General features: G+C 41.3%; 1 long non-coding RNA gene across 1 annotated transcript; it reads right to left on the bottom strand.

Annotated features, from left to right (window-relative positions):
• Window positions 1-34,768: 34,768 nt before the first annotated feature.
• On the bottom strand, window positions 34,769-37,911 carry Gm12415 (predicted gene 12415). The gene is made up of 3 exons (NR_166699.1): window positions 37,501-37,911; window positions 37,096-37,195; window positions 34,769-35,171 (listed from the first exon to the last, which is right to left on the bottom strand). It is a non-coding gene; the product is annotated as a predicted gene 12415 (long non-coding RNA).
• Window positions 37,912-72,089: the final 34,178 nt, after the last annotated feature.

The raw sequence follows: 72,089 nt of genomic DNA, 5'->3' as shown, positions 1-72,089 counted from the left end.
CAATGGGTCCTTTCCTGGACTACTGTGCCGTCACACAGATACCCACTTACTGAAACTGCATCCGTTTGTTTCATTATCTGAGAAGGGAGGGAAGAAACAGCAGTCCTGGTGGACTGATCATTCATGAGAAACAGACCAAATCACTTAAAAGAGCAGGAACCAATATAATTTCCACTATGAAAATAAAGTTCTCATATTTCTTAGAAAGTATTTCCATTGTTAAGTGATGCATGGCTGTGTATATATAAAGAGGTTGTTTTCAAAAATCTCATGCAATTATGGAGGCCGAGAAGACCCATGAGTTAGAGGCTCAGAAGAGATGATGGTACAGTACTATGTCCAAGTCCTCAGGCCTAGGAACCATGAACATTGATGCCACCGGCTCCGATCCAAGTCCTAGTTAAAGGTCGGGACAAGTGCTTCAGTAGAAGACACTGAAGAAGAGAAGGACTTCTCTCTATATATATTGATTTTATTTGTTTCTTTATCAGATACACAGGTGCCACGGGGAGGGCAGGTAGTTTTGCTCAGTCTACTAATCTAAGCATTGGCCTCATCTTGAAATACCCAACGGTCGCAAACAAAACACTGCTGGAGCAAATATCTGGGTACCCATGAATCAATCACATTGACAGAATTAATTCTGTCATAACATATCACACATCTTTCTACAAAGGTTCCACTTGCACCTGCCTATCATCCTACTCAGACAGCATTGGGCACCAGAGGTAAATAGTGCTAACAGTCACCTTTTTCTTGGGGGGGGGGGGGGCAGGGACTTATGTATTATTTATTTTTCTAGTCGAACTAATACAATGTATAGGCATTGTGTATAGGCACTGTTAAAAGTGCTTTTGTGGATAGTAACTCATTAATCTCCATGACAATGCCGGAGCTGTTATCATCATTCCTGTTTTAAAGATGGGGAAACCAGGGCAAGGTGTGGGTTCCAGAGCCTCAACACCATCATGAGATAAGGCTGCCTTAGTCACTGGTGCATAGTCACCATGACTGTGAAAGTGGAAAGAAACAACCCAAGGGAGGAAGGTCTCCTTAGGTGAGCAGGTTTCTAGTCTACCATGATGAGTAAGACATGGGGAACAGCCCATCATGCAAGAAGCACTGAGTAGAGGTTGTTCATCTAATGACAGACCAGGAAGCAAACAGTGTGACAAGCAGTAGAAGTTGGGTGGCCTGGGTCCTCTTAAAGGTTCTACAAAGCCTCTCAAATGTTCTCTCAATGTAGCACCACCAGTTTACAAACATGCATGTCAGTAAACACCAGTGTCAAACGTTTCGGATTCAAACACACTGCACTCACCAATTTGGCTTTGGAGCCCATGCCTCTGACCACTCTACTATAATATATTGAAACACAGAGAAGTTGGAGAAGGGTCTCAGAGATACAAAGATCAAAACTCTGAAAAACTAAGCATAGAGGTGATAACCACACACTAGCGCTCTAATGGTGTATAGTTAGCTCCATTGAACTTTCATCTTGGTCAGGAAAAAAATTCCCCAAATTGCCTGGGGCTGGATTTAAAAAGGAAGTGTGCCATATTTCTTGAGTGAGATTGAACAGCAGCGAGCCTCCCCGCCCTCCATTGCTCCAGTGACCATGGGGTCTCACCAGTCACAACAGTGGGGTAAATAAACACTGGGCAGAGCAGACATGTCAAAGCAGCATGGGGATGGCTCAGTGCCTCTGAGGACCCAGAGTTCAAAGGAGCACAAGAGAGCATCCGAGTGCTGCCTGTATTCAACCTTTCTCTTCAGAGGGAAGTGAAAGAAACCCATGAGGTCACGCAGCCCAGGCATCTTGCAAAAACTGTGGGCTACAGAGAGGACCCTGAGAATGAGCCCATGAGAATGGTATCCACAGGAAAGACCCCCTATGTCTGGAAGACCAGGTGTTCCAATGGTCCCTACCCCCTTGGACACTGTTGTCTGGCTTAAGGCTCAGGACTAAGAGGAAAACCAGGGAAATGAACCGAATAAATGAGTGACCAAAGAGGGATATGAGTTAGATTAAGTTCAGGTAGAGAAAACTGTTGTTTTTCTTCCTCAGCTGGCTTTACAGCACAAACTATGCCTGTTCAGTTACAAAGAAAGAAGACCTCATTACCTTTGCAGCCAGTTTGTATTCTCTGCTCCCTATCTCTCCACCAAAGCCAAAGAAAAAATTCCAAAAATATTTTGGGAAACAGAAATCACTATTGGACTGGGTATAGGACTTCCAAAAGGGACTCCGGCACAGAGCAAGCCTCCCTCCTCCATGTCTGCTCCTTAAGCCTGTTTCTTGAAAACATTAGTCACATTAGCACAGACTAGGACTCACTAGACCCCGTCATCAAAACGACTGAGTGTGGGTTAATGATGCTTGCCATCCATTCATTCAGATGAAGTTGCTCAATTTTGCTCCATTTGAGGCTAAGATGGAAAAGATTTAGGGTTTTGTGAAGGCAGGATCTAATTCAGCCTGGAGTCTTAGCTCCTATTTGAGCCAAAGCTTTGAAGCTTTTCCACACAGTGAAACAAATATTGTGTTAAAGGAACCAAAGGATGAAAAGTTCAATGCAAATAAACTTGGCTCCTGCAATCTAAAGGTAGTGATGGCTTCCATAACTTCAGGGTGTGCCATGAAGTTCTAATTAGGTGCTGAGACAGCATTTCTAGAAAGCTGAGCCCTGGCACCGCTGCTGGCGGAGCTCTTCGTGATAAGAGCAAGACAGAAACAAAATCAAAATTACTGATCAATTCTCTCACAATTCATCATTAGATCCTAAGTTTCTCTGAAATAGTCTCAAAGTTGCTTGTGATCCAAGAAGGCTTCCCCCCTCCCCCTTTTTCTTTTCTCTCAAATCCTTAGCTCCATTTAGAGGTTTTCTTAACTACAGGTTTGCAGAAAGTTATATAAGAAAGTAGCTTTACCTGAGATTGTCACTGGGAGAAGCTAGGCTTCAAGTTGCACACCAGAGTGACACACAACTGTGTTACTTATTCTACTATGAAAAAAGAAGTCATATCAGTTTGAGTTAAAGAAAAAAAAAAAACAGAACACAAAACCTTACCTTACAGGGACTTCCTGGAGAAATGAAGTACTAAGTATAAGCACCATCTCTAAAGATGACTTAGGAGACACTGACTAGAGGATCAACCTTGTAGACAGACATATTTTTGGGAAAACCTGGTTATTAAAAACAAATGCTATAAACCAAATAAAGATGTTGATGTGTAAAATCCCCAGATTTGGTGAGCTTGTCTTTGGAAAATGTAGGCTCCTCAATGTGATGCTAAACTGGCTGATGAAAGCAGCCTAGAGCCATCTTTAACCCAGTCTGTGTTACACCTTCCCAGAGAATCTGTGTGCTACACAAAACCCATCAGCCCTCAAGTTGACTTTATTAGCATTTGTTGCTTTAAATCACCCTTTTTACATTATTTATACAAGAATTTTTTATTCAATATTCAAAAATGATAAAACATATACATTGAGCCACAAATAGGGACATAATTCATCGCCATTTGAAGCATGCCTTGTAACACTTAAGTGGTTTATTAAACTTGTCTGCTCATACATTAGATAAATTCTATCCTTGACACCAAGATGTGTAGATGACACATTTATCATGTTTAAGATTCCTCTAAGTAACATAAACTATTTCATCCGGGAATTGCTAAGAGTTCCAGCCTAGAGCGAAAATACATTCAACATCCAAATATTTCTCTTAAATATGAGTTAGACTGAAGCTATCACAGAGAGTTATTTAAGTCATTTAGGTGGTCTCATCTCCATCCCTGGTGGACAGTAATACCTAGTACCAAAACAAAACAAAGCAAAATGACCCTCATGTAACATGCCATTCTTGGAACTGGCAGTCTCTGACCAAATGGGGTGTGTAGTGAGCTTAGAGGGCAGACTGACCCATGCTCAGGATCGTCATCTCAGGTGAGAGTGAGGTTAGGCCTCTGTGCGGATCAGGCTGCCGTTTGATTTGAGGATGATAGTCATCTTCACTGAGAAGAGCAGAGGCCCCACCCCCATTTACTTATGAGTGGGAGAGATGGCTATTAGAGGAGACTAAAATGAAAGTGATTTTTGTCAGCACAGCGAAAGGAGATGCAGGATTCGGTGAGATGATAAATGCCGTAGGTCCTTTCTGCTGGAGAACGTAACAACCAGGAGGAGAAAAGGGAAGCAAGTAAAACTACGGTCCAGAGCCGGCTGGGGAAGTGCACACTCCTCAGCCCAGTCCCTGAGAGGATTTTGTGGAACAAGTCTGTTCTACGAGTGAGACTCCATCTCAAAGCAGAGAAACAAACAGAACCCCACAATACCCCCCAAAGTGCTTAGGTTCATTTTAGAACATTAATAATCACAGGCCTTGCTTACTGCTTATCTTCCACTGTGCCCCTCTGAGGTTTCCACAGAATGGATATTACAGCACTATTATCTAACCCCTAACTGGTAAGTTGCACTTTTAAATTATGCATGTAAGCAGTATTAGTATGTACAGAGCCTGTGATGTTGACACTAATAGAAATCACCAGTGTTTTATAACACGCCTAACACGACACAGCAATTACAGATACTTCAAATGCTAGTTACATTCTAGCTCTTTTGAAATAATGGTAGTTACTGGACCTGCTGCTAGACTTCCCTATTTAGTGCAGAGATAAAGAGGCATGCTTATAGCAATGTCCACACATTGATTTTGATGTTTTGATACTTACACTTTAATAGCAGTCTGTCTCTGAATACTGTATAGCTCCCTTCAGTGCTTTAAACGAGGATGGAGAACACTGTTCTGAGAGAGGACCAGAGGCTTCAGTAAACTGGACAGTGAACTTGCTCTCCCCATGGCTCCCTGCTGTAGTCATTCACCGTGAAATGGACAAAGGTCCTTCTGACTGGGATGGCGAACAGATAGGACCCTCTTCTAGATGGAGCTACTTTGGGCTGTCTTCTGAAAATATGATCAGTTTTGGAACTACAAATGATTTAATGTCATCCGTTTGGTTAGATTTTTACTCACAGTGTCGAATGGAAGGCAGTCCTTACATCTCCTCTTCCCTTGATCGGGAGCAAAATGAAAAACAATGTGAAGAGCCAGGTCCCCAAGGGTCATTTCACATGCGCATGCCCCAAGGATCTTGGCAGCCATTAGAATTTTATGACACCAAGTTATTGGCTATATTTGTGGCAAAGGTACTGTGAAATAAGATAAGAAGCGTTGGCTGTAAATCTTGTCTTTCCGCTGTTAAAAATCAAAGGGATTCAACCATCAGCTGGTTAGTATTTCCTTACATCTCACTAATCCTGAAACATTCAAAATGTACATTCTTGCAGCCTCTGACAAATAATACCACAGCTAACATATTTTCTGGTTCCCTCTGGGATACTTTTATCCAGAGCTCAGGAATAGTCTAACCAACGACCAATGATTTAAGAACAAAAAAGACCAAACAAACAAACAAACAAAAAACTATGCCAATACTGTAACTGGATAGGTCACCAGTTTTGTTATTGGACAATTTATACTGCCACATTTGGTGGCCACTTTTCTTTGGTCTGTGCGGGCAGCAGACTTCTGACTCTGGAATGTGAGTGCAGTTCAGGAACACAGAGAGAACTGCATAGAACTCCGTGACACCACATTTGGAAGTGAGATCCCACTTTCTCCTGAAGGATGGACATGCTTGTCTCCCATTACCATGTGCACTGCCTTGCAAGTGGACAAGTCACAATCCAGTCCTCTGGTCTCCTCACATCGTGGTTTTCTCTAAAGGAAGGGCAGAGAATCCAACCAATGCTGTGAGATCAGGCTTGAAGTGGTGCTCATTTACCCAAAATGCCCCTTAAAGTGTCAGAGACAGTTCCATCTGTACTTATTTTGAAAAAAAAAAAAAAGGGTCTGAGGCAGGGGGACTTTAAAAAGTCCAAACCACCTTCCATCTCCCAGTGGCTGTCTTGAGCACAGCTCTGAGTTGTAGAAGGAAGATTCTCAGGAAAGGTTTTTCCTCCTCTGCATTTCAATGTCACCTTTATTTTTGCCCCAATCTGATCCACACAGAGTCCTTTCTTCTGGAATCTTCTGAAGAGAGCTTTAAAAAAAGTTCCTTTCTATCTTATTCAGGTATTCTCACTCCTAGAAAGAGAACCCCTAGATACCTAACTTTAGTTAACAACATGTTCCTCTCCTTTTATCATTCATTCATTCATTCATTCACTCACTCACCCACTGAGCACCAAATTAGCATCCAGGTGAACAGGCCCACTTTTTGCATCTCTGCCTATTGGAAGACCTTTTTTTCTCTCTCTTGTTTTTCAAGTCACTGAATGTGACTATATGCAGCTACCACTCATTTTTGGCTTGTTCTCAAACACTGAATCAGATTTTTCCTTTCTCTCAGATCTAGTTGGGTAGGACTTTCTCTACTCTTGGAGCTATGGATATAAAAAGCAAGAAAGCAGGGCTTTTGTAACTCCTGGGAGTGGCAAGAGGTCTGAGCCACTGGTGGCACAACTCACTTATCCAGGGCCTGCTCATTCTACTCCAGTAGGCAATTGCTGTGAGTGGCCAAGGTTGACATCTTCAGTTGGTGGGCCTGACAGAATAGCTAACATCTAGCAGCCCTGGATATTCTATTGATTTTCATGGCTAAGTTTTTCTTCTCTACGAGGGCATTATTTGCAGGGGTGGTTTATCAAAACTTGTATAATTCTCTGCTGTGGTTGTTATAATCCTGTTCCAGATTCCCAGGAGCCTGTAATGCAAGTTTCCCACCAGGCCTTGTCACACTGACCCACTTAGTGATGTCCCCATGACCCCCAGCTCATTCCTAATGATTTTGCCAAGTGGTATATCCTCTGGGCTCTTTCATGAATATAATCTTCTAATAAGACTGTGACTAGACATAAGATATCCATTCTAGCATGACTATTCCTCTCAGGCCCTCTCCTTCCTGCATTAGCAATGCAGGCCATGTCTACTGTCCCTCTCCTATGCTTTTGTGAACCATGCTAGCAGAAAATATACCTATCCCCTGAAGTTCCTGCCAACATCTTAAATCCTGTGTCCTCAAATCAAAGAATTCTTGCTTCTTCAGTTATATATTCTGCCCTTGATTAGATGTTTACCAAATCAAATCTCAGGAGAATTTCCCTAGCCACCACTGTATATGTTAGTTAGTTCAATGAGTAATCTTCCTCTTTCCTTATCAGGCTAGCATATCTCTAGCTGATTACGATAAAATTTAACTCCAGTTATTTCCTGGGAATGTGACAGGGAGATGGAAGCTGCTTCCAAGACAGATGCTTGTTGCCTTTGTGGGAAGAAGTCTCTCCACTGGTCCAGTGCGAGAAGCTTCCCAGCCCCACCCCACTCCCAGCCCCACCCCACTCCCAGCCCCACCCCACTCCCAGCCCCACCCCACTCCCAGCCCCACCCCACTCCCAGCCCCACCCCACTCCCAGCCCCACCCCACTCCCAGCCCCCACCCCACTCCCAGCCCCACCCCACTCCCAGCCCCCACCCCACTCCCAGCCCCCACCCCACTCCCAGCCCCACCCCACTCCCAGCCCCCACCCCACTCCCAGCCCCCACCCCACTCCCAGCCCCACCCCACTCCCAGCCCCACCCCACTCCCAGCCCCACCCCCGCCTCTGCAGTTCCAGTAGAAGAGAGGCTCCACCTCTTACTAGGGAAAAGTAAGCATCTTCACTGTCACTGAGGGTGCAAGGAAGGATCCAGTGCCAATGTCCTGAAGGGGATTAACCCAGATGTTCCTGGTTGTTAATTCCATGCAATATTTAGGACCCAAGTAATCCTGATCCAAAAGGGCTGTGACTTCAGCCAACAGATTGCCTTGGCTGAGTCTTCGGACATCAAACATCTCTGTGGCCAAGCTGCTCCATCTATCAGATCTCCTATCTGCTCATCTCAGTTATGACAGCTATTCCACTAAAGGAGATAAGAACTTCTCTGTTAGCTAATAAAAGAGGCCTCTGGTTCTCTCTCTCTCTCTCTCTCTCTCTCTCTCTCTGTGTGTGTGTGTGTGTGTGTGTGTGTGTGTGTGTGTGTCTCAGACTTGGCCTTTAACCCCAGTAGCAGCTCTGGGACTCTGTTAACCCCACGAAGGGCATCAGGGAAGCTTGTCAGTAAGCAGGCTCCATCCAATCAGTATCTGGGCATGACTCCTTCGCTCTTAACATTTATTAGACTCAACATCCCTCACCTTCACCAGGATGTGCCTCAGTGTGCCACTAGTAAACTGTTTAGAAACTGACCCACCACCTAGCCTAGGAATCCTCCATCCCAGCCACTACCCAGGATGATCTTCCTATCAGCGGGTGTCCATGCACCCCATTTCACTGCCTATTTGTCAAGTGACTCAGGACAATATGTGATACCTCATGTCATCTAGGAAGCAGAAACAGAAAATTAACAGGGAAAAGATATTTGTGAAAGATGAAGGGAAGGGAGCTAGAGATAATAGCAAGAGCCTTAGCTGTGGTGCATGGTATGTCTCCTGTGAGGGAAATGAAGGAAGGGAGGGTGGTTGGGTAGGAATCGCCTCAACCTTAGAAGCCTTCAATGAGATGCATAAGCTGCGGTGAAGATCTTCAAAGTTAAAAAAGTAGTCTATTAATGAATTTTGTATGGGGGCAGGAGAGGTGGCTCAGTTCATAAAGTGCTTGCCTTACAACCAGGAGGACCAGAGTACAAACCCCAGAACTCAAGGAAAAAGCTGGGCGTGGTAGCAGGAGGCAGAAACTCCAGTGCCGGGGAGATGGGGATGAAGCCATCCGTGAAAACCCTGAATCAAATAAAAACCAATTAAAGAGTGATTGGACAAAACACACAATGCTATCTCTTTCCTCCACTTGCACACACACACACACACACACACACACACACACACACACACACACATGAATTGTACACCCCCACCCCCACACACCTTTGTATAATAAACAAGGAGGAAGCTGTTCTGCTATCTTAAACAAAGAGTATTGTCATCAACATCACAGTCTGTCTTGGCCTATTCATCTAGGGAGAATGACGGTCTATCCACACAGGCCACTTCAGTCATTAGGTAGAGACATATTTCCACAGACTGCAGTCCCATGAACCTGCACCAGAGCCCTCCCACCCCAGAGCATCATTCCTTTTTATACCGGGCTCCTCCCATTTCCCCTCAGAATCTGTTCTAAGGAAAGGAGCTAAATTTTGTTTTCGTTGGTTTGGTTTGGTTTGGTTTGTTTGGAGAAAGGCCTTACTACATAGCCTTGGCTGGCCTGGAATTTGCTTTGTAGATCAGGCTGACCTCAAACTCAGAGATCTGCCTGACTCTGCACTCTCTTAAGTGCGGGGATTAATGTTAATTTTAATGATTCTAATGATAAAAGACTTACAGCTAAGCAAATGTGACAGCCAGACACCAGTAGAATGCAGGTTCTATAGAGATTTTCGGCCACAGAGGCAGTATGTGGAAATGGCAGATGGCTATTTGAAAGCAGAAGGAGAGATCTTTCATCACAGCCTGCAACTGATTTTTAACCTGTGGTGACACTCTGCATTCTCAGGGAAGGTGGATAACTCAGCAATCTAATTACATTTTTCTCCTCGAATATATAAACTTTCAAAATAGGAAAGGGATCCGGTGGAATATGAACATCCACAAAAAGCAGAGCTCCACATTTTTTGAATGTTTATGGAAATGAAGCAAGACCAAGAGCTATAGGATAGCATCCTTCGAAGGTGCTGACGCAGCGCTTTACCTTGCCAGCTGTACCCTCGGCCCAGTACCAGCAACAAGAACCCCACAAAGTGTGCCTTTTATTGCAGTGTTTACCATGGAATCCGTGTCAAGACAAAAGTTGCTACTCGCGCTGCTGTTCGGGGCGTGCTTTAATTATTTGTCTTTCTCCGAGACAGGCATTCCTAAGGGCTGGACTCTAATTTGTATTTCTGTTTCCAGTGTCTAGGTTAATGGCCAGCATAGAAGTACTTAGCAAGTATTTATTAAATATTTGAATGAAAGATTAGTATAGAGACAGACATCTCAGATCTTGCCCTCTTGACCAAAATACAATTATCCTGTGTATGAGACTGGGCAAAGAGTTAATTCAGATTTCTCCTTGATGCTGCCAGGGTCTTTAATCCTTCACCATCTCTCCCCTTTATTTTCTGCTTGGTAGGACTGGCTTCCTGTTAGGTAATACATATGTAATAAAAACTCTAATTACCGGTTTGACTCGTCTGCTTATTATGATACTACTCTTTTATTAAAACTAGATTTCACTCCACCACGAACTCAGCTATAAAATAGAGCTCTTTTGCTTTCCACCAATTCTATTGGCGCTCCTTTTTAATTCAAATACTGCTCTGGGATCAACAACGCAATAAGACGTAATTATGTTTTAAGATCCATGAACTGGGTGTGAAAATGCGTGTATTTTCTCTCTGGGTAGTTGCTCCAGGAGATACACTGAGAAGTGTATTTTTATCTTGATGTATGGGGATTTACAAAGGAACAGACCCCTCAGAGTTGGAAGCAGTATTTTGTAGAAATACCGGAACAAATACCACCCATCACCACTCTATTATGTTCACAATGTACTCCATTATCATCAGTATGTGAGCATAAATCCTCATAAGAAACCTCCCAGTATTAAAAACCATAATTATAAGATGTATTTATTCCAAACATATGTACCACCGTTTCAAACTACCCACCAGCTGAATATATTTTGCAGCTTTCAAAATTTGACTAGCGTGAAGATGGCTTTTATAAATGTGATTTATGACAATTTAGGTGCCGAAAACCATCGTAATTACAAGTACTGTAAATGTTTTCTCTCTACTTAAGTAGCCTCACTGAGGAGGACAACGTTCATTTCCTGTGGGCTGGGCCCTTTGGCTCCAGCCTTCTCCACAGCCAACAGGCTGCTGTGTTCCCAGCTCAGCCTCACCAGTGAAAGATTAACAAAACTTTTCAGCGCTCGGTTTGCTTTTCCCTCTGGAGCTATCCGTTTTCCCATCGCCAAAGAGGGCAGCCTCTCCTAACATATGTTGGAAATTGTTGTTCGACTTCACAGAGTACACAAACACAAGGCTTTTCTCCGTTCTCGGTGCCAGAGCAGGCGTTTCAATGGAATATTTCACTCTAATGCAGAGCCTTGTGTGCCAAAAGAGAGGCTTTGCAAATGAAATTCAGGAGGGCTTTTTTTTTCCTTCTTCTTCTTTTTTAACTTTGTGGTATCTGGGGTTTCTAAAATGCACGAGAGACCGGGTTTCCAGTATAAAAAGTTTAAACTTTTAACCTACCTGGGTTTGAACAGGATAATAAATTGTCAAGTAATGATTCTTTGCCAAATGTTAATAATGTTCATGAAAAGTAAAGCTGTAGGGTTGTGAAGAAGGCTGTAATATTCTGTACCTTTCTAGCACCTTCCATCTCATTAGTTTCCTACCCGCTGCCCCCACCCACCTCCCACCCCCCACCCCCTGTGTCTCCACACCAACAGAAAGCCATGCCTCCAGGAAAGACTTCCCTACGGTTACTAAGGGAGTAGGTTCTCCAGTTTCCCAGGTTAGTGCTGTAGCCCCAAGGCCCCCAAGGCCCCCAAGGCCCCCAAGGCCATTTTGTAAATTATACTATCAACATCACTCTCTTTTCCCTCTTTCTCTTCTGTAAGTTTATTACTTAGTAGTTTAAAAACTGGTTTTGGGGGGTTGGGGGACTTCACCACCAAGTCTCTTGCTTACAGTCATTATTTCTAAAGGACGATTTAAAGATCGGTAGTTCAGCTTCTTGAGGCCAACAGACATACCAAAAGCCGAAGTAAACCTTCAAGTTTAAAGGGAAGTTAAATGTTTGGATTTATTAAGGCGGCATATTAATTAGAGAGCTTTTATTAACAAATCAACATAGGAGGGAAGTCTGGATCTTTAAAATAAAAATCCAATTGCTGCTCTATCTTGGTTTGTACCAGCTCCTACACCATTCCATAAGTGAGCACAGAGAGCTTTACATACAGGCGCTGATGGAAACTCACCATACAGCTGCTATTTACAGAGAACAAGACTTGGGTCGGCATGCGTGCTTGCTTGCATGCATGCTTGCTTGCATGCAGGCTTTCCCCGCTAGCTTTAAGGGCTCTGCATGCCAGCTCAGCCAGCTCTGAGAATCAAATCTTGGCCACCAGAGGAGCAACTTGCATTTCTTACAGTCAGATGGTCCTGGCATCCTATTATTCCACAACATTTTACTCCACGAATATTTCTTTGCATTTGTTCTAAGGTCAAAGGCCCGTGCCTCCAGAATCGATAGAAAAGCAGGAATAACAGAAAACAGCAGGCACTGAGAAAAGACAGCAGCGACAGCATATGAGAGGGGAAAAAAAGAAAACGGAATGTAGTCTGAGCCTGACTTAGTCTGCGATTTGCAGTTCTTTGAAGGAGCACTCGTTGCACTAAGTGGTTCACAGAGGATGCTAATCACAAGCACTCTTGGCTTGGCAGTTGCCTTTATGGGAATTCAGATGCCACATGCTTTGAGGGGCTGAACTCAGACATAAAAGCCCATAAAACCTCCTTCTGCCTTTTATTTTTCTGTGATCAAAATATTTTACCAGTACTTACTTATTCTTATTGTGAAAGCACCTCTATTTTAACATGACAACTTGGGCTGATGACAACATGAATACTGAAGGTCACAGGTTATGATCTTAGAGGGGAAGAGAAAGCAGCCTGAGGAAGGTCTTGCTAACAAAGCTTTATGTCACCAATCCATTTTCACAGAGAACAAGTGTGAACCATATTTTTTTCAGTTCAGTAAGCCGTAGTGAACATTGATAGAGGCTTAATTTCTTACAGAGTATGAACCTTAATGGCTATTCCAGTTGATACATCAGGATTAAGTCATCTCTCATTATTTCTTTCTCTATGGTTTCCTTGAATTTCAATTTCTCTACTGATTTATGACAAAGACTTGAACCATTCTAAATTTTCTTAAAAGTATATATATTTTTTTCTCCATGTAAACTTGAGACAGTTATTGTCTTAGGCTAAAAGAACTCTCCATTGTCTGTGAATGACGTCTAAAGGCAAGAAAAATGTAGCCAAACTCGACAGGTTTCATTTAAATGAATGCAGGTGTAAACGTGGGTATGTTCATACACTCAATCAGAAAATCTTTAAAGTCTATTGAGGAATGAGGGCAGCCAGGAAAGTCACACCTGAATGAAAAGTAGTCACAAGCAAGCTGTCATACAAAAGGTGAAATGGCACGTAGTCTGATCACGCCCTACAGTATATATTCAATTTTCGACCTGTTAGCTCTCCCTCTCCTTCACCTCCCACACCTACCCTGAGACATTTGTTCAACTGTCTATGCAGGATGAAAAATGCCCATATGTAGGCTGATATCTGCTAGGGGAAAAGGAATTTAGGAGACACACTGATGACACCATGCAGATTTAGCACCAATACAGAAGCATGGGGTTTGGGGAGAATGACTCAGTGGTAAGTGTGCTGCTTACTGCTGTCTCAGAAGACTGGAACTCGGTTCTCAGCCCCTGATACCTCACAACTGTCTGTAACTCCACTTCCAGGGGCACAGCCTCTTCTAGCCTCTGCAGGCTCCTGCACGCAGGTCCTGTACATAAACTCACACAAGCAAATACAAGCAAACATAAATAAAACAGATTAACAAATTTTTAAGAGGAGGCTGAAGAGACAGTTGAACAGTTAAGAATACTGACTGGTCCTCCAATGAAGTGGGTTCAGTTCCCAGCACCACACGCCGAGCTGTCTATAACCCTAGTTCCAGGGCATCTGATGCCCTCTGCCTTCTGCAGGTACCAGGCATACATGTGGCACACAGATATATACATGTAGGCATAATACTCATACCCTTCAATAACAATATAAAGAAATTAGTATATTTTCTTTTCAACTTATTATTTATTTTAGCTCATTTAATATTAATCAGTATTTTACTATTACTATTAATTGATAATGGGATACTGTTTTAATGAGTCCTGATGACAATTTGCTGGTACAGACTGAGGAAAAGCAGCGCTGTTTAATAAAAGTTCACCTAAATGCTACCATTACATCTTCCTACCCTATGACTAACTAAGCAAAGTATATTTATAAAATGTATGAATCTTACAGACTTTAAGAATCACTTATAAATCACTTCTATAAATAACCCCAAAATAATATTGCAGAAATCACCAGTCATAGATGCATAATTTAGGGAAATTAAATAATATCCTTATATGTGTCTACTTTCAATCTCTAATTGGACAAACAAATAAGGAGAAGTTAATAGTGGTTCCAGCTCAGCAGAACTTTGGTTTCTTTTTTAGTCAGTTTTCCATTGCAATGACAAAATACCTAAACCTAGGTATTAATAAAGAAAGAAGGTAGCAGAATTTGGTGGGCCATTTCTATAATTCTAGCACTAAAGAAGAAGAGGCAGGTGGATTTTCAAGGCAAGCCTGGGCTAATAATTAGACCTTGGATTAAAAGACAATTAAATGAATATCAAGCAAATAAATCAATGGAAGCTTATTTCAATCCTTTAATTTAGTTTCAGAGACTGAAGCCTCAGTTTCAAGTGGCTTATTGGCTTGACCTCTGTTGAAGGTCTTTTCTCTGCTCTGTCACTTCAGAACAAATTGTATGTGTAAGGGGAAGAGATTATGGGACAAAGTTTTGCTCTTTCAAAACAACTTTGAGAAGTCACTCTGGGAAGTCAACTGTAACCCATGCTGCCCTCAGTAACCTAAACACCTTCCATTGGGTTCCATCTCTTAGATGCTTTACCCCATTGCACACTGGGAATCAAGCTTCAGATATATGGCCCTTTGGAGGACAGTCTACATTCACATCAGAACAGTAAACTTGGTTCCTAGTCTACTGCTTGTATTCTCGTCTTTCAGACTCTATGGGAGCTGAGGAAACAGTCTGTAAAGAGCTTGTTGCATAGGCATGAGGACTCAAGTTCAATCCCCAGAAGCCATGTAAAAAATTCTTGTATATGGTGTGTGCTAGAACCTTCGGCACTGGAATGGCCAAAGGCAAGCAGGCCCCTGGGGCTTACTGACCACAGCTTAGCACAGATAGCACATTCCAAGATGGGTGAGAGACCCTGTCTCCAAAAACAAGGTAGACAGCACCTGAGGAACTACATCCACACACAGGAGCACATCATGTACCCACATGTTCAATATACACACAACACATATGTACACACACAGAGTACACATAGAGAGACTTTTCCTTAATTAATATATACAAATATGTTAATGTATACTAATAATGCAATAGTTTATAGAATTTTATATGTGTGTGTGCTGTGTGCTGTTTGTGGGGGGGTGGGGCAAGGGGGGTTGCACACATTTCTGCCACTGCTCCAGAGTCAATGCCAGAGGACATCTTTTGGGAATAGGTTCTTTTTTTTTCTACCATGTAGGTCTCATGGATCAAACGCAGGTTGTCAGGGTTGGCAGCAACCATCTTTATTTCTTCCACCATCTTGTAACCTCCACCAACTTAGATCCTTTTCCCCAGACAGTTTCATAGTCAGTCACCCCTTTGGTTTCCTAGACAGGTGAATGAGCACAAATGAAACCCATGACTGACACAGGGACTCAAGCCTGTAGTTCCAGCTTCCCAGGTAATTAGGAGGCAGAGGCAAGAGAATCCATGAGTCTAGAAGTTGATGGGCAGCCTACACACAGAGGAATGATGATCTGAGCACCTCGTGAGGTGGCCCAGCTAGTTCCCTTAAGTTTTAAATGGGATTTATTCCTGTTTCCTTAGTATAGATGAGTGCACCTATGTGCCTGGTGAGGATGGAGACCAGAAGAGGGTGTCAGACCCCTTGGACATGGAGTTACAGGTGATAATGAGCTGCTTGATGTGGGCTCTAGGAACTGAACTTGGGTCCTCTAGGAGAAAGGTATATAGAGCAAAAATACAAATAAATCCACAGATGACACCATATGAGGTAGGGACTGGGAGGGTAAGTGGAAGTAAGCCAAGTGGAAATGACTCTCTCTTCCCTCCTTTCATAATTAAAATGTTACTGAGTGTCACTGTCTTTGGCCTTGAGCTACACACTCAGGGAGCAAGAGAGACAAACAAATTTGTTCTCTGTCCCCAACAAACTCAGAGGCTAGGTAGAGAAGGCATGTGATAAAGAGAAAAATCACTGATTAGATAGAAAAGTAAATATTGAGAGAGTTGTTTGAATGCTTGTGAACAGGATAAATAACTGACCATTCAGGGGACCCGATAGATATACTTAAAGGGAAATCACACGAATTTATTTATATATAGCGAAAGAGCTAAATATGACAATGAAGACTCTTGTGAGAGCCTACACCTAATCCCAGAAGACCTCCACAAGGAACAGTTTTTGAAGCCCACTCTAAAGGGTGGAGAAAAACTCTAGGCAGGGGTGCAGCATTCTCACCCATCCTGAGCTAAGAAAAATGGAGTATTTCTAACCACAGAGACAGGGAGAGAGAGAGAGAGAGAGAGAGAGAGAGAGAGAGAGAGAGAGAGAGAGAGAGAGAGCAAAGCAATCAGAACAGAGTCAAGGAGAACCATGAGGTGTCCCATGGAGAAGGAAGGAGGTTCTAGGCATGGGGTCTCTAGAGCCTCAGGCTTCATGTCAGCTTCCTGGCATGACACTGGCTCACATGTGACTTTCCCTGAGACTGCATGTCTACAGACAACTTCCATTTTCAGCTCACATCTCTGTAGACCAAAAGTTCAGCATGGCTCATCTGGGGTGCCTCTCCCCAGGGACTCACAAGACCAGAGCCATGGTGACAGCTATAGGTCTGAGATTTCTGTCTTCTTGTTGTCTGCCAGCCGGATGCCCACATCCCCTCCTCTATGTCCTCACTTTGCCCTCACACAAGTCTCTCTCCAGCTTTAAGGCAGTCGTGGTATAAAGTCTTTTCTCCCACTCTGCATTTTCGAGATTGCTTTTGCAAACAACCAGAGGAAACACTGTTTGAAGGGCTTGTGTAATTACGTCTGTCCTACTTGGAAAATCTCCCTTTACATTTGCAAAGTTCCCATTACCACAAAATGGACTCCACGTTTTGTTTGTTTCATTTTTGTATGTTTTGTGTTTTTTTTTATTTTGATTTCAATTTTTTGTTTGTTTCTTTTTGAAGAAGAGAGAACATAAAGAAGTTGGTGGGGGGAGAGGATCCGGGATGAGTTGGGAGAGGGGAACATGATCATAATATACTGTGTAAAAAAATTTTTAATGAAATTTCTGTTCCATGTTTTCCAGTTTGCTTCTCTGTTACTGTGATAAGCACCACAACCAGAAACAAGTTGGGAGGAATGGGTTTATTTACGTTATACTTCCATGTCATAATCCATCATTCAAAGAAGTCAGGGAATGAACTCAAGCAGAAACAGACGCAGGGGCCATGGAAGAGAACTGCTTACTGGCCTGCTTTCAGCTATCTTTCTTATATCTCCCAGGACCATCTGCACAAGGGTGGCACTGCCCATAGTGGGCTGGGTCCTCCCACATCAATCATTAATCAAGAAAATGCCCCCACAGGCTTGCCTACCGGCAGTCTGATGGAGGCAATCCCTCAATTAAGGTTCTCTCTTCCCAGATAACTCTAGCCTGTGTCAAGTTGACAAAAAACTAAGCAGCACACTATGTGATATATCACAATCCTGGGAGCAACACTAGGGAGCAAAGGTCAGAAGCCATCTAAAAACCTGTCTAACACAGGAGTCTGGAGATAGACTGAGCTGCAAATGCTGACAGGACTATTAACTGTCTCAGGAGCTGGAGCATGTTAAACAGATGTCCTCATCACTAAGAGGACAATGACAGAAGTGCTCAGGTCATGACTGCTGCCTTTCCTGAAATAATGTCTGCAGAGTGCCCGGTAGATCACGGATCACGTCAGAGCGTAACAAACGTTAACTATTGTGTTGAGAAAAAAAAATGGGGCTATTTTCTATAAACAAAGAAATGATTTTGTGTGGGCTTTGTATTCAATTTAGAGATGGAATGTAGCTATTGGAAGGATAATAAGGGTCATGGGTACATGAGTACCTTTTAAACCCTACCAGCAATGTCTCCTTACGTGTGTTACAGCTCTGTGGCTGTCCCTTAGTAAGTGTGCTCACATTTTACTCTGAGATAGGAAGATTTTCTAGTAGACATATATCTGTGCAAAACGAGAAACTGTAAGCGCAATAATCAGAGGAGGGTCCCATCTGCTCTCCCGGGTTCCAGTCTGCCTGCCACCCCTACTTCTTAGATGTTCAAACATCTTTTGGCAAGTGTGTCTATGCCACGATTTCCTTATCAGACAATAAATACAATAGTGGACCTGTAGGAATTAGTGTGAGGATTTCAAAAGCAGTAACTGTAACGTGATTAACTGTAAAGTGCTTGAAACAGGTACCTGGCTCATAGCTTGCACTCAATCAATGTCAGCTGTTATTATATAGAAAGCGAAACAGGCCTAACCTCAGATATTAATGTCAGGCCCTCCTCTGCACATGGTTTTCACAGACATGATCACGGTCTTCTGAGAGTTCTAGATTTGCCGGCTTCCGACGTAGCACTAATGAGGTCTTGCCTAGATAGAGTCTGCAATTTCTGCAGTGAATCCAGTTTATCAAGCGTATTTCATCTGTTTGATGGAAGCACAAACTGAATTAGGGAACTGATGCTGATCTATATTTTTAAAGTTGAAGGTGGTAGGCTTTGGTTATAGGTATTATATTCTTTCTCTTCCTCAGATCTCCAGGAAAAGGCTTTGCAAAAACTGCTAATCCTTTAACTACTTAATCGCAGTTGGCTCCCCTCGTACAGAGCACTGCAAAGTTCACAAGCACATTTCCAGGATTCTTTCTGGATTCATCCACTCACTGTGGCAGAGAAGGAAATGACATTCAAAGGGAGGAGTGTCCTGGGTCATAATGAACCCTTTTCCTACCCCTGATAGAGGCTTCTGACAAAGCCCAGAGGACACATAAGGGGTAAGGAAAGAAAAGAAAGAAGCAGACTACAGGAAGGTTGTCAGCTAAAAAGCATTTCTCATCCCAAATCTCAAAGCCAGTCCATGAAGGAGATCAAGTAGAAATAATGCCACGGAGGCACAAAGCTGAGACCGGGAAAATGTATGAACTGGAACGGTGTGGGAAAGTCTGACCAAATAGACTAGAGAAGCAAGATAGACTCCACAGAGAAAGGTAGTGGGAAGACTTAAGACCAGTGATCCCTCCGCACAGAGGCTGAGAGAAGACTCAGAAAGCCCAGATATCTTTCAAACATATCAATTAGTTAGACTGACTCAAGGGCCTGGTGCTGGAGAGAGTTACCTGAGAGCCAGACCATAGAGAGAAGGACGTTGCAGATACCAGTCAGCTGCATCTTTTATTCGCATAGAAAGGACCACAAGTCACTGAAGGGATCTGGCAGAATGAAAAAACATCAAGAGACCAGTACAAGTGGCCCCATAGAAGTCAGTTAATAGGAAATGAGGAATTACTGGGATTAGTGTCCTCTGCCATCTGTATGAAAAGAGACTGCTATTTTTAAAAAGCCAGATAAAAGGTTTAAAAGTACCGAAAAGACCAACGAGTAGAGGAGACATATCTGACATCTCAACAGATTGGCAAAGAAGAGGATAGCACTGGTTTAGGGACTAGTAGAAACGTAAGGAGGCACCAGTAGGCGTGTCAGGGGAGCAGCAGGGGTGCGTGCCAGGGGAGCAGGGGCATCCGAGCCATGAAACATGCCCCTGAAGAGGAAAATAAAACAGGAGGGAAGAAATAGTCCAAATCAAAACAAGAGTTAAAGGTCAATTCCATGTCCTGAAAAAGAAGTAGAGACTTCTGACTGACAAGATTGGACTGTCACCAGTGAGACATAGCATCCTGTCTGAAGATGCTGGCAGTCTGTGCACAGAGAGAAAAGCAGAGGGGCTGTCACCTGAAAACGTAAGGAGCTCCCTAAAAGAATAGCTTTTGTTTGAAAATAAAACCCAAAATCCCCCATGATTCTAAAGCCCTCATAAGTTAAACATGAGAGGTAACTTTAAGGAAGCCAAACGTTTGTTTGGAAGCATTCTTTACTAACATTAACCAGGTTCCTTTACTTCTTCTTATTAAATTCCAATACATGTAAAATTGCTTTTGAAGTTGACTGTTGGCTAAGGAATCGTTAGAGCTTGGGATGCCATAGTCTCAGTGGGAGCATCCCGAGTTAAAGAATGGACCAGTAGAGCAGAGAAGGGGAGGGCATACGTGAAAGTAATCTGCCTCTGTGGTGATTTGAGGGCAGCATGTGAGGCTCTGGGTATCCCCCTGGACTACCTCTACAGTGAGTGAAGCTCACTATGGGTTATAAATTCCATGATGTTAAACATGGGCAATTCTAAGTGTTTGCCTTTTGAAATATAAACATTGTACTATAGTCCTGGCAGGATTAATGCATTAAATCCCTCACACCTTAGCTGGATGCTTGTCCTCAGCAATAGAAACCTGTCCTCAAATTCCACTCAACATCATAGTCACCATGGGAACTTAAAAAATACATATACACTCACAAGGCCCCCGGTAGACATATAAAAGAGGAAGTAACATTATAGTGAATCAGGAGAGTGTTGGAGCGGAGAGCTTTGGGTAAAGTTATTCCTCTACCTCTAGTGACATTAACTACCCTAAGTTTCTTGTACTTTGGTTCCCTATAAAACTAGCAGAGTGGTACCAGTTCTGCAGAAATCTGGAGGATTTCATGAGATGGGGGACTATATGATGCCTGGCATTCACTAGTTGCTCAAGGAGCAATAACGTCCCTCCTAATTTTATTTAGAGAAGCATCAGAAAACTCTCCGAGCATCTACTCTTCATGCCATCTTCTGTGTAAAATTACTCTTAAATACCGAGCCAAGATTCTCAGACTGCATCAGCAATCATCAATCTTCTTGCTAGCCACTCCTTCAATGACATTAACTGCTAATCCTTACTCTTCTAAAAGCTGTGGCTGCTTGAAGTGGTAAGTGTCTTTGTTCCAATGTGTCATGGTTACAGGAGGACTCAACCCCAGGCTCACAAGGGCTGCTCCTTTTGAAGTTCATCCAGAGAAAGAAAAACCACACCCAAAGAAGAGTGCTCCAATTTAGTCATGCCCTGAGGATAAATAAGCCAAATCTGGGGTAAGGCACAGTGGGAACAAGAAATTCAAAAAACCAGTGAATGAAAACATATTAAACCACATCCACTCCCATCTTGCAGAACCAGCCATTGAGATTTTTTAAAAATTATTTTCTAGAAAAGTAGTACGGCCAGATAAGAGGAGCTGAATGAAATACTCCTGAACAAGGGCCTTACATATGGGGTGAGCATCCTCCAGATACATTCAAGCTACAATCCTGTCTTCCTCACTCGTTATTGCTGTTCTGATGTTCCACTGTCTTCATGGGGTTTAACTCTCTGCTCTGGAATAAGTAGTTGATGTTACAGTCTGTGAACATTATTGTTCTAAACAGCTCTAATCTACTAACAAGGCTCCTCTTTTTAGAGAGCTTTCTATATTAGCAATAAGCAGTCAGTGGGTAGAGTTCAGCGGCCTTTTCCGCAGTACGAAGGTTCGTCTGCTTTTCCAAGGAGCCGTGCTTTGGAATAACAGCATATTTCCCCCAGAGAAGTATCTTCCAGTCCTCCCTGGGAATGAGCGTATAGCACGGCAATACAGTGCATGCTTAACTTGCCCAGCTTGCCTACTAAGAGGAAAGCATTAGCATATATACATGGACCCTCTGGTGGTTCAGGCTTTTACATAGTCCCAGCTACTCAGAAGGCTGAGGCAGGAAGCTCACAATTTCAAGGGCAGCCCGGGTTATAAAGTGAGTTCAAGGGCAGTTTGGACAGGTCAGTGAGATCCTGCTTCAAAATGAAAAGTAAAATTGAGCCCTGAGAGTGTGACTCACCGAGTGAATGCTGACTCGGCATGAGTGGTGGTCTGGGTTCAACGGCCAGCTCTATAAAGCAAAACTCTTGAAGTAAATAAGAATTTCCAAAACCTGACCCCAGTGCACGTACCATTTTACTAGAGAACAATGTAAAAAATTGTGTTCACTTTAATATATTCTTTAAATTCCATAATTACAACAACTCAGAAATATATTTTGTAGCATTCTGTAAGGGCTTTCTACAACCTCTGGAATAACAACATTAGCCAGAAAATTCCAAGGCGCTTGTGGAGGGGGAGCTGTCACTGTTAAGCTAGAACCTGGGTCAAGTGGACAGGGTCAGGGAGAGTCTTCTAACGGAGGGAAGAATCTGGGGCACTGCTAGGGACAGACACTGTGACCTGTGCCAAGGAGCTTGTGGGTGGAGGAGCAGAGCCTTCGCAGTGAAGAGTAGTGGAGTCCCGTGAGGGAGCTCAGTATAGTCAACACAGGTGACATAGATAAATGAACAGGAGCTGGCTACAATTTAAAAAGACCACAGAAAGCCCAGAAGCCAATGTTGTTCAGGTTTTGTTTTGGTTTTCATCCTTTCTTTTTTGGATCTGTTAGTTCTTTATTGACCTCTGGACAATATTATTTTCTATTTTTTTTAATGTTCCATAAAATCCTTCTATTGATTTCTGTTTGTGTTCATCTGCTATCCTCAGTCTGCCGACCTTGGTCATTTTGGGGTATGTGAACTACTTTAGCAAACCCAATGTAAGCTGAAAAGAAGAATTCTAGTCAAGTGACTATTAACATTAGTTTCAAAGATGTTGTACATTCCTCCCATATCTATAGGCAGTCATTATATCTCTAATCTCATTTTTGTTATTTTATTGTAGTGAAATATATTACAACACAGTATTTACCATCTAGTGGTCTTAGTGAATGGTTTTGTAGTATTGTGTATCCACATTGATATATTGTGAATCCATAGTGACCCCCAGAAAATTTCCACCTTGCAGAACTTTACCCACTAAACAGAAACTCCATATTCTATCCCCTAACCTACCTGCTGGCTACCAGCATTCTACTTTCTGGATCCACAGATCCGAATAAACTAGGTATCTCACATAAATGGAATATTATAATATCTCTCTTTAGAGTTGGGTTGTCAAGGTTCACCCATACTTTAGCATATATTATTTTTTCTGTTTTAAGACTGAAGAATATTCCATTGTGTAAATAGGCTACATTCAAAAAAAATGTATCATTGTAAATTGTGCATGTCAAGTTGAGCTGAAAGAAATACTTGTGAAGAGGCGCTTTAAATATGAGTCAGGCATCTCCCAAATAAATCCAAGCTGCAACCGTGTCTTCTTCTCAGATCCTTGCGCTTCTGATCGTCCACTGTCTCCATGGGATGTCTCTGTGCTCCAGAAGCAATGCCGTCTACAGCATCACTCGTTTAAATGGCTCTAACCGGATGCAGTGTCCTAATGCACTGCCGATAGACATGTAAAATGGTGCAACCACTCTGGCATAGTGTGGCGGTTCCCTAAAACAATAAACATGTCTATTATGTGATCCGGTTGTTCTCCTTCTAAGTAAGCAGTCAAGAGATGTGAAGGCCTGAGTTGTCATGCATATTCAGGAGCTGTATTCACTGTGGTCAAAAACTGGGGGTAAGAACATCCGTCAACATCTGGGTGGATAAACAAGATAAACAAATGTATTAACACACTGTGGTTTATCCACGGGATGAAATAATTATTCAGCTTTATAAAAAAAGATACTGATACATTCTATATGAAGGCTGCATCACAAAATAATGATGGTTAGTGAAAGAAACCAGTCTGGGGGGAAAAAAGTGCACGTGATTCTGTTTCTATACAATTTAGACAACCAGAGTCTAATGTCCAGTAGTGGGAAGCATGTCAGTGGGTGATGAAGACTCACACAGTGAACAGAGGGGAGGGCCACAGGGCAGTCTAAGCAACTTCAAAGGTGACAGCCACACTAATTGTCTTTATGTGCCAATGCTGTCATGAGTATCTGATCATTCCAAAACTGTATAAAATTTTAAACTTTATGTATATATATAGTTTATTGCATATAAGTTATATTTTAATGACGCTTCTAAAATTATATTCCTGGTCAATAATAAGTGTGAAATAACTATTAAAATGGGCTACAGACATATATTGTTGAGTAAAAGCATTTGGATACATAGCATTGAGTGAGACTATTCCTTCCCATCTTGATTATGAAGAGTCAGAACATTAAGGATCCCCTTTATTGGAGTTGGACTGGGGATGGAAGCCGTGGAGTAGAAATGATGTTCAAGTGACTGTGGTCTCAGGAGGACGATCAAGAAATTGTCAAAGATCAACACTAACTGGAAGTGTTATGGTTTCTATATGAAATGCCCCTGCCCCCAAGGTTCAGGTGTTGATGGCATAAAGGACGTATATTTACAGCTTGGGTCTTCTGGATGTGATTGGGTCCAGAAAGCACTCATTCTACCACTGGATTCCCATCATAATGAGTATTTAGAAACTGTAGGGTCTTCAAGCAATGGACCTAGTTGAAGAAAGCAGGTCAATCCCTCCTCCCTCATGCTCTTTCTCTTTCTGCTTCTTGGTTCCTAAGAGATGAGCACCAAACACACATGACTAAGATTCTCAGATGCAAACTAGCCCACCACATAACTCCACTTGGTCTCATAGCTGATTTTCAATGGTTATAAACAAGGCACTATAACATGATTGTACCACTAACAGAGAAATTTGCACATACCCTGTTTTTGACTCGCCAGTGAATGTTGTACAGTTCACATTCCTTATTTAAGCTACCTAAAGCTAACAAGTCTTGAGAAAATTGTGTCTACATAATGATTAATGAAGAACGACCCAGAAAGTCTCTCTCTTCTTTTGAAACAGGTATCAGTCTATCAAACGCTGTATACACCATACCTTTCTTCTGAAGGACACCAGGGAAGTGCATCTCCCCTGCCCCATTCCATATGTCTACTCATCACAGAGTGTGCTCCAGTGGGCACAGGAAACACTCACATTTCTATATTTATGCTTAGTATTTCATCAACAAAGATTTGTCTTTGGGGAAAAAAGTCATTGACAGCTTGCTCTCCTTCCTTCCCACCATCCCACACATTTTGTTTCTATGAGTAAAACTGTCATATTCCTGCCCACTACCCATGGCTCAAGCACAGTGTGGTGGGGAATACAAAGGGGGTCAGGCTTTGAGGTTTTGATCACAGGTTCTTATGTAGTTTCCCTACCTTCTACCCCTAAGGAACTTGTTCAAAAGAAATGTGCATCTGCAAATGTCGGCTCCCTGTTGTCAGTGAGATTCTTACCCCCTAGGGAAAGCCTGGCTGATAACAATGATCTGGCACACATATATTTAAAGCTCAGCGACATTTCCAGCTGTTCAGTGTGTTTCTCAATGTGAAGCCTAGCCAAATTTACTTTAAGGTAGCTTGAGCTTAAGGAGAGATCAAATGCTTTCTATTCCTAGTAGGCTAGCACTCTAAACAGTAACACCCTGGACCTGCATGATCAGGCACCCACAACTGTGCCTCTTCAGCTGATGCCAGTAATTGAAAGGACACACAGACACACACAGACACACACACTGGTCTATCAGTTACAGAAATGATTGATTCTAGAGATGTTATATCTGTGTTCTATCCCATTCACAGGCTTGTATATTAGGATTTTTTTCTTCTAAGGAGTTTCTGATAGTGTTTTCTTCATGTTTCTCTCTCTCTCTCTCTCTGTGTGTGTGTGTGTGTGTGTGTGTGTGTGTGTGTGTGTGTGTGTCTGGGTAAGTGCACTCACATGTGTGTGTGCACACTTGCACTTCTCCCTGCTTATGTCCCACTCAAAACCATTGCTGTCTTGGACTGTAATAATCTGGTTGAGTATTTGTCTTTCTTCTGTTTTTTTTTTTTTCTTTTCTTTTCTGTAGAAATGATTCCATTGTTTCATTAGCTGGGAAGTCTGGATCTGATCTTTGGAAGAAGGATTTGGAACATAACGACCGTGCCTTTTAATGAAAAGATTAACAATGCTTCAGAGCTGAATGGTCCTGTATTTGTTTAAAATGGACCCTGCCGTTTGCTCTCTTGAGAACATACAATACCAACTCTTGTCCTGGGTTTATATACCGTTCCAATCTCCTCGCCCGTGTTCTAAATAAAGGTGGTATGACTATATGTTTAAAATAAGAAATAACTCCAGTGTGCTACAGCTTTGTTTATAAAAATGAACACTAGACGTTTTCTTGGATCTTAAGAGCAATGACATCCTATACTGATGCCCTTTCTGTAATCACAACACTAACCACTTCCAGCCCCTGGTATTGTGTTGCAGCATGCTGATGATGTTTAGTTTTACACTTATTAAAGAACCATGTCCCGCTTGATTATCCCCGTTCCTGCACTGCTGGCAGAGCACAGACCATCTAGTCTACACAGGATTACACACACTTCCACTGATTTTGCTGGCTGAGCGTCAGTGATGTAGCTTGGCCAGGAATCCTCAGCCTGCCTTTTCCTAATTTGGTACTACTGTCAGCCTGTCCCTGACAGCACCATGACACCCCACTCTCTTCTGTTTGCTCACCAGGGCAGGGGACATATGCGACCTCGGCTTGCTGCTGAGGAAATGAAGCACATTCATTTATGCGTTGTTACACGCAGATAGCAAGGCCAAGAAAAACAGTGACAGAGCATGCTGGACCCTGTAGGACATTGAAGGCATTCTTCCAGTCTAGGACTAGAGCCCAGCAAAACCAGAACCGATAGTGTGGCGTTCTCCTAGCTCCCGTCCTCTTCCACTCCCCTACCAAATTTACATGAGTACCTCAGAAGGAAGACATCCAAAGGCATCTTGGTGAAGGAACAATTAGGGTCTCAGCAACTATCCAGTCTAAAGGTTTTCAAATCGGCCCGAAGAACTCCAGAGAACCATTCAGTCCCTACCTGTTACAGCGTCTTCCTGGCGGTTATGCCCCACCCCATACCCTGAGCTCCAGCCCAGGGACTGCCCTCCCCACCTGCCACCCCGACTCCTGGCTGCTGCACCTGGCTGTCCTCTCTCTCCTCTCCTTCCTCGCCCTCATGAGGTCCCTTCACCTCTAGCCCTTCCTCCAGGCTAAGATTTTGGCTCTCAGCTCTTTTTCCCTGGCTGCAGATAACCCAAGCAACAGCCTTGCACTTAGGGGCATGGAGGTAAAACTCTCCAGACTAAAGGATGGGCAGAGGCTTTGTGGCATCACCTGTATGGATTCAAAGGAGAGCTTCGCTCGCCCCCGAGTCACCTGTGGCACCTGTTTTTGTGCCATGATGTCTTCCCTTCATGCTTGAACAGGGCAGAGCGTGATTTACAAACAGGACGCTGTTTCTCTTTCTCCTTCTAGCCCTGGCTTAGGAATCCTCTCGCCTTCCTTCTTTGCCATAAATAACCTTCTTACCTTAATGCCCCGTGTTAGAGCTGCCAAACTGGAGTTTAAGAGGTTTACTGCCCTACTCGCTTTCCATTTGGGGATCTTAAAATGATTCTTCAGAGGAAAAGTTATCTTCTTTGTGCTTTCATTTGGACAAAGATGGAGTTCAAGGCTCTCTTAATGGTCCCACAAAATGGTTGGGTGATGATTGGTTTCCTGGCATCCCTGTGCAGGGAGATGGAGAAACTTGTGCTTAATTCTTCCTCAATCAAGCAACAAGGTCAGGTGACGTGGCTGGGAAGACGTCTCTGCCTAGGTGTTTGCCTCCCTGTCTTGGCTCCAGGCATCTATTCCTTTGTTACCTGTCCTGCGGATGTGAGTCATCGAAGCATCCTACTTTTAAAGAAAAGTGTATTTCCTAAAGACATTAAATTGATGACAGTACTTTTGTCTGGCCATTCCTTTCAGAGGCATTGTGAGTCCTTTCCATTCAAAAGGCTCTTTAGCCTGTCAGACTGTCAGATGGTGGGGATGAGGAAAGACATGTGTTTGCACTTGGGCGTCAGCTCCTGACATTTGTATTTATTTGTACATATGTATTTTGTTTGTTCAAATAAATGTTTCATCAGACACGTGGAGTGCAGTCAGGAGACTCAGAGAAGGAGCTGGTACGATTCAAAGGCAAGTGGAATCTTTCTCAATAAGCCTTGGAATTCTGACTTCTGGCTAATTGTGAGCATGATCTGGAGGAAGAGCCAGCACCTTGGGGAGCTAGGGCCTGTATTTGTCTTTTAATGTTATTGTTATATTATACAGTTTACTGCATAAATAATTGAGATGATCGTAATAACAATTTAGGGACCATTCAGCTGTTGTGTGTGCTATATTTCTCTGGTACTCACTTTTCTGAACTGCACACACATCTACAACAATTCCCTATTTAATGAACAAACAGTGGTAAATGAAAATGAAAGGTTTTTCAAATGGATACATTTTTTTCTTAATTCATCACATTTAAAAGCACTCTTCATTGTGTGTTTATTAAAATACCATCTAAGCATCCTTAGAACAAACTTTTTCCGTATTGCTTCTATGTTTTAAAACTGAAATTTTAATATGCTACTATTACAAAAGACAGAAAATCTTAAGGAATTTAATAGTATTAAATATCATTAATATTAAAATTAAATATTAAGTAGATGTAAATTGTCTTACTGAGTGTTTGGCTATATATTTAAGGTATAACTGAAGATATCTAAATTAGTATAACACATTAATGATTCCATTTTTACTAATGATTTTTTTGAGATTATCCTATAATTATAATATTTCTCTTTGCTTTTTACTCCTTCCCTCCAAACTATTCCGTTTACCCCTCATTGTACTCTTTCAAATTAATGATCTCTTTCTCATTAAACTGTATTGCATGAGTACATGTGTACACATATTTATTCCCAAATACAATCTGTTCAGTTTATATAAAGTTCCTTGTATGTATGTTTTCACAGCTGACCATTTGGTATTGGATAGCCAATTAGTGTGCTGTTCCTGGGGAAGACTAGGTCTCCTATTCCCCCATTCCTCAGTTGCCTATTGTTCTTGGTGGGGTGGTGAGGCCTCATGGTCTTTTCCCTGCCCACTTAGGCATCTCCATTGGTACTGTCCTTCTTCAGACCACATTTGGGCAGTCATGATAGTGAGACTTAACGGTGTAGCTTCTGACATTCCTGGGAAATATAATCTCCCAGCAAAGTCCCAAATCCCTGGCTCTTACCATCTTTTTGCCCTCCCTTCTGCAATCTTCCTGGAGCCTTCACCATGGGGGTGTTTTGTAGATGGATCTGTTGGTACTGAGCTCCACAATTTTATATTTTGATTGGTTGTGGGTTTCTGTAGTGGTCCCTGTCTGTTGCAAAGAGAAGTTTCCCTAATGCGGGGTAAAGACTACACCATCTAGAAGGTATAAGGACACATGTTTGTGGGGATTAGCTTAGTAAATTAGTATTTGTAGATTCCCCTCTAATATCCATGACTTCACTAGCCCAAGGTAGCTTGTTAGGTTTCCAATACCAAGACTGGTTAGAAAACTATTAGTCACCAAGGTATGCATGCTGCTACTGTCCCCTTTAGGGTTATCATGCCCTGCTGATAGATAATGTGGTTCATACCCGTCCCAGCTGGCTAAGACTGTTGGCTGCTTCCCTTCCTTGGAAGACTGCATGGTGCCTTCTGGTATCATGAAGGCTAGTGCTCAGAGTTGAAGATTCAGTTCAGATTCAGCTCAAGGGGTGTCTAGGCCCTTGTTTCTGAAGTGCATTGTGTCTTCAGCAATAGGTCCTTCCACTCTGAGGGGCAACCAAGAGCAACATCAATTGGCTGTATGTTTTAGGCCTCCCAAGGACAGGCCTGGCAAACAACTTAAAACAAGATGTCTCAAGTCTGATATTGGGATTTTTCTTAGATGAGATTAGCCCAAATGAGAAAAGTTTATTAAAACTATGTGTGTGTGTGTCATATATATATATATATATATATATATATATGAGAGTTCTTTTTAGATAAATAATATAATTGTGTTTTTTCAGGCAGCATTATTGTTATTTAGGTAATAATTTCTATTAATATAAAAGAAACAATGGTTAATGCAGTATTAATAGTTGCCTTTTAAAATATTTATTTATTCATTCATTTATTTATTTGTATTTTATGTGTTTGAATGTTTTAGCTGCATATATGTCTGTGTACCCTGGGCATGCCTGGTGCCTTCAGAGGTCAGAAGAGGGTATTGAATCCCAGGAACTAAAATTACAGATGACTGTAAGTTGTGTGAGTGCTGGGACTAGAACATGGGACCTCTGGAAAAACAGCCAATGCTCTCATCAGGTGAGCTCTCTCTCCAGCCACCAGTATTACTATGTTCACAGTCTATGAGGACAGCTTTTAATAGATGTCTATGCTAGTGTTCTTAGCTTAATAAACAAAACAAGGTAATGAAATGAGTTCATTGAGGGTATTGATAATATATTTATCTTTATGTCTCCAGTGTCTACAACATAGAAAATACTTAAGAAATACTCATTATATGATTTCAGTGAACACCAGTTCTACCTCATTCTTTTTTCTTTATATCTGTTTTTGAAGCAAAGTTGGAGAAAGAAAAGGTAGACTATAAATAGCTAGAATTTATGAACCCCTCTTTATTTATGTACTATGTACAGCATTTGTGGAGAAGTCAGAAGAAAACTGGGGGAGTTGTTTGCTTATTTCTTTGTTTTTTTCCTCGGGTATTGCTGGCACAGTGGTGGCCAATGCCTTATCCAGTGGGCGATCTTATTGGACCTGAACCATTACTTCGTGTTAGGTACTTTACATCAAGGAGATCACAAATAGTATGCTATCTGTACGAAATCACTACCTCTATTGCGATTTTGCATACGGTGAACTAATGTTCAGAGGAGAGGAAAGATTATAGGAAAACACATATAATACTTGGCAAAACAGGATTATAAACTCAGATTCTCGAGTCTATAGTTTTAAAGTTTTCTATACATTCTATAATATCCAATAAAAGTCATTAAACACACGCCATGCATGATTCTAGACCGCAGAAACAGCACCAAGTAAAACAATGTCCAACCCCTGACATTCCCACTCTTGTGGAAGGGAAGTAAATTCATAGTCTCTATTTCCATACTAAAGTTACTTGAGCACATTGCTAAAATACACGGGCATCTACATTCTTGTGGAATGGAAGCAGATTTATGGTGCAAACTTGGTCCCTATTTAAACACTGAAGTCATTTGAGTACTTCATTGAAATACATGTCACATGCATCACATGAAATACACGTTATCTAAAACTCGGAAATTGGGGGTTGTGAACATAGTGTCAATAAACAAGATGAACAAAATAGCAATTAGAACTTCACGAGGTTGGGGAGAGTCTCCAGCACCATCTGAATGGTTTTCCTTGTCCTGAGGTAAGACGAGAAGCAGAGCAACCCTATAGCCTGACTCACACTTGAATACTGAAGGAAGGAGCAGAGAATAAGAATGATAGCAGCAATCCTTCCTTTTGTGGTAATCTAGACAAAAACGGAGGAAGCAGGAACTAGAGTGTGGGGTGCAGGGTATGGGAGTGAGAGATGCTTGCATCCTGCTCAGCATGTGCTGATGGGTTAATGGGGTGCGTGGAGCGCTTCCAGGTGACTGAGAATTCATCTTAAGAGAAATTCTGAACATCATGTCTATATCCTACTCATATAATAATAATAATAATGGTGATGATAATAATAATAATACCCACCAACAGCAGCTGTCCAGAAGAAGATAGGAAGCAAATAAGCAAATGCGGACAAGGCAGACCACATTTCTTGCTTAGCCCAGGACCCTGTGGGCTGCGAAGGCCATAATAACCAGTGAGCACACTGACATACCAAGGCCCCACTTCTGGGCTTCCGGCTATGGGTGGGCTTGGGAACGAAGAGAGGAAAAGGACAGAAAAGAAAACGGAGATGTGAGATGCAAGACTTCTGTGAAGCCACGTGTGCTCTGGAGCTGCTGTGAGACTGTTCAGTTCCATGGAGTCACAGCTGACACAGCCATGGGAGCTGAAGAAAACTCAGACCCAGTTTGCTCTGCGAGGCTTCACCAGGGAAACATTGGTGGAGCCATTTCTAAGAGGCCAGAAATGAAGGACCAGAGGTATGAAGTATACAGAGGTATGGCGTATAAGAATGCTCGTAGGACACTTTTTTTTATTTTTTCTTTTTCTTTTTCTTTTTCTTTTTTTCTTTTTTTTTTTTTTTTTTTTTTGGAGACGGTTGAACCAGGCCTCACAATGAGGGTTTTTGGTTTTAACTATAATACTGTTTTGGGTTAAATGTTTGGTTTCTTATTTACCCTGGATTATTTCTTATCTAATGATGGGATAATCTTCACCAATTTACTGGTAGCAAGCATTTATTGATAGAATTCTAAAAATTCATTTTATTCAATGTTGATTTATTAAATAGATTTTAAATTATAAAAGTAATATAAACTTACTCTAAAAGACCAAAAATTACACAAATAAATAATTGTAGAGTGTAATAAATAGTTGTAGAGTTGCATTATCTTGCAATCCCCCAACCAATATTTCTCTCATTGCTTTTTATATAGCCTATCAAGACTCTTCTATGTACACACAAATACATATATATGAGAACAATTTTAAAGCTTATACCCAAACAGAAGGAAAGAACTTGACAGTCTCTTCCCTTCACAGTATGCTGTAGTTTACGTACAACAATGGGCCCTGAGGAAAGGCTTCTTAAAATCATGACTAAGGTCAAATTATAATTTAAAATCAGATCTATTTTGTTAGGACATAATCTTAAACAGAAAACAAAAATAATCTTGTATATATATGTATTTTAATTTTAAGTAAAATTTGGATTTTATTTCTACCCATGTGAGTTTCATAAAAGAATTCAGACATAGCTGGAAGTTGGTGATTGATAAATCACATGGTAATTCAATATAGCATCTTTCTTCATTTATTGAATGTTTATGGATTTCTCTTTTCAGTTGCTGTTTTGCCATGCTTAACATTGAAGCCAAAGTTTTTGTCTATATTGGGAGACCACTGAACCCAGTGACTACAGCGAATCTCATTAAAAAAAAAAAATTGAAAATACATCCAGTCTTTATCATTGCTACCAAAGGCTCCAGCTTGAAAAGCCTCTAAGATTCCTGAAATTGAAGCTGGGAATTCCAATATTGCCAAGCCAAGTACTCAACCACCATTGAGCCATAGGATGGCCCCTTTTTAAAATTTAAGACAGAATTTTGCAAAGTTGCTCAGGCTAGCCTTGAACTTGCATCCTCTGGAGGGTAGGGTTTTACAGATCTGTATCACCAGGTCTGGCTTCAAGTTATTTTCTTGTCATCAGTATTCCCGATTTGTCTAACTGTTGATTTGTCAGACAAGCAAAGTGGAATATTTACTAGTAGAGTCGCCAATCAACAGTCTCATTGCTTCTCATCCAACAGCTGAGAAATAAACCTTACATCTCCGACCCTCGTTTCTTGAATTAATGTTATAACCTGCCTTCTCCTAGACTTCCTTTTGTGTAACAGTTGTATGAGTCTCTCTGTAAAGTTCCTCTTTATGTTCTTATTTTATAACTGAATTATTTATCTTTTTCACATTCATCTACATGGTCCTATGCCACTCTCCCTACCCAGCCCATCTTACTCTATGAAATACACTTCTTTTCCTTCAGTTTGTCTTTTGTTTTTTACTTTATTTGGGTGTTATTGTCATTTAAACATAATCTTTTGAATCTTTTATTTGTACCATTAGGGGATTGAACCTGGGCATTGCACATGGTAGGCAAGTACTCTACCCCTGCGCTATGTCCCCAGCCCAACAGTAGCCTGCTACATTGTCATGTTAGTCATGTCCATTCATGTTTTCTGGATCTTAAGTGAGGCCCTTTTCTCATTTTGTGAAGCATTGTAGATTGGCTTACAATGAGAGATCTTCAAAAACAAAAAAAAAATTTTCCCCCATCACCTGTAGGTTTGATCGCAACCTTAGCATTAGAGTGGGTTGTCATTATGTCCACACATTCAAAGATGAGTGTGATAAATGGTGTAAACACTATCGATGCACTGTTCCTCTGGTAACCTGGAGAACATATGTGCCTACTGAACTTGTCTGATTATAAATTACAACTACAGGAACATGGGAAGGGTTTTGTATATAGAAGTCACCAGATGTTTTATAATGATTCTGCTAATGTGAGCCTCAGGATTAGCCTGGAGCCAGTGCTACAGGTCAAGACTGAAGCTCATTGACCAGGTTATGTGGGGAAGTTCGTGCAGCGCCTTCTGGCACAATACATAAACATCCAGATTTATTACTCTCTGTCTCCAGCACTGAATTTGCCCACAGATTTATGAAAGGGAAAACATGAAATTGCGATTTGTAAATATTTGAAGTTTACTTCTGAGATCTAAAAAAAAAAAAAGGCAGAAAGTAGGGGTAGTAATAAATCCGAAATAGAGGTTGGGGAATGCAGTGCGTTTGCAATTATAGGAACATAACTTAAGGAGGAATCACAAACAATAAAATTTAATAATTTCACCCTTGGTTCATAAGCCACTGAGCTCCAGCTGATGTGAATTATTAGTCTAAGGAAATACGTGGAGGTGAAGCGAATGTACACTCAGAAGGGAGACCCTGGCAGGTGGGTACCTAGAGTTAGAACTCCTGTTTCTTTGGACAGGGTGGTTCTCCTCTGCAAACCAGCAAAGATTAAACGCCTTAAAGAGATTTTAGGTTTCTGGCTTTATTTATTTTTATTTAATTTACTTTTCATCATGTGTCTGTGTACAAGTATGTGCACATGAGTACGGGTACCTGCCGATGCCAGAAGAGGGTGCTGGATCCATTGGAGATGAATTACAAATGGTTGTTAGTTGTGTGATATGAGTGCAAGGACCAAAGTCGGGTCCTTTATAAGAGTAGTATAAGCTGCTAACCGCTGATATCTCTCCAGACCTCTGTAAGAGTGTTTGTCAACATCTACAACACACGATATCTTCTCTGTTGTCTCTAGCTGGTGGCATCTGGAAGGCCCCAAAGGTCATGATAACAGTTGCTTCATCCTTTATTTTTCATATCTTGTCCATCTAGAATCTAGTTCCTCCAAGAATCAATTTTTGTAGCCGAAAACCTACAAAAGGTAGAGAGTGTTTCAAATTTGCAGAGCTAATACCAGACTTTATTTAAGAAAGTTGGTTAGATCGGGGGTGTTTATCTGGACCTCAGACCCGGCGAATTGACAAGTTCCACCTTGTCAGTTAGCAACTGTGAAACGTTGGCAAATTATTTAATTTCCGTAGCTTTGATCTTCTCGTTTTAAGACAGGGCTGTTAATACCTTACAGTAGCATAAACCATTTCATGCCACATTCCACACTGACAAGCCGGCTTGGAATCCCCTAAGATTGAGGAAAATACAATCCAATAGGCACAACAATTGCAAGCACTACCCACTCTCCCACAGGACAGAGCTGAATATGCAGCTCAGTGTGTGGACTGTAGGGAAGGGACTGGATTCTTGCCTCAGTGTGTGGACTGTAGGGAAGGGACTGGATTCTTGCCTCGGCTGGATGCTTTGGTGCAGCAAGGACCTAGGTGGACCCAGGAGGTGCTCACTCGTGGGCAGAGATGATTTTTAAATCCTGAGAGGTGGATTTAGTGGACAGTCTAGGAGCAAGCATTTTTGAGATGAAGATTAGCTGAGCAAGAAAGTTAACTGGGAGCTTCTTTGATAAGGGAAAGGCCCAGGGCAAGGAAAGCTTCATCCTTGCTCCTACGGCTGAATACTTGTGTACAACTCAAGGCTCGACATAGCTCCCCTGAGAAATGAGTATGACACCCTATGCTCACCAGTGCAAGATCCAAGTTGCTTTGGCTATAACAGCAAAGCATCTGAGTGTGATCCTTCATAGATGAAAAGCAAGAATAACAAATTGATGCAGGTTTGCATACTGACGTGAAGTCATTTAATAGCCACAATTAATAAATTCACCGTTTTCTCTCTTTGACATAACACAGAGATATTGCTTGTACCAAAAAGCATACAGAAATAGGGCACAGAAATGAATTTAGGTTCACATAGTTAAATGAGCTTGGACAAGGGTCCCAAGTGTACAGTGGAAAAAGGGGTAGTCTCTCCAACCAATAGTGCTTGCATAAGTGCAAATCCACATAGAAAACTATATAATGATCAACCCAAATGGATCAAAGACTCAGACACAAGGTGCCGGAAGAAAGCTCAGTCAGTAAAAAACTTGCCCTGCAAAATGTGGCAGTGCCCGTAATCTGAGCATGGGGGAGGCAGAGGCAGGTGGACACCTGGGCTGACCAGCTCATCCAACTGCATTAGCAATCTCCAGATGAGAGATGCTAACTTAAAAAACAAGGCAGAGAAGGGCTAAGGATGACAGTCAGCACTAACCTTCCTCCCACAAACACACGTACATGCATATTCCTCATAAACACACACAACACAGTCTGATCATAAGACCTAAAGTTACAAAGTTTTAAAAGAAAATGTAAGGAGCTGTCAGTGGCAATGACTCCATGGATGAGATACCAGTGCTACAAGAACAAAACCAAAAAGACACAAGTGGGATTAGATCACCCAAAACACTTCAGCACAACCAGGGAAACACCCAAAAGAGCAGTCAACAACCTACAACAACCTACAGAATGAGAGAAAATATTTGCCAACCAAATATCTGCTAAGGGATTGATACCGAGACATAAATAAGAAACACATAAAAATGCATGACCAAAATAAAATTAAGCTGATTAGAAAGTGAGCAAAGGACTTGAAAAGATTTTTCTCAAACAAAGAAATAGACATAGTCAAGAGGAATATAGTAGAGACGTTCATTATTACTAATCGATGTGCAAATGCCAATCAAAGCCACAGGGGATGTCATTGACCTAGACCTTATTAACAATAGTGACAGAAACTTTAAAATCCGAGGACTAAGAAGATGGCTCAATTGTCTTGTCATGCAAGTATGAGGACCCAAGTCTGGATTCCCAGCATCCACATAGCAAGTCACACATGGTAGCACATACCTGTAGCCCAATGTTTGGATGGAGACCCATGGATCCCTGGTGTTCACTGGCAAGGCAGCGTAGCTAAACTGGTGAGCTCCAGTTCAGAGAGAGAGCTTGACTGAAAAAATAAGATGAGAATGATTGAGGAAGCCATTGGCATTGACCTCTGGCCTCCGTATACATATACGCCCCACCCCTCTATATATGCATACACATAAACATCTACACATACACAAACTCCTCCACACATACATACACACATACAAAAATAAATATGTAAAAATTCCAAAGATTAAGTAGAAGAAAATTTATGATTTTAACTTTAAATTGACATGCATTTTCCCAAAATGACTAAAATATAGTTAAATGATGGCAGGTTATTTTTAAAGGAGAAGAACTGAAATAGAAATAGAAAGAGCTCACCTTGCATAACTGGCTGTGCCTTATATTTAAGCTGAGTGTGTTCTATCTTAATGCTACATTTGTATGTAACTTCAGCCCACTTTAAGGTATTCATCAGGACTCTTTCCTGATTCTCGGAGTCCAGCCTCTCCTCACATCAGCTTGGCCACTGGAGACTTCCCATCTCCCTGCAAGGCTCCTTTTTCTGTCTTTTGGATTCTGTCTTTCCCTTGCCCTTTCATAGGGAAGCAAACGCAAGCACAAGCACGATTAGAAGCAGCTGTTTTTAATTAACCCCTTCAGCTGTGTTCCAGATGTATGACTCAATATGACTAGGGAAGCTGATGGTTTCTAAGGCAGCATACATATTTATGACACACCAATATGTTTAACAAAGTTAACTCATCTTACCCCAGCCCTGCAAGATGAAACCAAAGCTTCTGTACTATTCATAAAAATCCAGTCAGGTGACTCATCAAGTCCAAGTGTCACTGTGATGAGCTGAGCCCTAACAATGGGAATTTAGGATGCCTGTAGGTTTGTCTTCTGAAGATGAGTCACCAGGCACTCCACAAGACAGAAATGAATTTGCCAAGGACCACAGTGGGGCCTGTGGAAAGGGCTACTTTTACATGAGACTTCATTCTGAAGCTGAATGATATCAGATGTTAGGTGGGAGATGTGTGGCTGCAGCCAAAGCACCAATCAAAGTGTCGGGTTGATGGTGGAGCATACCTGCCATTCCAGCTCCTAAGGTCACTGAGGCAGGAGGACCACAGGGTCTCCTAGGTAACACGGAGAGACACACTCATAAATTAAAATAAAGGACTGTGGATGTAGCTCAGTGGTCCTAGGTTCAGTACCTGCTGAAAGGAAAGGACAAGAGGGCCAAAAAGAACAGAGCAGTCCAGCTGTGGAAAGCTGGAGCTGGGGCCAACAAGAATAGAATGCCAAGGAAAGTGAAGTAGTAAAAATGAATACAAGAGGTGGAAAGAAAGTTCAGGGATAAAGATAGATCTCGCCCAGACCTCTCCTCCTCCTCCTCCTCCTCCTCCTCCTCCTCCTCTTTCTCCTTCTCCTCTTCCTCCTCCCTCTTCTTCTTCCTCCTCCCCCCTCCTCTTCTTCTTTGGCCTCCTCTCCCCGGCACTTTTAAAGTATTTCTCTTTCCAGTGTCCAAGAGTGTAGACTGTCAGGTAGAAAGGCCATAAGAAAAGTAGGATCAGATCTGTCCTTCCCTTGAAGCAGAGAGCTCAGTACGCAGCCAGCTATGCACTAGTGGCTGTTTCTTGGTGTGTGTAAATGACTGTTTGGATTACTTCCTAGCATACCTGGCCTGGGCCTGTGAGTTGTTCTTTGTTAATTGATTCTGCAAGCAGTTGTTAAATTGATGTCAAGAGCACAGATTCCCCAGGCAGGCGAGAGGGCTCAGAGGTCAAGGGTGCTTGTGGCTTTTATACTCACACTTTGGTCCCCATCACCCACAACAGAGATTCACGCTCCCTGTAACTCGAGCCTTGAGGATCTGATACCCCTTTCTGGCCTCCACAGTCATCAACCCCCACGCAGATAAAATAAACTTTTTTTTTTAAAGAAAAGGAGTACAAGTATGAATTAGACATACTCTCTGCCTTCAAAGACCTTTTAATCTGGCTAGGACTGGAAAGACATTTCTAAATATAGCACAATGCAAAATAGGTCTCAAATCTTGGGGTGGGTATCAGATGACACAGAAACAAAATCTAAGGGGAGGAGAAGAAGGGGTCAGTTCTTTAAGATAGGTACCCAAGGGTGACCAGTAAAGTGGTGTGTACTTGATACACAAACTTGTCATTTGATTCAGTTTTTGAAATAGGCTCTCACTGTTGGCCCAGACTGACCTGGAACTCACTATCTGCCTTGTCTGGTCTCAAAGCTTCCCAACTGCTGAGGTTATAGGTATGAGTCAAATGTTTCTCCTCTCAGAAAATGGACTAACTAGAAAGTCATTTTAAAACAGTCTCATGGAGAGAAGAAGGTATGATACATACCAAGTTAAACCAAGATCCACATACCAATTCCATGGGCGGCACAAAGGAAGACACAAAAGACAAAGGCAATGAAGGTACAGCATCGGGAGGGGAACTATTGTTGCTGCAGTGTCAGGGTAACTGTGTCAGCCTAGAAGCTTGACTGTGAGATATTAGTAATAATAAATATACAGATGAGGCAGGACAGCTGGACATGGATAGAAGGAGGAGGAGAAGGGGGGAGTGGGGAGGAGGGGGAGGAGGAGGAAGAGGAGGAGGAGGAGGCGGAGGAGGAGGAGGAGGAGAAGGAGAAGGAGGAGGAGAAGGAGAAGGAGAAGGAGAAGGAGAAGGTGAAAGAGAAGGAGAAGGAGAAGGAGAAGGAGAAGGAGGAGAAGGAGAAGGAGGAGAAGGAGAAGGAGAAGGAGAAGGAGAAGGAGAAGGAGAAGGAGAAGGAGGAGAAGGAGAAGGAGAAGGAGGAGAAGGAGAAGGAGAAGGAGAAGGAGAAGGAGAAGGAGAAGGAGAAGGAGAAGGAGAAGGAGAAGGAGAAGGAGAAGGAGATGGAGAAGGAGAAGGAGAAGGAGAAGGAGAAAGAAGTCACCACCACCAGGAACCCTGGGAGGAGGGGGAAATAGCCCATTCCATTCCCCACAGCTAACTTGGGTTCCCTTTGTTTCCTTTGTAAACATTCTATGCTAAACAGCAATTTTATGCAGGTTCTGCTACAAGTGGGAAGGTTAATGTCATCTAGGGCCGTAAGGAGGCTAAGGACAGGTGTTCCTTCTAATTTGTATCACAACGAGATGAATTTGTTGCTGTTGTCTTGTTTTTGTTTCTTGAGAGATCCCACAGAAGCCTGGATTGCCCTCTTAGGTACACAAGTCCATTTGTAAACCCAAGAGGGTGAGCAAGATGAATTGGTTCTCTGGATTCAGGTCAATCTCTGTTGGCAGCTTGGAGATGCCAACAACCTGCAGAGGAGCAGGGTGAACTTTGAGCACTCTTACCTGGTGCCACTCAGTCTACTTGGGAGGTCTCAGCATCTAGCCTAGTTTATGAACCTTGTTCCTGAATTGTAGGGGTGGTCTGTAGCATGGTGGCAGGGGTGAGATAAATGGAGAAGATAGCAGACAGTGACCAGGCCCAATGGGCTCAGCTGATTTCAATTTTGTTTATGGCTTCTTGGCTTTGTGCTTCTACACATTTTCTTTTGAGAAAATCAGAATCCAGACTACATAATATATGGGCAGAAATACAGGTATCCTGCTAAAAAAAATTATGCAAACAGCTAGCCTGCTAAAAAATTCTGAAAAGCTTAGGTCTTTATACTGATCCATTTCTTAGCCAGCAATAATGGAAGTCACTTCAATGAAATTGTCTCAAGCTTTAAAAACAAGAATTTTAACATTTATCTGTCTACTTAACTATCTATTTATCGATCACCTATCTATCTCTATAGATATATATCTATATTTTTGTCTGTCTGTTTATCATCTATCTATCTCTATATCTATTTGTCTTTCTATCACCTATCTCTATATCTATCTAGGGCAGATGTCTGTCTATTGTCTATATCTGTCTATCTGTCTAAATATCATCTATCTTTATATATATCATATATATATATATATATATATATATATATATATATATATATATATATATTTGGTTTTTCAAGACAGGGTTTCTCTGTGTAGCTCTGGCTGTCCTGGAACTCACTTTGTAGACCAGCTGGCCTCAAACTCAGAAATCTGCCTGCCTCTGCCTCCCAAGTGCTAGGATTAAAGGCGTGCACCACCACCACCCGGCTTCTATATCTATTTATAACCTATCATTTATCTTCCTCTATACCTGTCTATCTATCATCTATCTCTATGTCTATCATCTATCTTTCTTTCTATCATCTATCTATCTCTACATCTCTGTATCTCTGTATCTATCCATCTATCTATTTATCTATCTATCTGTCTGTCTGTCTGTCTGTCTATCATCTGTCTCTCTCTTATATATTTGGTTGTGTCTAGCCTTTAATGACTGAGCCACCTCTCCAGGCCTCATTTATCTATCTCTATAAGTATCTATCTATCTATCAATCGATATATCTTCACTTAATCAGTCATCTCCTACAGCCACATGGATGCTGAGGATTGCAGTTAAGTAGGAAGGTTCAGGGCAAATACCTTCTCTTATGAGTTTCTCAGGGGCCCACCTCAAACTTTGAGGGAAAGGCATGGAAATCTTTCTGCAAGATGATGTGATGCAGATATCTGTACTTCTTGGAGAGTAAGGCCCATTGTCTGTGTAAAGCCAGGAGTGGTTTTCCATCAGTCACAGAGCAAGGGGTGTCTCGGCCCAACCACTCATGCTTTCAGATGCAGAGATCCATTTGGGATGCGATGCAAAGGCAGCTGAGCCAAGGTAGAGCCACTACGAAAACTCACATCTGTCTCTTATTCTTGATGTTGTTGCGATATCACAGTCGACCAAATACTTCTAGCAGAAAGTTGTTCAAATAGAAAGTCGTTTCATTAAGGTCCCGTGGTGAAGGGGCTGGCTTGGTTAAACTAGGGTTAATTGTAGATGCCTCTGATTACCACTAGGAAAAGAAATCAATGCAGACTCTCTTAGCTGATTAAACCAAACCTGTGTTTGATTTTATTGTTGTTTACTCCTTCATGGAATTTCTTTCATTCATCCCAGATTCCCAAACCTCAATCTTCTTCTTTTTTTTTTTTAAAATTTTAAATGATCCCATAGATCAAGGACCACTAGGATTAAATGTGAGTAGCTAGAGAGACAGTCACTGTCATTGATAATCAAGAGGCCCTGTCGACATAGCTAAATGTCTAACTAGGAAACTGTCACAACAGTATAAAGCAAGCAGGGAGAAATCCCACTAGGGGAGTAGATCAAATAAAACAGAGGAGTATTTTATCCAAGCCTATTAAAATAGACAATTAAAAACAATACAGTTGTCCCTGCAGGAAAACCACAGTGTATCGACTCACTTACATATGCAGAGCATGGTGTTCCTGTGGTACCTTGCAGACAGGCCCTTCCCAGACTCCTGCAGCACACTTTCAGCATCACTAAGTACAGCCCAGGTCAAATGTTGTACGGGCTAGGGGACCATGCTATGCAATGCCTAGGTTGGGCAGAAAAGTTTTACATAGTTCAAGTGATAATTTTCACAACTATAATACAAACAGGAGATTTCATAGGAGAATAGTCATTGGACAACTATTCCTCTAAAAGATGAAACAAGGTGCATGGCACTGAAGGATATTTATTGACAGTTGGATGGCTATAGCAGTGAGCTCTCAGTTATCATGGGGTGACAGCAAGCATTATGCACTCCCAGGACCACATCATTCACCTAGAAGAACCTTCAGTTAGCAAATGGTTCTTGGATATCAAGCCTGTGCCTGACACCATCCTAGGTATAGCTCAGAGAGCCTGGCATAGAAGAAGGAGGGTGCTCTTACTGAGCCCACTTTCCAGTAGAAAATGTCCAAATTGTTCTAATTTATTTTGTTGCTACTTTTCCTGGCAAGAGTCTTCTTACATTGAGCAAACGTCCCTCTACTGGGTCTCACATTTCCTAAACACATACGCACACAAAGACCAATAAATATATTCAGACAGTTGGGGTGTAGCTGGTGGCTAGCTTGGTGGGGGAGCACTCTCTCATGATGCTCAGACCTTGGGTTTGATTCCCAACACTGGAATTAAAATAAATAAATAAATAAATAAATAAATAAACAAGAAAAGGAAACCAAACCAAACAAAAACTTCAGGTATTTCTGTCAGCGGGAACCTGCACTTCATCCCTGAAGCCATGGCTGCCATTTCCTCCTGGGGAATAATTCCTATCAGCCCCAAGGGGGTGCTCCTCTCCCTACACCGCTGAAACAAAAGCTGCTTGTGTCCTATCACCAGAAAAGCTTGTTGTGCTCCTGAGACTTCATAGAGGGGTTCTGAATCGCGGGATGAATGTGCTTAAGAGAAAAGACAACCCGTTAAGCAGTTGAACACTGAGCTAGCAAAAATGTATACTTTGTTACATAGGAAGTACCCACGGTGCCAATCTTTTCAACAGTCCATTTCCACTGAATTCTGTGGATAACAAACAGGTGTGTGGAAATGACTACAAATGTTACAGGCAGTATTTACAATCATTGAGCCTAATAGCTGTAAGACAAAGTTTTGTAAAATTAAGTAGTTACTCTGATATTTCAGTTCCAATAAGGCCTAGATGTCACATGTGTGAAGTATTGTACTATCTACAATGCCAGCCAGATTGACATTGAATTCCATTGTTTTATGGTCTTATCCTGAGAAGTCTTGAACAAATTTTGGCTGCCCACCCCTACCCCAGCACCCTGCCCCATAGGGGCAGACCAAAGTAATAATTTGACCCAAGTCTACCCTAGTGAACTTACTGAGCTTTAATACAGAGCATGGATGGAGGGACACTTATAGGAGTGTGCATGACCTTGAAACAGCTGCATCACCAAACAGTTTCATCCAGTATGAATGACAACTTCCCAATAGTGACCAACACAGAGATTTCCCCTGTGTTAACCTTCTGCCCTCCGTATACACCTCCTGATTCTACACACAGCTCGGCCAGAACTACATGCAACTTGTGTTGCGGGAAATATTAAACAACTCGAAAATGCAGATAGGGCCTCAGAGGGGACTGGATGGAATAGCAGGTGAGGGCACACCTTCCTTCTAGGAGGGAGTGCCAACAGTCCTGGATTCTGATTGTCTCTTGCCAGTAGTCGCAGCTGGGCTGACTGATGCAGTAATGGTTGTTAGATTTGCAGAAGAGCAGCTATGAGAGCTAAGACAAAAAAAAAATGGTATTGTTTGACCATATATTTAAAATACACTTAAAAACTAAACTGTTACCTTAATTCTCTAGGTGGAACTTACAATTTCGTTATTTAGACGTCTGTGATATTACTCTCCAGTTATCCTCTCACTCCAGTCCACCCAGACACCAGAGTGAGCCTGCTTCTCCTCCATAATCAGGTGAATATAACTATGCACTGGAAAAAAAAAAAGAGTAACTGGTGTTTCTGAAGTTGTAGATCTGACCATGACCAAAACAAAGGAAGCACAGCAAATGTGTATCTGCTGCAGAAGTTAAAATGAGCACTTCAGATGTCCCTTCATAGGCCCACTTTAATTGACAATATGATGAAAACTCTCTTGAGGGCTTCAGTTATATGCTGTCTGAAAGCATCCTATCTGGACCTTCAGGGCTTGTTTTATCTGGTGTCCTTTATTTTCCAAACTCCTCCTTTAAAGGCTCTTCTGCGTAACCAGTTGATGGACCAGTTTCCTACATCTAGCCTACACCATTGCAGTATTCATTTGAGGTTCTTAATGAATAAAAGGTTAATTGACAAATAAGCTTAAAGCATTGGTCTAACATCCCGACACAACAAGCCATAGCATTTGCTATCACTGTATCCTCAATAATCCACCCTCAGAAACATTATCTCAAGATTTAGACCCCATTTCACGGTTACCGAAAAATGTTCATTGTCACACAGATGTGCTATAAGAAGCCAGAGAGTGCGATTCACTAAAGACCCTGTTAGTAAGAAAATCACAACAGCTGGTATTATGGAGAACATTAAGAATGCTTATTGGAGAAATAATCCCAGATCAACTTTGAAGAGTGTGAAGCGGAGTCTCACTAGGGCAGTTCTACTCCCCCCCACTTATCGCATCCAGAAATGAACAGATCTGAAAACTTGGCAAATGATTTATGATTTCCCTTATATCTGGAAAGGGAATATAAACGAATAAAAAGACGAGCCCAAGAGGCCGCGTGCATAAGTGTGAACATGACAGATGAAAGGCAATTAAGAGAACAAACACCATCATTCTGAGGAATCTCGACCTTACAGGGGTTCTGAAGGGGACCAGATACTCGCTGTCTCTTAGATAGTGGTTTTGCTATGATTCACGACACAGCATCTAAACAGCACAGTAAACAAACAATAAGATCTAGGTGGCACCTTTTCAGGAGAACCAGCCTCATTTATTCATACCCAGAGGGAGTTCCAGGTTACTGGTCACAAATGACTGGGCCAGCGCCAAACCCTTGCTCCAAACTAGATCACATCGTTATTTTCACAGACCTCTGGAATTATGAGTAAGGTGGAATAAACTGAGGGACTTTGGGGGGAGCCTTGTCTACTGTGAAACCATAGACCCAGAGAGAGCTGACTGTATGACTCTGGGGGAAGCTGGCTGGGGAGTGTGGAAACCACATAGCTGCAAAAGTAGCAATGCTGGCCCCAGTCCCATGCTCTGTCCCTGGGTAGGCTCGCTCTGTTTGGACTCTGAGATACTTCTACATCCTTCTAATCAATTCCATTTACTAATGAGCACTTTCACTTTCTTCCAACCAAAACAAAACACGCACACACACACACTGAGCACATTTGTAACATGCCTGGAACCTTCTAGGATATAAACCTTGTCCCCAGTGAGCTCTGTACTGAAGTTAGGAAAGACTTCGCCTTGGAATGAAATGTTAAATCATTTTACCTTAAGATCTAAAAATGGAAGAATGATAGAGTTTAGGAGAGAAAATTTGTCTGTTTAGTGAATTCCTCTTAAACCTAAAGGATTTTAACAGAAAAAGCTACATAGATATGGCATGGACAGGTAAGGAACTAGTTACAAGAAAAATTCCAAACTTTAACTTTCTTTTTTACTGCTTACCTTGGCAATGTTTCTTATATAATTCATGTGCTATCTTGCCCTAAGTTGAATGTAAATTCACTCCCAGGAGAGCTGGAGATAATGTCACTGTGAATATTAAATCAAACAGCAAGAGGTGGGAAGGTGGTGACCCAAAAGATAAGATCAGATACAAATCCAGTGAACTACTCAATACAAACCCAAGTGAGCCCAGCAGGGCAATAAACAACACTGGAGTGAAGGGCAATAAAAGAGAGGCTAGCAAAGAGGACAGTGACAAGCAAGGCTTTCCCTGACTGGTGCCTAAAATACCACACAAGCAATTATCAGCTTTTGCAACCAGAGTGATTGAAGAACGCATTTACCTAGTTGCCGAAACTTCCACTGGAGTTGTAAGGAATATATACCTTACGGTATTCTGAGGAGATGTTCCTACCACAAATCCAGAGAGCAGGCAAGGAGAGCATCAGCTTGGAGCTACTAAGTTTAAAATGTTCTTTGTGCTTCAGTGGGTGCTCAGTGACAACGTCATAGGTTTCATCAAGAATGAAGTCTCTTTGAATCAAGAGAATAATACATCAAGAGCAGGGCAGTGTAATCCTAGCACTTGGGAGGCAGAGGCACGTGAACTTCTGTGAGTTCGAGGCCAGATTGGTCTCCAGAGTGATTGACAGGACAGCCAGGGCTACACAGAGAAACAAAACAAAAACAAAACAAACAAAGGAAAAATAACTACATCAAGGAAAGCATGAGCTCTGAAGACGTAGGCAGGATCTAGAACTCAGCATCACAACATCTGCAGTTTAGGTCCACATTTACCATGCATGGCAAGTGTCTCGATTCATCGACATTGTTTAGTATACAATCATGATTAAATGTTAGTAGATACAGACATTCATTCCTGTGAAAAATGAATTCAGAAGAGCAGTGATAACTATACGAAATCTCTTACTATGACAACCAGGACACCAGACTATACCAAGTGCTTGTTAATATTCTTTCTGAGCCATAAATCCTTCGCTGTATATTTTGTTGAGATAACTGAAAGAAACTGAGCTTTTTTTGTGATCAGATTTGTATCTTTTTTCCCAAGGATGCTATAGTAGAGGTAAGACTCCAGTGTGGAAGTATTAGGTGAGCGGGCCATGATTACTCATCAAATGCAAACATATACTTAGTCCTGGAAAACTGCGTTCTGTTGTGGCTAAGACAGACCTGAAATCAATACTGCAAACTCACATAATTTTAATGACCCTAAGAAATCAATAAATCTTTTATTTAAAAAATAATAATACCAGAAGCAATTACTTGTTTGGTGTACAAATGAATGCTGTTTTCCAGCATTGAGATGAACCAATCATTAAGAAAAATGAACCTTAATATATATTTATACAGAGCCTACTGTGAACAAAGTTATATAATATCTCATGCTAGTGCAAACATGCATTTGTATTTTCTTTCCCTCAGGGAAAACAATTTAAAATTATGCATAAAAAGCTTTGGTTTGTATCTTTGATACAATGATTCTACTATATGTATATGATATATTTAAATCAATAATTAAATGCCTTCATAGGTAAGTACTACCAATTAAAGAATTAATATGAATTATTTATGAGCACTCCCCATAATTAGATGAGGAGACAATAACACCTTCCAACTCATTCCATGAGGAGACCAAAAATATATTGATGGCAAAACCAAAGACAACATCATGGAAAGAAAACTAAAGACTAATATTTCTTATAACACAGACATAAGTATTTTACATAAAATTCTAGCAAATTGAACCCAGCAGTACATAAGATAGTTATATACTCCACCAACACCTAGGAATTATTGCTGAAATGCAAGGTTGGCTTAATATTTGAAAGAATATTAAAGTAATATTATATTAACTCAATTGAAACAAACCTACATGATCTCCTTATGTATAGAAAACAAATTTAACAGTGCCAGTATTATTTCATGGTAAAAACACTCAATGAAAGATGAAAAGAAGGAACCTAATGTGATAAAAAGGATATATGAAAAATGTACAAATAATATTACACTTAGTGGTAGTATCTAACACCAAGAAAAACACAAAAGTCATTGTTGCAACTTCTGTTCAATATTGTGCTAGAAGTACTAGCTAGGGTATCAGCCAAGACAATTAAATAAGTAGCCATGCAGACTGGAAAGGAAGTATGAAGACCACCTTACTTAAAGGTGTCATAATTTATATGAGTATAAATCATGAAGAATCAAAATTAAGTAGATCTAATGAAAGGTTTTGCAAACCTACAAGTGGAAATATCATCACATGAAATTATATTGTATTTCCATAGTTGCAGTGAACAACCCAAAAAGGGAAGTTAAGAAAAAAATTCTATTCAAGTCAGCATGATGGGTTGGGGAGTGGGGGGGGGGGGAGATAGGGGATTTTCGGAGGGAAAACTAGGAAAGGGGATAACATTTGAAATGTTAATAAAGAAAATATCTAAGAAAAAAAGAAAAAAAAAAGTAAACCAAACCATGACATAACTTAAACATTGAATGTGACAACGCCTTAGGGTGTTGTAACTAAGAACTCAGTCTATATTCATTTCTATGTTAGAAGATTTGATCTTGGTATGACCAATCTTTTCCCAAATTGATCCACAGATTCAAAATGCCAACTACCAGAATGTCATAAGGCTTCTTTGCATAAATTGTCACGCTTACCCAGGCATTAACAAGAGGTAGTAAGAGGTCCAGAATGTTTCAAACAACCCTGAAAATAAAGTGCAAATTTTACAAGATTCATTCTTCCCCCACTGACATCCCTGGGTAGGCACACTTTGTGATGTTCAAACCTAGGACAAAGCAATAATCATCAAGATTATATAACTCTCCTAAGAAAAGTATAGAAATCAATGAGCTATAATGGTGGACCCAGGAATAAATCCACATGTCTATAATACGATCGATAGTTTTTAGACAAGAATATCAGAACCATTCAGCAGGGAAAGTCTTCATTAAGTGAAAATGGACATCTCAACATGCAAAACTACACAGCTGTGTCTCCTACCTCCCGCTACATGCAGCAATGAACTCAGCATGGATCAAGGAGCTGAAGTAAGATCCCAAACTCGAATGACCTTAATTCTATTCTCAAGAAAGTAAAAGGACATCCCACCAGGTAGGAGAAAATTCCTGGAGACCATGTACCCAATAAAGGGATTGCATGAGGGATCTATAAGGGATTCTTACAACTCAATACTAGAAAGATACATTTGCAAATTTAAAACCGAAAAGAAGCATCTAAACAAACATTTCTCCAAAGGAAATGCACCAGTGGCCAAGACACAGTCAACAAAGGGAGTAAATCATTCTATGCTCACCGTAGCAGTATTTACATAGTGGCCAAATAGGAAGCAAGACAGATGTCTAAAAATAAGGGGATATTTACATGAATTACAGTACACCCAAACACTGAAATATGATATAACCATTAAAAAGCCTGTGCAGTAGAGGGAAATGGTTAAGCCAAGCAGTGGAGACAGACTGCTTGCATGTGAGTCCCAGCCCCACCAGTTGCTAGATTTATGACCTTGGGCGAGTTCCTTAACAAGTCTAAACTTCATTTTTTTTTCCATCTGCAGGTTTTTGCTAGGATTAAAGGTAATTATCCATGTGAAGCGCTTCGTATCCTACACAGCACATAATGAATGTTAAGTAAATGTTTCAAAAATGATTATGCGCTGTTATTAAAATGTCGGTATCCTTAAGATACGGTGTCATGAAAAACATAGGATATACATGTATGTCAAATATTCTAAGGAAAAAAAAACTCTGAATGAGTGTTCGGTGTCTATATAGACAGATGAATTCCTAAGATGACTAAATGACTAAATAGATATTTACAAGCAATAGAGCAAAATATGGAATCTGTGCACTTTCTTTTTTAATAGTGGGGCCCATATTTGCTTTGTCCTTGTTCATCCGTCTATCTTTCATATGCTATTCTTCCTTGACAACCTTCTGAACCTTCTTTTGTTTTCTTTTGCCTGCACTTTCCACACATGTCTATTAAGAGGATTTGCCATTACTAGAAGCCTTCATGGTCTCTAGAAAGACTAGGATGTTTTATTCTTCAACCTCCTTGGCACAACCACCAGCATGTGTATATGTTTCTGTTCTAGGGATCAAACCCAGGCCCTCATCCAAGTGAGCATCACTGTGCCCTGGGGTCGAGCCCATCCCAGCCTCTGCTTTAATCCTGAATCTCCCTGCGGGAGAACAGCTTCCACGTTCTACAAGACATCCCTTATTTAACGTACTCATTTTTTAATTCTCCCTTTGTTGATAATTAGCAATCAAATTCTTAATTAGCTTAAACCCACCTGGCTATTTCACACCTAATAAATCAATTAATTCAATTCACAGGGAGAGGAGAGCATTTAGTGCCATATCTATCTCAGTCATTACTGACCATCACTGTGCGGGCTCCTGCCTATGCAGTGAAGACGAGACATCCAAGCAGAGTGCCCATTCTCCACTGCTTTGCAGTCTGTCAGGTAATTGCAGAGTGTGGTTAGTGTTTTTAATGGAGAAAGGGATTCAGCAACAGGCCTCAGAAGACAAACCAGAAATTAGGAGTCTCGTACCTGTTACACACAGGTTCACATGTAGGCTATGGCCTTCTCACATGTACCCGACGCTGTGTGGTTCCACTCATTTCAGACTCAAATTGCATTTGCTCCTCAGAAAAATTGTGAGATTATATTCTCAGTTGTTACAATAAGGGTTGCTGACCAGAGAGACAGAGGTTACAGGAATGTGTCAAAAATGAAGTTCACGTAATTACTCTTTGCCCCCAAATCTCCTGCTGAGCCCATAGTTTGGGGGAAGAGGGAAAACTTAAGATTTCATTTTTAATATCAGCTTGAAGAGAGACTTTTATATAGAGATGATCTACTCTCCACCATTTAATGGAATTTTGTTTTGAAAGAGAACCTTCTCTGGGGGGGGGGGGGTGCGTAGATATCAGTGAAGTAGCAGTGTGCAGAGAATTCTAATGCTCAAAATGCAAATTTTTAAAAAGGTAAGCTCATAAAAGTACTATCACAGTGAGCATTTAAAAGTTTCCAGTTATCTGACCTGGTAACCTTGATTATTAAAAACAACAACAACCCTAATTTCCCAAATGTAATTAATATATCAAAATGCTTACAGGCTGGAGTTATGGGTCAATGGACGAGCATTTGATTAGCATACATAAGGCCCTGGGTTCAATCCCAACAATTTTAAAAGATACAGATTTAAGTATACTAGCATGCCTTAATAGTGTATTGTGCATTGAGAAGTCAGGGTCACAAGGACTAGAAAGCGGCATCACTTTGGACCTGGCCTCACAGATGCACAAGTGCAATGCCTGATGTGGGCATTGCTTTTAACTATTGGTTCTATTGGGTCACATTCCCATAGAGTGAAATTTATTCTTTTACAATTATCCTTCACAATATGGTGGTTTTTAAAAAAATATATTTACCAAATTGAAAAACTATCATTAATATTTATGCAATCTGGGAATAAAAGAAATCTCAAATCCATTAATGGTCATATCCCATCCCCCTTTACACAAGCTTTTAGCATCATTAATCCAATTTGTGTCTCTATGTACATGGGCAATTCATACAAGCATAACCATTCAGAATAGGACTTTGGTGACTTGCTTTGTTTCATTTAGCATAATGCTTTCCAGGTCCACCCACAGGAAAACATGTATCAGAAATTCATTCTTCTTTATTGTTGAATGATACTTTCTTTTGTAGATTTATAACATTCACTTCATCGTTCATTGTTGACATGTGTAGATTTTCTTTCACTTGGAGACAGCTGTGAAAATGTCACTGTGAGCACTTGAGTGAAGGTTTGTGTGTGTGGCTTGGGGACAGAAGCCCCTTGTGTGACAAGTCTGTGTGTTTCATTTTCCAACAAAGATTATCTTCATTATCATAAAACAACACTACCACCAAAAGTATCTTTGAGAAGATGAGATCTATTTCAGCTTACAGTTATAGCCCATCATGAAGGAGAGTTAGGGCAGGAATTCAAGACAGCAGCCTGATGGCAGGAACTGATGCAAAGCCCATGGAGGAACACTGCTTACTGCCTTGCTCCTCATGACTTGCTCAGTCTCCTTTCTGATGCAGTCCAGAACCACCTGCCCAGGAGTGGCCGGCACACACAGTAGGCTGGGCCCTTCCCCACTACTTAATTAATTAATTAATTAATTAATCACTAATTAAGAAAATGCCCCATAGGCTTGCCCGAGGGCCAGTCTTTTTTTTTTTTTTTTAGTTTTTTTATTAGATATTTTCTTCATTTACATTTCAAATGCTATCCCAAAAGTCTCCTATACCCTCCTCCTGCCCTGCTCCCCTATCCACTCACTCCCACTTCTTGGCACTGGCATTCCCCTGTACTGTGGCATATAAAGTTTGCTAGACCAAGGGGTCTCTCTTCCCAATGATGGCCAACTAGGCCATCTTCTGCCAGTCTTATAGAGGCATTTTAACAACTATGGCCCCCGCCCCAGATCTCTACTTTGGGTCAAATTGACATAAACAATCAGGGCATAGATGTACTACTTTCCAAACCTACCGTCCGCGTGTGAGCATTTTGCTTTCTCCTTATTCTGATCAGCATCATTATCATCTTTTTAAAACTATACCATATTAGTGGGGGTGGAGTGGTCTTGAATGGTATTTACGGTTGAATATGCCTATGTGTAATGATGTTGAGTATAAACTCAAATACTTACTGACCATGCAGATAGATTCTGTGAAGGGAATTTTACTAATGTAATTTACTAAGGTCTTTTGTTACTACGTTTGTTTGAGACAGGGTCTCATACAGCCCAGGCTGGTCATCACTGTCTGCTGCTGTAGACGAGCTAGTTATTCAGCCACTGACTCCAGGTGGTGCCCACCACATCAGTTTTGTGTGTTGCTGTGAATGGAGCCCAGATCGTCCTGTATGCTGGGCAAGAGTACTGACTAGGCACCATGCTGATTTATTTTACTTGTTTGTTTTATCTTTTTAGTTTTTAGTTATGAGTTATTTTCATATTCCTGGAAAATCCATTACCAGGTAAGTAATTTGTAACTATTTTCTCTCAATCTATAATTTTTTTTCTTCAGTTTTTTGATAGTGTCCCTTTGATGTACAGAGTTTTCATTTTGATGTCATTTTCCCCCATTTCAAAATTTTTGTCATTTGTGCTTTTGCTATCTGACAAGCCACATCCTAATGGGTTGAAGTGTATGCATCAGCCACATTGGTATTCCTCCGAGCATTTTAGACTTGAACTTTTGTGTGTGAGAAGGAGTCTGACTTCATTTGCTTACATGTAAATGTACATTCTAGTACTGTTCTTTTCACAAAGACATGCTTCCCCCCGCCCCCCCTCCCCATTGAATTGGCTCAGAAACCTCTTAAAAGTCAGTTCCCTGGTACTTGGAAGGTTTATTTCTAAATGCTCATTTTCAAAATTGTTTTGGCCACACGGGGTCTATATGAATGTTAGGATTCCATCTGAATTCAAATTCCGTATGGATTTTAGGATCAACTTTTCAGTTTCTGTTTTTTAAAAATGTCTCTGAGTTATGTTAATTTAAATAAAATCTAGCAGTTTCTGCTTCATAGGGCCAGGCAGGCTATATATGATAAGCTACCAGAGGAGAAATGATCTTTGGAGAAAGGCCCATGTTCCAGATGGTCAAATGTACCTAGATCAGTCCCTACATACCATGTGAAAGAACAGAAGCATCCTTCCAACCCCAGAGACAGAAGACAGCCAACAAGACCTGGGCAAATATGAAGATCAGAACTCTGTGCTATAAAAGAGAACAATGAAACTTGGCGGGAGACAGTGGAGAGAAGTCCCTGCATGCTAGCCATTGAATATTGTGGGCATTCAATGCACTAATGGTGATTTCCACCACATTTACTTTGTCTTAGAATGTTTGTATAAATGGAAATCATGTTCCTAGTTCAGTTCTTCCACTAAAGCCAATTTCATTCCAGTAATAACAACCAGCATTGAATGGTTCACTGCAGTTTGAAGGTCACGTCATATTCACAATATTAGGCAAACAGCATGATAGCTGTTTATTACAGAGTTGTTTACAAACATATTTAACACACATACACACACACACACACGATAAAAAGAGAAATCTTCTTTAGAAGTCAGCTTAACAGTGAATATCTGAACATAAAGTCTAGATGATTATATGTATAAACCAATATTAAAGGTGATAATAAGCCAGCACTTGAAGGCTGAAGGCAGGAGGACCACAAGTTCAAGACAAACCTAAGTTGGGAGACACTGCCCCATAAAAACAAAACAAGACATGATGCTAGTAGGTGTATGAGTCAGGTGTTGGTGGGCATGTCAAGAAAGACTCTCCTATTTTGACTGCAGATATGTGCTCAAGGTTAGAAGGATCCAGGAACCTGAGTCTGGAATGTAATATACTTAAAGCCAGCCTAGGCGACTGAAAAAATTCAAAAGGAAGGAAAGAGAGAAGGAAAGATGGAAGAAAGGGAGGGAGGGAGGGAGGGAGGGAGGGAGGGAGGGAGGGAGGGAGGAAGGAAGGAAGGAAGGAAGGAAGGAAGGAAGGAAGAAAGAAAGGAAGGAAGGAAGGAAGGAAGCAAGCAAAGATGGAGGGAGGAAGGGAGGGAGGGAGGAAAGCAAAAAATAGAAGGAAGGAAAAGGGAAGGAAGGAAGGAAAGAAAGAAAGGAGGGAGAGAAAGAATAGACAGGAGAAAGGAAGGAATGAATAAAGAAGTAATGTAAATGAAAAGAATCTTGAAATCCTTGATGGCTCTCTGAATTTTAAGAAGCTGGGCCCAGAAATCTAGGTGAAAATGTATGTTTTATCATAGCTGAAAAGTTTCTCACTGTTATGTGTGTGTACATATAGATGTGTTTTATAAATTGCCTAAAGTACTGTTTTACTGTCATGTGTTATGTTTGTGGAAGTGTCTTCCAGTTCTTGAGTAAAATGCACCAACTAGGGGAATCAGACTCCCGGGACTTATTTCTTCCGAGAGGAACTTTATCTACACTTGAGGTAGGGTGGGAAATTTCACTACTGCACAGGAGCCTGGAAGCCCATCACCTTACAAACTTCTGAGTATGAGGAATAGAGATGCCAGGACAGTGGTTTTCAGCCTTCCTAATGCTGTGGTCCTTTAATATAGTTCCTCTTCCTGTGGTGACCACCAACCATAAGCTTATTTTTTGTTGATACTTCATTACTGTCATTTTGCTACTATTTTGAATCATAATGTAAATATCTAATATACAGGATATCTGATATGTGACCCCTATGAAAAGGTTGTTGGACCTCCAAAGGGGTTGTAACCCACAGGTTAAGAACTGCTGCTCAAGCAGATTAGTAGTACGCTGGCCGTACCATCCTGAACATGCCCAACATCGTCTGTATACTTCATCTTACACAAAATGGTTGAAACTATTTATACATCATAAAATGGATAAGTTTAACTAATAAGCATGCTCATTCCCTCCTGCATTTGCTTTTTCTGGTGAACACACACACCTCTTTCAGCAATTTTCAAGAATATAATTAATCGTTATTAACTATAGTCATGGTTCTCTAGAGGAACAGAACTTATAGAATGAATATATATACACACATGCACACTCGCACCACACACACACATTCATGCACACTCACAGCACACATACACACACTCATACATATGCACACTCACAGCACACACACACACACACACACACACACACACACACACCATATCTATTAAAGTAGCTAAAAGAACATGTGGTTCCTTTAGTCCAACAAAGACTGTCTACCAATGGAAGGTCCAAGAGTCCAGTAGTTGTTCAGTCCACAAGGCTGGGTGAGTCCACCGGTCATAGGGATTTAGGCTCTAGAGCCACTAAAGGGATGAACTTGCTAGAGAGATCAAGGGCAAGCAGGCAAAGAGCAAGCACATCTTTCTTCACATCTTTTATATGAGCTACCATGAGAAGAGGTGGCCCAGATTAGAGGTGCACCTTGCTATTAGGGTGGGTCATCCCACTTCAAATAATTCAAACCAACAGTCTCTCACACGTATACCAAGCCACTTGGGTTTTAGTCAATTCCAGATGTAGTCAAGTTGACAACCAAGAATAGCTATTGCTTATAATTACCACATTATACAATGACCTCCTTATCTTACTCATCTCACATACCTTCCCATCTCCATACCCTTCTCCAGTCCCAGAAAACCACCATGCTAATCTCTGAGCTCAATGCTCAATGAGTTTTTATAGAAGTAAGATCATGTAATATCTGTCTTCCTGTGCCTGGTTTATTTCACTTATCACAATGCTTGGCTTAGTTCCCTTATCACAAAGCTAGCCACATCCATGCATACCACAAATAATAATATTTTCCTCCTTTTCAAGGCTAAGTAGTACTCCAAGGTGTTATTTATCACATCTCCTATATCAATTCATCTAATTATCATATCAAGCTGACCTTTACCTTGCAGTTGTGCATAGTGCTTCGACGAACATAGGCTTGCAGAGATCTCTTTGACAAAATTTCATTTTCCTTGATCTATAACCAGATTGCCATTGTGGGTCACACAGTAGTTGTGAATTCTCTGTACTTTGTCCATGAGGACTATACTAATTTATATTTCCACCAACAGTGAGTAAGGATTCTCTTTTCTTCATATTTTTACCAACAGTTAACATCCATCTTTTTGAGAATGCCTTCTGACAGATGTGAAATATCTAATTCCTGTTTGTCCACGAGTATGTGGAGATCAGAGGTCAATGAGTGTTTTTTTTCAATGGTTCTCCACCTTATCTTTTGAGACAGGTTCTCTCACAGAGCTTGGGGTTTACCATTCAGCTATACTAACTGTCTTATTTTGGGTTTCTAATGCTGTAAAGAGACACCAGACCATGGCAACTCTTACAAGGAAAACATTTCATTGGTCAGGGGCTGTCTTACAGTTCAGAGGTTTTGCCCATTGTCATTATAGCTGGAGGGCTAGCAGCATGCCAGCAGACATGTTGCTGGAGAAGTAGCTGAGAGTTCTACACCTGGATCTGAGCAAGAAGAGAAAGTCATACTGGGCTTGGCTTGAACATTTGATACCTCAGATCTCAACCTCAGTGACATGCTTCCTTTGTCAAGGCCACACCTCCTAATAATATTGTGCCAACTCCCTGTGAGCCTCTGGGAGCCATTTTCATTCAAGTCACCACACCAACTGACCAGCAAGCCCAAGGACCCTCTACCTCCTCAGGGCTGGCATTATAGGTACATGCTCTCCCACTTACATTGTTATACTGGTGTGGAGATCTGGTCCAGGTTTAGAGTACAAAGTTGTTCATAGACCTAATCTCTCATGATCCATTTTATTTACAAAGTAACAGTTCTAATGTCTCCTCTTTCTTTTATGTCTTTTTTTTAAATTGGAGTCTTATCTCTGATTTTCCTGATGTAGCTAACTAAGGCTTTGTCCTCTGTCCTCCATTGTTTCTCTGGTCTCTGTTTTATTTATTTGGTTAAGATCTTTACTACCCCTCTTTTTTGAACACCTATCTAAGCTTATGTTGCTTTGTTTCTTGTGGGTTGGTTGACTAGTTAGTTGTTGGTGGTGGTGGTGGTGGTTTGTTTTTTATTTGTTTGTTTTGTCTTTGTTTTTCTATTCCCTGAGATAAAACATTAAGCTGTTTATTTGACAGGTTTGTTTCTTTAACTTCTCTTGTTTCGCTATAGAGGATTTAAGACATGGCTTCACCACAAGCTGGTGCTATATCTCAGGCTAGTCTTGAACTCACAACCTTCTGAGTGCTGCGATCACACTGGTGCACTACCGACTGGTTCTCTTGGCGTATACAGTCACTGTGTCAAGACTCCTCTCAGAGCTGCTTCTGCTGCATCTCACACATTGTGCAGCCATTCCACTTTCATTTCATTTGTCAACAGTATCTCCATAAAGTAACCTTGTCTCAACATACAGCTGATTCCCCAACAGTAATGAAATATTTATAATTCTCCAACTCTCTGAAGCTCTAAAACACAGCCATATATAGGAAAGAAAGTTCCTAAAGAGTTTTAAGCAGTAAATAACTCAAACTTGTAGTGAACAGTCCTGGCACGTAACACCACAGCACTGTAGGTTGTTGTGGTTGCTACTGTGAATGATAATTTGAATTGTCCACTTGGTGAGAGCCAGAGTCACCTGTGACACAGATCCTGTGGAATCACAGAGTGTGTCAGGATTGGGTGTTCACTCTGCCATGGCTTGGACTTGCTTTTGTCTACCATGCCTTGCTAAGCCCCGGTTCTTTCATATTGCAAGTATGTAACTTGTTTTTTTTTTTTTCCTTTTCCATTTTTTATTAGGTATTTAGCTCATTTACATTTCCAATGCTATACCAAAAGTCCCCCATAGCCACCCACCCCCACTCCCCTACCCACCCACTCCCCCTTTTTGGCCCTGGCATTCCCCTGTACTGGGGCATATAAAGTTTGCGTGTCCAATGGAACTCTCTTTCCAGTGATGGCCGACTAGGCCATCTTTTGATACATATGCAGCTAGAGTCAAGAGCTCCGGGGTACTGGTTAGTTCATAATGTTGTTCCACCTATAGGGTTGCAGATCCCTTTAGCTCCTTGGGTACTTTCTCTAGCTCCTCCATTGGGAGCCCTGTGATCCATCCATTAGCTGACTGTGAGCATCCACTTCTGTGTTTGCTAGGCCCCGGCATACTCTCACAAGAGACAGCTACATCTGGGTCCTTTCGATAAAATCTTGCTAGTGTATGCAATGGTGTCAGCGTTTGGATGCTGATTATGGGGTGGATCCCTGGATATGGCAGTCTCTACATGGTCCATCCTTTCATCTCTATAACTTGGTTTTTATTTTTACTTTCTATTACTTATTTTATTTTTTGAGATTATAATATAATTACACCACTCCCCCTTTCTTTTCCTATGTCCAAGCCCTTCCACACACCCCTCCTTGTTCCCTTTAACATTAATGGCCTCCTTTTTCATTATTGTTATAAGCATACATGTATGCATATATACATAAACACAGTCTGTTTTGTGTATATAATGTATGTATGTTTCTAGGGCTGGCCTTTCGGCCAACTGCTGTACCCTTTCTGCTCTCGGCCTTCCGTGGCTGCCTGCAGTTCTCTGTGTTAAAGCTTCTTAGGCTTCCCCCATTCACTGTGCTGTGCCTGTGGCTGTTGCCTTTGCTCAGCTCATGTTTAGGCAGTCCTGTGGTGAGGATCTCTGACATTCCTAGGAGATGCAGTCTCCTAACTACATGTTAAATATGTGTCCTCATACCCATCCGTAAGTGTAGTCCTCTTCCCTTATCAAGGAAACTTCTCTTTGCAACATGTGGTGTCCATTACAGAAAACCACAACCAAAGAAAATGCAGAGTTATGGATCCCAGTCCCAATGGATACATCTACAGAATAACTCCTGCCCCTAAGGCTCAGTGATTGGTTCAAAAAAGAAGACAGAACAATTATAAGAGCTAGAGGAAGACTGAGTTTGCCCTGAGACCGTGTCTCCTAGTAAAGTCAGAAACTTGTTTTTATTTTATAGGCACTGTACTGGCTGGTTTTGTGTGTCAAGTTGACACAGGCTGGAGTTATCACAGAGAAAGGAGCTTCAGTTGGTGAAATGCCTCCATGAGATCCAGCTGTGGGGCATTTTCTCAATTAGTGATCAAGGGGGAAAGGCCCCTTATGGGTATTGCCATCTCTGGACTGGTAGTCTTGGGTTCTATAAGAAAGCAGGCTGAGCAAGCCAGGGGAAGCAAGCCAGTAAGTAACATCCCTCCATGGCCTCTGCATCAGCTCCTGCTTCCTGACCTGCTTGAGTTCCAGTCCTGCTTTCCTTTTGTGATGAACAGCAATGTGGAAGTGTAAGCTGAATAAACCCTTTCCTCTTCATCTTGCTTCTTGAGTCTCTGCTGAGAAATTGTTAGCCAATGGAACTATACAATCTGAAGTTGTGTTGTATTTTGTGTTATGAGGTGAATGTGACTCTTCGAGGACAACATTAGGCTTCAGAATGATGAATTTGACAAAGGGGTGGTCAAGATGCCAGCCGCCTCAATCCCTCACTGCTGTGACTTCTGCCATAGTCAAGATGCCAGCCGCCTCAATCCCTCACTGCTGTGACTTCTGCCATAGTGGACTGTAACTGAAACAGCCAAGGTATTTTATCACAGCAATGGAAAGATTAACTAATTTAGTTACAAATAGTAAAGAATATACTTTGTGATGGTCACTTCTTATTGTCAGCTTGACTGGATGTAAGTCACTTAGGACTCACATCTCTGAGTGTGTCTGTGAGACCATTTCCATGTAGGATTAACAGAGGAAAGAAAACCCACTCTGAATGTGGGTGGTACTACCTCATGAGTTAATGTGATAAACTAAAAATAAAGGGGGGGGGGAGGCAGATGAGCAGCCACTGACCTTTCACTCTGTCTGGATTGACCTGGACTCTGCCACTCCCACTACCATGCCTTGTCCGCTATGATGGACTGCATTCTTCCAAACTCCAAATCTCTTAAGTTGCTTTTTGTTAGTACTTCATGGCAGTAATTAATTCGCCATTAAATTTGCTTTTAAAAGCCATGTGTGGTGACTTATAACCCTATGCCAACACTTAGAGGGCAGGGCAGGAGGATTACTACCATCCACACACATGCCACTCTGGCCAACTGTACCCATCTCATGCTACCACTTAGGAAGAGCACAAGAAGCCTTTAGAAAGCATCTCTCTGTATCTGGATTTGTGGCCTTCCTTCTCTCTGCTCTTGCTCTTACCATCTGGACCTAACTAGCCCAGCACCTATACTGAGGATATAGTCAACACAAGCTTGTTGGATGAGTAACACATAGAGCAAAGATGACATCTAACCAAAAGAAAATGAACTCACTAACTAAGGCATGTAATTTTGACCACTTAAGGCCATATTACATTTTAGTTCAATTTTATGGCTATTCTGAAAAAGGATCTTTCTGAATCATCACATTTAATTGTATTTAAAGACTCAACTTCATTTTTTGTTAAACACTTTTAGCCAATATTTTTATACTGGGTACCTGTAAAGACACACAATCAGCCTCTTAAAATATTTTTTTTCTGCCACATATAGTCCCCAAAGGATATCTTCCATAGATAATTTATTACATTTTGTAGGCAGCATGTCTCTGTATGAAGGTCATTCTTCCTTGAGTTTTCTGCTCTTTATTTCTAAAATGTGCCCCTTTATTTCTTCTGACTCTCTGACTAAATTTGACTACCTGGTCTACTGTTCGTCCTGCTGAACCATTCCACACTTTCAAAGGCAACTTTTGCTTTTCAAGGTGACATTTGACAAGCAAAAATGCTATCACAAGTTTCAATATGAAATTCATTTCAAAGGAAGAAATCAATTTTCTGTGTGACAGTTTTATAGTGTTCATTCTCTTCATGTCTTCAATACTAGAATCCACCCAGTAATTAGTCCCTTCATTTAAAAGCTTTAAAACATATAAATTAGCTCACCCATATCACCATTACTGATCCAGGTCTAGGTCCAGATGGGAACTGTATCCACACACTTTGGGTAACTCTGACCAGAAGTTACCTCTGACCATGCGGCCCCTTCAGACTCAGGTCCCACTGGGAGCAACATCTATGGTGAATTTCAAATAGATTTCAAAACAAAATTAACCAGTAGATATAAAGGAGACTCTATTCTAATCAACTCTATTGGTTTACATGAGAAAAGCACCCCAGAATCTTAGGCATTAGAATGCTTGGTCCCCAGTTGGTGGAACTGTTCAAGGAGGTTTAGGTGGTGTAGAAGTACATCATTAGAGGTAGGCTTTGAGAATTAAAAGTCCTTTCTTAATTCTGGTTCACTCTCTGTGTTATGGTTTCAGTTCAAAATGTGAACTCAGTTTCTTATTCCTGCTGCCATGCCTGCCTGCCTGCCTGCCTGCCTACTACCTGCTACCTGCTGCCTGCTGCCTGCTGCCTGCTGCCTGCTGCCTGCTGCCTGCTGCCTGCTGCCTGCTGCCCTGCTGGCTCTGTCATTGTGGACTCCATCCCTCTAGAACCATCATCAAAAATAAACTCTTCCTTCTATAAGTTACGTTGGCCGTGGTATTTTATCATAGCAACAGGAAAGTAGAACTAAGGGAAAATTAACCAAGAAGACATTATGCATCTAACTATGGCACACTTGATTTCATAAAAAGCTGGACTTCAAGAGGCAGATCAATCTCAACTTAGATACAGGAGGTGATTTTGGTATCCAGCATTCTCTGACAGCAAGGTCATCTGTACAAAATATATCACAGAAACATCAGAATTAAATGACATCACATATCAAATGGGCTTAATAGATCTCTACAGAATATTCTGTTTAAACATCAAAGAATATACACTCTATTCAGCAGCCATGGAAACTTCTCTAAACTACACATCCTGGGACATAAGACAAATCTTAACAAACTCAGAATGACTGAAGTAACTACATATATCCTATCTGACCATAATGCAACAAAACTTAAAACTGATAGCAAACAAAGATCTGGTAAGTACACAAACTCATTACTGAATGATGAATGGGTAAAGAAGAAACCAAGGAAAAAGAAATATATAAATATAAAATATTTAATATTCCAATGTGTGTGTGTGTGTGTGTGTGTGTGTGTGTGTGTATCCTGGAACTGAATAAACAAGGATGAAAACACAGTACAGCAAACCCTTTGGAATATGGTAAGAGCTGTCCTGTGAATAAATCTTACAGCCATAAGTGTCTACATTAAAAAATCAGAAAGAGCACAAATAAATGACTTAATGATGCAACTCAATTTGTAAAAACAAGAACAAACAAATCCACCTTTAGTAGACAACAAGGAGTAATAAAAACCACAGTAAAAATTAATGAAATAGAAACAGAGCAAACAATACAAAGAATCAATGAATCTAAGAGTTGGTTCTCTCACAAAATAAACAAGATCCACGGACTTTCAGTTCAACTAAAGAAATAAGAAGATGTCTAAAGTAAATAGAAACAGAAAGGAACAGGAAAAAATTACAACAGATACCAAAAAAAAAATCAGAATATTATAAGGAAATATGTTACTAGTCCCTTAAGTTGGAAAACCTAAAAGAAAGGGGTTTCTACATTCATCCAAACCACTAACTTAAACCATTAAGAGATCAACAACTTAATTTTGAATCCAAAAACAAAATAAAAAATCCCTAACAATTAAAAAAATGTAAAAATTTAAAAACTAATAGAAGTCCATACCCAGATAGCTTCACAGCAGAAATAGACTTTCAAAGAATATCTGTAGCTAATCCTTCTTAAACTACTTTAAAATATAAAACAATAGAAGCAGTCCAAACTCCTTTCACAAAGCCAGTATTATTCTAACACTAAAACCAGGTAAAGACATAACAACAGTCAAAACAACAACAATAAACCAACCAACCAACCAAACAAACAAACAAAGCTTACAGACCAATATCTCTGATGAACATAGACTCGAAAGTCCTCCAAAAAATAATTACATACTGATTACAAACATACGTCAACAAGATTATTTACCATTACCAAGTTGGTTTTAACCAGGAGATACAGTGATAGTTAAACATATGCAAGTCAATAAATGTAATAAATAACACAAATAGACTTAAAGACAAAAATCAAATGATCATCTCAATTGAAGCATAAAAAGCCTTTGACAAAATCCAGTGTGCCTTAATGATAAAAGTCTTAGAGAGAACAGAACTAGAGGAAACACACTCAAGACAATAAAAATCACACAGGAGAAACCCACAGCCAACACCATTCTAAACAGAGAAACATTTGAAGAAATCCCACTGAAACTAGGAACCAGAAATGTCTACTAGTTATCCCTTTTCAATACTGTGCACAAACACTAGCTGGAGCAGTAAGGCAAGAGAAAGAAAGTAAACAAATACAAATTAAAACAAACAAACAAACAAAAACCAAAAACCCTCATGCCTGGTGCTGTAATTGTAGCCAGGATCCTGTGGGTAAGGGAGTTGTGGACCCTAGAGGAGAGTCTACTACTGACATGTAGATTAACTAATGTAGTTGTCAACTGCCTTCTAAATACTTATCCATGGTCAGTGAAGCACCCACCCCTCATCGATCCAGCAGACAGACATTATTACAGACTCTACAGCAGAGACTGAGTGACCTTAGCATGCCCAGCCCCTAAGGTGAGGTCTGTAACACAACCCTACAGCAAAGGCCCAGGGAACATTGCAGAAAGGGGGATGGTCTGATTGTAAGAGCCTAAGGACCTGGATGAGCACTGGGAGATAGTAACTACTGGAACTGACTGAATGCTATCACTGTGAACTCTCAACAATATGGCTGCTGCCACAAGACCAGTTAAAATGCCAACGCAGATGGAAAATAATTTCATAGCGTCCAAACTCTAGATCAACTACAGGCAATCAGTGGCTGCTGAAAGAGGAAGAATCAGTATTCTTCAGGGTCGAATACCCAGTTCTTTGTGGTCAGTCATAAGCCTATGCACACACAGCAACACTAATTGGGCTTGGTAGGTTGTTTCTCTTTGTCTGCTTTTCAATATTACATATGCATGTGTTACCGTTTCTCTCTATAACACAGTAATTCTAGAAAAAAGATTATGGATTGCAGAGTGGGTGGAAGGGACATAGGAGGGCTTGGAGAGAGGAGGGGGGGGTCAAAAATGATGTAAATCCAGTGTATTGGTGAGTGAAATTTAAAATGTAAAGACAGACAAGATTCTTTATAAATGGGAGTGACACTATTAGAAGGTGTGACCTGTTGGAGTAGGTGTGTCACTATGGGCAATCTAGCAGCCTGGAAGCCAGTATTCTGCTAGCAGTATTCAGATGAAGGTGTAGCATTCTCAGCTCCTCCTGCACCATTCCTGCCTGGGTGCTGCATGTTCCCACCTTGATGATAACAGACTGAACCTTTGAACCTGTAAACCATCCCCAATTAAATGGTGTACTTATGAGAGTTGCCTTGGTCATGGTGTCTGTTCACAACAGTAAAACCCTAACTATGACAGATGGCTTGTTCCATAAGTCTCTGTTTCTTTAAAGTTCCTGTATATGTATTGTTTGTTTCCTATTGGAGTTTGCTTGTTTACTCTCTAAATGTTCCCCTCTGTTAGTCTTTATGGAGAGGAGTGAGAAATTTCCGTGGAAGCTAAGGGGGAGGAAGAAACAGTCCAAAGATTTGTCACTTTTAATAAATCTTTTATATTTCTGTTAAAATTTTAGCAGGCCAGGTGATCTATACTTACTATACAGTGTAATTGTTCTAACCATTGGAATTGTTCTTTATAGAAAAATCTCTTGTGGATGGTTTGCAAGTTTTAAAATTTCTATACATAGATGACAGAACTATTTCTGGTTTAACCTTTGCCTGTTTCTCTCCATGTGTCTCCAGAGTGTGGGTGAATGTAGTGTGCACAACCAGCCTGTGCCTGGGAAAGCCCTTTTTGTCCTCTCTGTCCAGGTCCTTTGGTCTACTTATGTCACTGCCTTTCTTGGATTTATAACAATGAAAGTCACCAAGGTCATAAGCGAACTAACTGCATGCCTTCTTGGTAGAAATGTACAGTTTAATAGAAAATTAATATTATTATAACTTATTACAATTTCTTCAAAACTGTTCCTTATGTTTTCTGAATTAAATACTCCAATGATTTACAAGGGAATAACATACAGCAATTACCAGCTCTTATTTCAGAGAAAACATGTCTAAGATGAGTATGACTTCTGTCCCCCCCAGAAGCTCCTTAGCTGGACCACACTAAGATGAGCTCATATACTCACTAAAGGTATCACTCAAATGAATGCCTTTATTTGCTAAACCAAGCTATGTGTGATGCTCCATGTCTTTAGCTACAGAAGTCTTCAGGAGAGATGACTTCCTAAGCGTGTGTGCCACACAGCCACAGAGGAAGGGAAGTTAGAGGGGCCTTGCACATCCACTGATGCCCACAGCTGCTATATTTAAGTTTCTAATAATCTTTTAACACAGAGTTTTTACTTTCCATTTTATTCTGAGTCCTTTAAATTATATAGTTAGTAATGCTAGGCAGTGGGGTACAATAAGCACAGATTAAGGGAGGAAAAGAATGTTTAATTATATATACACTCTTTTCACAGAATTGAGCCAACTGAATTTGAGGAAGCAAAGGCAGTCTCTTTCCTCACCTTAGTTATTCTTCACTGTAGTCATTTTATGTGCAAGTGGGGCATCTTAAGGAATGCAAGAGAAGAATAAAGAAAGCGAATTTTTACATTAGAAGAAATAATACTAGTTAGTAGAGTGTCACATTCAATGACCCGAACCTGGAAAAGCAGGTATCTCCCAAGCCTTAGGGATCTCGGTGGAAGAGGGCCTGGGGGAGATTAAGAGGTGGTGAATAGATAACTATGAGCTCGCAGTTTTTCCCAGATGCAGCAGTGCCACTGTACACACTAACTCACGGAGCTTGTGACAGCATCGCCAGATCTGCCCAAGCCTTACCCAGACAAAATTCCAGCATGGAGAGGGGAGGTGGGTGTTGCATCCCACCTCTATCTAAAGAGCTATTGGCAATGGATGGCTGTCGAGAGAGGGAGAGTCCATAATTTTTGCACATGCAGCCCCTGATCAATCAACTACTCTGGCGTAAAAGGCCAGAAGAATTGAAGAATATATGAGTGATACAAATTTCACTCCTTTCTCTCTCTCTCTCTCTCTCTCTCTCTCTCTCTCTCTCTCTCTGTGTGTGTGTGTGTGTGTGTGTGCATGTGTGTGTTTAAGAACACAAAGTTTTGGGAGAGTAGGGAAGGGCAGTTGGGGAAAGAAGTTGAATATAATCAAAACATTGTACAAAACTCTCAAAGACTTGCCCTTTTCTCTTACTTTAGTGTGAATTGCATTTGAAATTCAAAAAAAACAGTATTTCCCTGCCCATGAATGAAATCAAACAACTTGCTCTCCATGGAAGTTTCAGTTCACAAGCACATTTCTGTTTTACAACATGTGATGAGATCCCGCAGCTGGTGAATGACAGAATATCAAATCTTTATTCCAACATTTATGCCATTTCTTCTTCATTTGTCTATGTATTCAGTCAAGTTTTTGAAGACACATTATAATGCTGTGTTGAAAAAATAACTTGTGCAAGATAGCTTATGAAAGATGGGTGAATGTACCCTATAACCTGGCATTGTTTGTGCTTAGATATTAATTTTCCTCTCCCTAAACTGGGCTCCACGCATTATAAGATTGTCAAATTCATAAGAACATGATCCCAATTGCAGATACAGAGGGCCACACACAGTGTGGATATGAGCTCACTTGCAACCCAGTTACATCTAAAATCCTCTCTGAGTTTAGACAAGTGTATTAACTTCCAAAGTTCAAGACATCCTTATTATATGCTTTATCATCTGCATCAAAACAACTTTGCCTATAGTAGTAGCTCTTAGCTACTGATAACTGATAACTGGCCCTCCCTGGAGGACTTCAGAGAGCTGTTCTTAAGATGTTCTCTCTTGCAGTCCAGCCACACAGAATTTAGCCTTTCCTTGGTGTAGAATACTGTGCTGCAGTCTAAACTCACCTTGTTCAGGTTCAATGACTTTGGGCCCAGTGATACAGGGCCTAGAGCTCGTCAGAGCCACCAGCCTTGAGATGTTATTCTTTAATGGCCCGCCCACCTTTCCTATCTCCTACAGGCTCCAGCTGTAATGAATCATAATCATAATCGAAGACAAGATTCTGCATTATGCTCTTGGCTCATGACTGGCAGAAGAAAATTAATTCTTCCTTAGCGGCCACTAAATGAAGAGAAGCAGCTTCTTGTCCCAGATTTAGTAGTAGCTGGGCTCTCTTGTGGCTGAGCTTTGGCATAGTTTTTATAACGGACATGTCAGCCTGGGAAAAGCATGGGTGTACATGAAATGAGCCTTTGCTAGTTGGTCCTATGGTTATTTGAGTGGCCTCCTCTAGAAGGTCCCACAAGGGGAAATCTGCTTGGAATTCATGAACAGAATTCCAACCTTCTCTAGTGGAAATAAGACAAAAGCGGCATTAGCTTCCTTCTTTTCCTTGTAGCCAAGAGAGCTCTAGGATGCTCTGGGGACCACAGTGATGTTTGTGGTTAGCATGTTTGCCTCCTTCTTTTCTACCAACTCTTGAAGTTGATTGCAATAATTTGTTAAGAGAAGTTGAGTAAAATAAAGTACTGTGTATGTACACAAGTAAATTTCCACTGCTTTCAGAAATATCATCAGAAAGAGCAAAATCCCAAATACCTTATAGTGTCCTTGGAGAATCAACAGGCTGAGGCCACTTACCCAGTCCCAAATCCATGGCCAGAAGTTATGGCTCTCAAGCTTCAAGGAGCATCAGAATCGCTCCCCCACCCCCACCCCACCCCTGAAACACACACACACACACACACACACACTGGGGGTGTTGAGAGAGAATTCGTGGACCCACTCCTGGAATTTTGACCTAATAGATATGGGAGGAGGTTGAAGTTTATCATCTTGTTTTGTTAGTTTTTTTCTTTTGTTATTGGTTGCTAGAGATGGATCCCAGTGCCTTGTGAATGTTAGGCAAGGGGCTCTACCACTGAGCTTCACACAGCTGGTCCTAGACTTTTATTTTTAACAAGCCCCCAGGTGATATTGATGCTGCCTGTGGGGGACCTAGTCAGAACTACTGGCCTGGAGGAGATTATATTTATAATTTCTGTCTCCTTTGTGTTGCATGGAGAGGGATACATGATCCCATTAAGTTGAGTTCATTATGTTCCTGTCTCAGACTCTTGAGTGTTGAGATTACAAGTGTGCATCTGTTTTCCAGGAAGATGCATCAATGAAGACGAGAAGTGTGCCTAAACATAGGGACAAAATATAAGGAGCAGGCAGTGTAGTGCCAAGAAGAAATCTAGACATCAGAGGAAACTGGGGTGAAAGAAAATAGCTGAGTAGAAGGTAGAGTAGCATGACCTGGAGTGGGATGAACTTTGACCTAAGCCCAAGATGTCAATTAGACAGGGGAGGCAACTGAAGTGGGCCACTTGAACAGTTAGAATGCAGAAATCTGTTGAACATTGCTCTCAGAACTGAACGCTGAAAACACTTATGTACATATAAAATCTAAAGAAACCTGATGGGAGGAGACAATGGATGAATGCCCCCTAGGAGCAGAGAGAGGATAGCTGAAATGTGACCAAGACTTGGATTGTAATGGGCTTTTAATATATGCTTGAATGTGCTGGTTTTTCTCTACATAGGGAATTAATTATAGGAGCCCATCTGGGCCAGACAAGTGCACTACTGGGCTTCAGCGCCAGCCCCGATTCAGCTTCCTTCCTTCCTTCCTTCCTTCCTTCCTTCCTTCCTTCCTTTCTTCCTTCCTTCCTTCCCTTTACACACAATTGCACCCCTCTCCTCCCAGTCCCCTTTACAAACCCCTCCCTTATTTGTCCCCTTCCCTTCCTCAGAGAAGAGGAAGCCCCCTTTCGGTGACACTCCACCCTAGGACATCCAGTCACAGTAGGACTAAATGCATCCTCTCCAACTAAGGCCCAACTTTGTAGGCCAGTTAGAGGAAAAGGATCCAATGGCAGGCAACTGAGACAGAGACAGCCCCCGCTCCAATTGTTAGTGGACCTACATGAAGACCAAACTGCACATCTGTTACAATTATGTAGGGGGTCCTAGATCCAGCCTTTGCATGCTCTTTGGTTGGTGGTTCAGTGTCTGTGAACTCCTCTGGGTCCAGGTTAGTTGACTCTGTAGGTCTTCTTGTGATGTTCTTGACCCCTCCAGCTCACTCAGTTTTATCCCTAACTCTTTCACAAGACTCCCCAAGCTCCTCTGATGTTTGGCTATGTTTCCATTTGCTGCTGGATGAAGCCTCTTAGGAGACAGGACTGTTCAGCTCCTGTTATACATGGTTTTCTGGGTCTGGATTACCTCACTCAGGGTGATATTCTCAAGTTGCCTGAAAATTTTACGACATCTTTGTTCTTAGTAGCTGACTAGTATTCCATTGTGTAGATGTTCCACATTTTCTTTATCCCTTTTTCAGCTGAGTGATATCTAGATTGTTGCCAATTTCAGGCTATTTACGAATAAAGCTGCTCTGAGCATAGCTGAGCAAGTGTTCTTGTGGTATGGTGGGGATGCAAGTTTCTAAAGCATTGAAAAATCCATTGAAGGTTCTGAGTAGAGTATTACCTTGAACAAGTTTCATTTTCAGGTATCTTTGTACACGTTACTTTATATACGTTTAGCATTATTGATTTCTTGTGGTGTAGTGGTCCATATAATCAATGTAGAAGAAGGAAGGAAGCAATAAAAGGCATTAGTAAAAAGATGATAAGTGGGGAGCAGAAAACCAACTTGAGACCATAGTTTGAAGCCTGAACAACAAGGAAAATTACAAACAAACATAGTAAAGTATGGAGTAGGAGACAGGTCTTAAGGGAGTTTAGTAATAAGGGAGACAGGGAAGTTTCCTTTTAAAACAAGCCATCAGAAAGAGGAGAGGAGAGGTATCCAGAAGGCCAGTTTTAATTTACTGAGAAGAACAGAGCTGGCAGTGTAGAGTGGGACTCATGGAGATGGTCCGTCATCAAACTTAAAACATTTCCCCTCTTGCCAATTTGTCTCATACCTCCCTCTTCCTAAGCACCTCACACTAGCCCTTCTACCAGGTTGCATCTGAAAGTCGTTATCCAAGCTAAGGAGAGCTTATCTCAGCTCTACCGAACTAATCTTGAAGTCTGCCTGAGTCCAGCCTATATCTAGAGGCCGGAGCAATTTCCACAGCCTACTGGAGACCTGGGTCTTAAATGCCCAATTCTATGGCAACCCTGGCATGCCTTACTGGCAGCACTCTGTCACCACACCCTGGGGACTGGTCCTGCCAAGAGGGGGAAAGGTCAGGCAGGGCTTGAGCCCAGCCAGACAACCAGCTCCGAATAGAGTTTGAAGGCAGCTAGAAAAGAACCAGGAGAAGACATTGCCATGACAGCCAAGACCAACTAGAATGTCAAGGCAAAAGAAAATGGGGCCATACGAAGGAAAGGTCTTTCAAAGGTTAGGAAGGAGGAAGGGGGCTTCTCAGGGCAAATGATAATCATAGTTCCTTCTGGATTAAAGAGGAGATGGAAGAAGTTACATAAGCTACAATTAGAAACTAATTGTGTGTGTGTGTGTGTTATTTTCCTTGATTATTTTTTACCATATTTTGTAAGGCAAGATTACAATGAGCCCAGAGTTCACAGATTGACTAGGCTTCCTGGTCAGAAAACTATGGGAACCCACCCGTCTCTCTGCAACCACCCAACATGCACACACTGCTGGGGTGGCAGGCATGGACCACTGTGCCTGGTTTTTCTGTTGGTGCTAGTGATGGAGCTGGTAATGAAACTCAGGTCCATGTGCTTTGAAAGCAAGCCCTTCATCAGCTGAGCTATCTCTCTGGCCCAGGAGCTAAGATACCAGATTCTGAAAATTCCAGAGAAAAGCTGAGAGAGTTAGAAGACTGAAATTATTATAAAGACGTAGAAGAAAATGCGATCCACATAAGACATACAGAGTGAAATGAAGGAGAAGTGTTTTTATATCCTTGGGTTGGAGAGGGTTTAGGTGAACTGAACGTGGATGCGTTCCCCGCACGCACCCTTGACTTACTACAGAATTCGAGTCAACATGAGTCTAATGGCTTTAGGGTTTCTCCGATATTTCTGCTGTTCAGCTAACGTGG

The sequence above is a fragment of the Mus musculus genome, chromosome 4 (assembly GCF_000001635.26).
Source record: "Mus musculus strain C57BL/6J chromosome 4, GRCm38.p6 C57BL/6J".
NCBI lineage: Eukaryota > Metazoa > Chordata > Mammalia > Rodentia > Muridae > Mus > Mus musculus.
The sequence above is the reverse complement of the archived record's forward strand: the minus strand, read 5'-3'. Positions and strand labels throughout refer to the sequence as shown.